Raw genomic sequence first — 72,089 nt, forward strand, 5'->3', positions numbered from 1 at the left:
CACCCCGTACCCTCCCCAATACACGTACCCCCCTCCAGTGCCCCCTGTACTTCGCCCACTGCACTCACCCCGTACCCTCCCCAATACACGTACCCCCCTCCAGTGCCCCCTATACCCCGCCCACTGCACTCACCCCGTACCCTCCCCAATACACGTACCCCCCTCCAGTACCCCCTGTACCCCGCCCACTGCACTCACCCCGTACCCTCCCCAATACACGTACCCCTCTCCAGTGCCCCCTGTACCCGCCCACTGCACTCACCCCGTACCCTCCCCAATACACGTACCCCCCTCCGGTACCCCCTGTACCCCGCCCACTGCACTCACCCCGTACCCTCCCCAGTAGACGTACCCCCCTCCGGTACCCCCAGTACCCCGCCCACTGCACTCATCCAGTACCCTCCCCAATACACGTACCCCCCTCCAATACCCCCTGTACCCCACCCACTGCACTCACCCCGTACTCCTCCCCAATACACGTACCCCCCTCCGGTACCCCCTGTACCCCGCCCACTGCACTCACTCGTACCCTCCCTAATACACGTACCCCCCTCCGGTACCCCCCTGTACTCCGCCCACTGCACTCATCCAGTACCCTCCCCAATACACGTACCCCCCTCCGGTACCCCCTGTACCCCTCCCACTGCACTCACCCCGTACCCTCCCCAGTACACGTACCCCCCTCCGGTACCCCCTGTAACCCCGCCCACTGCACTCACTCGTACCCTCCCTAATACACGTACCCCCCTCCGGTACCCCCTGTACTCCGCCCACTGCACTCATCCAGTACCCTCCCCAATACACGTACCCCCCTCCGGTACCCCCTGTACCCCTCCCACTGCACTCACCCCGTACCCTCCCCAGTACACGTACCCCCCTCCGGTACCCCCTGCACTCCGCCCACTGCACTCATCCAGTACCCTCCCCAGTACACGTACCCCCCTCCGGTACCCCCTGCACTCCGCCCACTGCACTCATCCAGTACCCTCCCCAATACGCGTACCCCCCTCCAGTACCCCCCTGTACCCCCTCCCACTGCACTCATCCAGTACCCTCCCCAATACACGTACCCCCCTCCGGTACCCCCTGTACCCCGCCCACTGCACTCACCCCGTACCCTCCCCAATACACGTACCCCCCTCCAGTACCCCCTCTACCCCGCCCACTGCACTCACCCCGTACCCTCCCCAGTACACGAACCCCCCTCCAGTACCCCCTGTACCCCGCCCACTGCACTCACCCGTACCCTCCCCAATACACGTACCCCCTCCAGTACCCCCTCTACCCCGCCCACTGCACTCACCCCGTACCCTCCCCAGTACACGAACCCCCCTCCAGTACCCCCTGTACCCCGCCGACTGCACTCACCCGTACCCTCCCCAATACACGTACCCCCTTCCAGTACCCCCTGTACCCCGCCCACTGCACTCACCCGTACCCTCCCCAATACACGTACCCCCCTCCAGTACCCCCTGTACCCCGCCCACTGCACTCACCCCGTACCCTCCCCAGTACACGAACCCCCCTCCAGTGCCCCCTGTACCCCGCCCACTGCACTCACCCCGTACCCTCCCCAATACACGTACCCCCTCCAGTACCCCCTGTTCCCCGCCCACTGCACTCACCCCGTACCCTCCCCAGTACACGTACCCCCCTCCGGTACCCCCTGTACGCCGCCCACTGCACTCACCCCGTACCCTCCTCAATACACGTACCCCCCTCCGGTACCCACTGTACCCCACCCACTGCACTCACCCCGTACCCTCCCCAATACACGTACCCTCCGTCCGGTACCCCCTGTACCACGCCCACTGCACTCACCCCGTACCCTCCTCAATACACGTACCCCCCTCCGGTACCCACTGTACCCCGCCCACTGCACTCACTCGTACCCTCCCTAATACACGTACCCCCCTCCGGTACCCCCTGTACTCCGCCCACTGCACTCATCCAGTACCCTCCCCAATACACGTACCCCCTCCGGTACCCCCTGTACCCCTCCCACTGCACTCACCCCGTACCCTCCCCAGTACACGTACCCCCCTCCGGTACCCCCTGCACTCCGCCCACTGCACTCATCCAGTACCCTCCCCAGTACACGTACCCCCCTCCGGTACCCCCTGCACTCCGCCCACTGCACTCATCCAGTACCCTCCCCAATACGCGTACCCCCCTCCAGTACCCCCTGTACCCCTCCCACTGCACTCATCCAGTACCCTCCCCAATACACGTACCCCTCTCCGGTACCCCCTGTACCCCGCCCACTGCACTCACCCCGTACCCTCCCCAATACACGTACCCCCCTCCAGTACCCCCTCTACCCCGCCCACTGCACTCACCCCGTACCCTCCCCAGTACACGAACCCCCCTCCAGTACCCCTTGTACCCCGCCCACTGCACTCACCCGTACCCTCCCCAATACACGTACCCCCTCCAGTACCCCCTGTACCCCCCCCACAGCACTCACCCCGTACCCTCCCCAGTACACGAACCCCCCTCCAGTACCCCCTGTACCCCGCCGACTGCACTCACCCGTACCCTCCCCAATACACGTACCCCCTCCAGTACCCCCTGTACCCCGCCCACTGCACTCACCCCGTACCCTCCCCAATACACGTACCCCCCTCCAGTACCCCCTGTACCCCGCCCACTGCACTCACCCCGTACCCTCCCCAGTACACGAACCCCCCTCCAGTGCCCCCTGTACCCCGCCCCACTGCACTCACCCCGTACCCTCCCCAATACACGTACCCCCTCCAGTACCCCCTGTTCCCCGCCCACTGCACTCACCCCGTACCCTCCCCAGTACACGTACCCCCCCTCCGGTACCCCCTGTACGCCGCCCACTGCACTCACCCCGTACCCTCCTCAATACACGTACCCCCCTCCGGTACCCACTGTACCCCACCCACTGCACTCACCCCGTACCCTCCCCAATACACGTACCCTCCGTCCGGTACCCCCTGTACCACGCCCACTGCACTCACCCCGTACCCTCCCCAATACACGTACCCCCCTCTGGTACCCCCTGTACCCCGCCCACTGCACTCACCCCGTACCCTCCCAGTACACGTACCCCCCTCCGGTACCCCCTGTACCCCACCCACTGCACTCACTCCGTACCCTCCCCAGTACACGTACCCCCCTCCGGTACCCCCTGTACCCCGCCCACTGCACTCACCCCGTACCCTCCCCAGTACACGTACCCCCCTCCGGTACCCCCTGTACCCCGCCCACAGCACTCACACCGTACCCTCCCCAATTCACGAACCCCCCTCCGGTACCCCCTGTACCCCGCCCACTGCACTCACCCCGTGCCCTCCCCAGTACACGTACCCCCCTCCCGTACCCCCTGTACCCCGCCCACTGCACTCACCCCGTACCCTCCCCAGTACACGTACCCCCCTCCAGTACAATCTGTACCCCGCCCACTGCACTCACCCCGTACCCTCCCCAGTACACGTACCCCCCTCCAGTAACCCCCTTTACCCCGCCCACTGCAGTCACCCCGTACCCTCCCCAGTACACGTACCCCCCTCCAGTACCCCCTGTACCCCGCCCACTGCAGTCACCCCGTACCCTCCCCAGTACACGTACTCCCTTCCAGTACCCCCTGTACCCCGCCCACTGCAGTCACCCCGTACCCTCCCCAGTACACGTACCCCCCTCCAGTACAACCTGTACCCCGCCCACTGCACTCACCCCGTACCCTCCCCAGTACACGTACCCCCCTCCGGTACCCCCTGTACCCCGCCCACTGCACTCACCCCGTACCCTCCCCAATACACGTACCCCCTCCGGTACCCCCTGTACCCCGCCCACTGCACTCACCCCGTACCCTCCCCAGTACACGTACCCCCCTCCGGTAACCCCTGTACCCCGCCCACTGCACTCACCCCGTACCCTCCCGAATACACGTATCCCCCTCCGGTACCCCCTGTACCCAGCCCACTGCACTCACCCGTACCCTCCCCAATACACGTACCCCCCTCCAGTACCCCCTGTACCCCGCCCACTGCACTCACCCCGTACCCTCCCCAATACACGTACCCCCCTCCAGTACCCCCTGTACCCCGCCCACTGCAGTCACCCCGTACCCTCCCCAATACACGTACCCCCCTCCAGTACCCCCCTGTACCCCGCCCACTGCAGTCACCCCGTACCCTCCCCAGTACACGTACCCCCCTCCAGTACCCCCTGTACCCCGCCCACTGCACTCACACTGTACCCCTTCCAGTACCCCCTGTACCCCGCCCACTGCACTCACCCCGTACCCTCCCCAATACACGTACCCCCCTCCAGTACCCCCTGTACCCCGTCCACTGCACTCACCTCGTACCCTCCCCAATACATGTGCCCCCTGTACCCCGCCCACTGCACTCACCCCGTACCTTCCCCAGTACACGTACCCCCCTCCGGTACCCCCTATACCCCGCCCACTGTACTCACCCCGTACCCTCCCCAATACACGTACCCCCCTCCAGTACCCCCTGTACCCCGTCCACTGCACTCACCCCGTACCCTCCCCAGTACATGTACCCCCCTCCAGTACCCCCTGTACCCCGCCCACTGCACTCACCCGTACCCTCCCCAATACACGAACCCCCCTCCAGTACCCCCTGTGCCCTGCCCACTGCACTCACCCCATACCGTCACCAATACACGCATCCCCCTCCAGTACCCCCTGTACCCCGCCCACTGCACTCATCCAGTACCCTCCTCAGTACACGTACCCCCCTCCAGTACTCCCTGTACCCCGCCCACTGCACTCATCCAGTACCCTCCCGAGTACATGTACCTCCCTCCGGTAGCCCGTATACCCCGCCCTCTGCACTCACCCCGTACCCTCCCCAGTACACGTACCCCCTTCCAATACCCTCCCATACCCCGCTCACTGTACTCATCCAGTACCCTTCTCAGTACACGTAGCCCCCTCCAGTATCCCCCATGCCCTCCCACTGCACTCACCCCGTACCCTCCCCAGTACACGTACCCCCCTCCAGTACCCCCCATACCCCGCCCTCTGCACTCACCCCGTACTCTCCCCAATACACATACCCTCTTCCATTACCCCCCTATACTCCACCCACTGTACTCATCGAGTACCCTTCTCAGTACACGTACTCCCCTCCAGTATCCCCCTTGCTCCTCCCACTGCACTAACCTCGTACCCTCCCCAGTACACGTACCCTCCTCCAGTACCCCCTATACCCCGCCCACTGCACCCATCCAGTACCCTTCTCTTTACACGTGCTCCCCTCCAGTATCCCCCATGCCCCTCCCAGTGCATTCACCGGTACCCTTCCCAGTACATGTACCCCCCATCCCCCTCCCACTGCACTCACTGATACTCTCCCCAGTACACGTACCCCCCTCCAGTATCCCCCATGTCCCTCCCAGTGTACTCACCCCGTAACCTTCCCAGTACCCCCCAATACCCCTCCCTGTACACACACTCCTCCAGCACGCCTCAGGTATCCCTTCCCAGTACATTCACCTGGTACCCCTCCTAGTACTCATACACCCCCAAATACCCCTCCCAGTACACACACTCCTCCTGGACCCCACAGGTACCCCTTCCCAGTACCCCCCAAATAGCCCCTCCAGTACCCTCAAATATTCCTCCCAGTACACACACTCCTCCAGCACACCCATGTACCGCCTCCAGCACCTCCAAATATCCCCTCCCGGTGTACACCCCCAGCACCTCCCGAAAATACCCCCTCCCAGCGCACACACCTATCTCAACACCCCCAAATACCTCTTCCCGGTAAACACATCCCTTCCAGCACCATGCCCCATACCACCAAGATACCCCCTACCACACCCCCAAAATACCCCTTCGAAGTACTCACACCCTTCCCAGCACCCTTCCTAAATACCCAGCAAACGCTCCCAAAATACCCTCTCTTGGGTGGATAGAAATGGATTAAAAATATCAGATTTTTTATTTAAACTGGAATTGTTTATTTCGCTTTTTAAATTATAATAAGATTTTCTTTAAAATATTAAACTGTTAAAAATATCTGAATTTAATACAAAATATGCTAAAGCCTAAACTTATTATAATCTCTTAAAACATGTAAATACTGTATGCTGAACCCATGAGCCTTGATCAGAACTTTGAGTTAAAGGCTGCTTTTCTTGATAAAGAAATAATTGGAGAAAACATCTAACTTTTGAGATCAAGTTTTATAAATATGGCAAAATAGTTCAAGTACTATGTTAAAGGCTTGTTTTGTTTAATACAAATAAATGTTGTGTGCTGTTTCCTCTGTTTAATTAAATTCGTTACCATCCTAATGCAGCTTGACAAGTCTGAGCAAGGGGGTTGGACTAGATGACCTCCTGAGGTCCCTCCCAACCCTGAGATTCTATGAAGTCATGAGCAAAAAGTTAATTATCTAGTAAATAAGCAATATATCATTCACTATTCTCTAACATACTAAAACTGTACAATCAATAAGAATCTGAAAACATTAAATGAAATAATTGCTTACGTACATGTATATAGTTATAGTGTACTCTACTAGATAGCAAAAAAAAGTACCAAATCTAGAATAAAGGCTCTAATTAGTTGTAAATCAGTATGTTTTAATGATTATATCAACTGATGAGTCTGCACTTTTCTTTAGAAAAGAACTGAAGTACAAATAGAAAAGTTGATTAAAATCAGTGATTTAAATCATTATAATTTAAATCACCCCACATTCCCCAAATGCCCCTCAAAATACCCTCTCCCACCACCGGCCTGCAAGTACATCCCAAATACTCCCTCCCACCCCATCTCTAAAGTATTCCTTCCCAGCACACACGCACCCAGAATATCTCCTCCAAGTGCCCTTGTGCACAGAAAAAAATATCTCCCTTCTAATGTGCATGCACACTCCCACGCAGCAAAATACCTCATCCCAGCACTCAGCAAAACACCTCCCTCTCAGCATGCACATGTGTCCTGTCAGCATACACACACAGCAAAATACCCTCCTCTCTGGACACACATACCCTCCCCAGACACTGTAAAACTCATAGTAAAATACCCTCTCCCAGTTGTGCATGATCCTTCCCAGAGAGTGTAACACACACAGAGCAAAACATGCACCCCTGTCAGAAATACAAGCATCAAAATCCATTGATGTAAAAAGATACTTTTCTCTCCCGCAGCAAATGAGCGTGGGTTTCTGGGGGGGGCAGATATGGCATTTGAAATGTTAGTTCATGGCACTAAATAAGGAAGACATGGAGAACAAAGTTTGAAATGATGTGTATGTTTGGGGTAACAGGAGTTTCATTTTTCTGGTCAGTAATTAGTGAAATAATACCAGGTTCTTTGGGATGGAGGATACATTTTGGTATTGAGCATGTGACATTCTTTATGATCAGGTACACTAGAGGAAAGGCAATGTGGTGCAGTGCTTAGGGTACAGGACTGGGGATTCAGATGACCTAGGTTCTAATCCTGGTTCTGCCACTGTTCTGTGACCTTGGGCACGTCACTGAATCTCTGTTTCCCCTTTGACCCTTCTCTGTTGTCTATTTAGACCGAAAGCTCTTGAGCATAAGGACTGCCTCTTACTAAGTGGTTGGTCAGCACCTAACACAATAGGCCCCCAATCATAGAAAGAAAGACAGTCATCTCAAAACTTGTGCCAGCCATAGGCCCTGCTTCTGCAGTCCCCATCAGTATGTCTACACTGCAGTGTAAGCCCAGGGTTCAAACTCAGGCTCAAACTTAACCCCCTTCCATCTACACACCATCACAGGGGCTGCCAACTCCAGCTGGCTCATGGGGCTTGGGCTGTTGCACTGCTGTGTAGACTTACTTCTAGACACACCTTGCAGGGTCCTAGAGCCCGACTCCAGCACATACTTGGAAGTCTGTACTGCAATGAAACAGCCCTGCAGCCTAACTCAGCTGGCACAAGCCAGATGTGGGTTTTTCTTTGCTGTACAGACATACCCTGAGCCTGAGTCAAGCCAGGACCCAGGGTTCAACTTTATTGCTTTACCGTGTAGATGCAGTCCACCAAAAGTATCCCGAGTTGATTTGTCATGTCCTCTTTCCAGTCAAGTTTTCCCACACTAGACCATGCACAAAAGGCTAGAGGGGCCACCTTTTGGGAGGGTGCTATGGGATATGGGTGGTTGGACTCAGGGCCACATGGTGCACTGTAGATGCTGGAGCCCCAGATTGGCATCCAGGCTACAACTCCTCCTAACCTGGGGCTTCACATGCCTTGGCTCCTTATACAATGTATGTGGAGAGAAAGGGTCCTAAGAGTGGGATCCACAAAAGCTAGTATGCTAGGCAGGGAGCAGCGTAAACTAAGCAATAGGAGACATCAAGGAGAAGAGTGTGTTGTAAGCCCTGCCCTCTTGCAGACTTAAGCACCTATCTCTGCTTGCTGTCCACAGCCAGGAACCTCTGTCATGGAGTTATGTAGGTGTTAGGATGTTTACACTACAATGTAAGCCCAGGATTAGTAGAACTTGAGTTAGCAGCCCTGGAGATTGTTAACCTAGGGCTTGCGCCTCTACATTCATTCGTGACTCCCAGTTAGGAATTGTTAAGCCCTGGGTCCCAACCTGAGGTTTCCAGCATCTACACTGTGGGCCCAAGTCCAACCAACCATATCTCAGACTTCCTAGCGCCCTCCCAAAATGTAGCCACTGTAGCCCCTTTGTTCATGGTGCAGTGTGGGAAAACTTTACTGGCCACCAAGCTTGACTGTCCAGAGGACAAACAAAGTTGGCCCATGGGATACTTCTGGAGCATGGATCTACTAGGGCTGTGTCTATGCTGCAAAGCAAGAGCGTTTGAATCCAGAGCCCCGGCTTGGCTCGGGCTCAGACCCCCAACCCTGGTGGGGTCCTAGGAGCTTGGATCTGAGTCCTCTGTTAGTGTGATTTGTGTATAGACAGAAGGGAGGTTAGGCTTGAGCCTGGGCTTACACTGCAGTGTGGACATACTCTATGAAATACTGCTCCATTCCATATGCCTGTAGCAAACTCTTACCTTACCTTCCTCTCCCCAGTCTGCCTGCTTCACAAACATCACCTTGGACAGAAAAAGCATTTTAACAGCTAGGTTGGGATAGCCATAGTAAAATGCACTCTCCCCACACGCCTTGGTTTCTTTGTTGAGTGCATTCTTTGTGTAAGCTCTTTAAATGCCTTTGGAGTAGGGAGAAACATCAGGATATTGTCCTAACTCACTATATACAGTAACAAGATTGTGCACACCCTTAAACACTGTCAACAGCAAATCTTTATTTTCAACTTTTGACAAAACAATATAGCTTGACAAGTTAAACCACTAATATAGATGCAGCTGTGCTCTATTACTGTATATATGTGTGAACTTAGAGATGACAGAGCTTTCTAGTTTAGTTACTGAAATGACAATAGGACTTAACACATATAACAGCAAAACTGTCAAGTATCCTCCTTTGATTGCTTATATGGGACTAAGTTTGGGTAGCTCATGTTTTGCGGAAAATAAACTATTACTGTTGTTTTGAGTCAGTGATGTAAGAAATAGGTTGTATACTAAAGGACAATTGCAACCCTGGGCTAAATGTGTGCTCCTCTCTATGGGCTTCCTATAGATACGTTAATGGTCAGGTTTAAACCGCACATGCAAAGATTATGCATGGAAGTCTCATTCTTTTAAGTTCCAAGCCTCCTATAAACCTCAGGGACATGAACTTCTAAGGACTTTGCAGAGATAAAATAAGATAAAATAAAAAAAGAGCAAGTTAAAAATCACTTAGAAAAGTTAGATGCCTGCAAGTCATCAGGGCCTGATGAAATGCATCCTAGAATACAAGGAGTTAACAGAAGAGGTATCTGAGCCTCTAGCTATTATCTTTGGAAAGTCATGGGAGACGGGAGAGATTCCAGAAGACTGGAAAAGGGCAAATATAGTGCCCATCTATAAAAAGGGAAATAAAAACAACCGAGGAAACGACAGACCAGTTAGTTTAACTTCTGTGCCAGGGAAGATAATGGAGCAAGTAATTAAAGAAATCATCTGCAAACACTTGGAAGGTGGTAAGGTGATAGGGAATAGCCAGCATGGATTTGTAAAGAACAAATCGTGTCAAACCAATCTGATAGCTTTCTTTGATAGGATAACGAGTCTTGTGGATAAGGGAGAAGCGGTGGATGTGGTATACCTAGACTTTGGTAAGGCATTTGATACGGTCTCGCATGATATCCTTATCGATAAACTAGGCAAATACAATTTAGATGGGGCTACTATAAGGTGGGTGCCTAACTGGCTGGATAACCGTACTCAGAGAGTAGTTATTAATGGCTCCCAATCCTGCTGGAAAGGTATAACAAGTGGGGTTCCGCAGGGGTCTGTTTTGGGACCGGCTCTGTTCAATATCTTCATCAATGACTTAGATGTTGGCATAGAAAGTATGCTTATTAAGTTTGCAGACGATACCAAACTGGGAGGGATTGCAACTGCTTTGGAGGACAGGGTCAAAATTCAAAATGATCTGGACAAATTGGAGAAATGGTCTCAGGTAAACCGGATGAAGTTCAATAAAGACAATGCAAAGTGCTCCACTTAGGAAGGAACAATCAGTTTCACACATACAGAATGGGAAGAGACTGTCTAGGAAGGAGTATGGCAGAAAGAGATCTAGGGGTCATAGTGGACCACAAGCTAAATATGAGTCAACACTGTGATACTGTTGCAAAAAAAGCAAACGTGATTCTGGGATGCATTAACAGGTGTGTTGTAAACAAGACACGAGAAGTCATTCTTCCGCTCTACTTTGCGCTGGTTAGGCCTCAACTGGAGTATTGTGTCCAGTTCTGGGCACCGCATTTCAAGAAAGATGTGGAGAAATTGGAGAGGGTCCAGAGAAGAGCAACAAGAATGATTAAAGGTCTTGAGAACATGACCTATGAAGGAAGGCTGAAAGAATTGGGTTTATTTAGTTTGGAAAAGAGAAGACTGAGAGGGGACATGATAGCAATTTTCAGGTATCTAAAAGGGTGTCATCAGGAGGAGGGAGAAAACTTGTTCACCTTGGCCTCTAATGATAGAACAAGAAGCAATGGGCTTAAACTGCAGCTAGGGAGATCCAAGTTGGACATTAGGAAAAAGTTCCTAACTGTCAGGGTAGTTAAACACTGGAATAAATTGCCTAGGGAGGTTGTGGAATCTCCATCTCTGGAGATATTTAAGAGTAGGTTAGATAAATGTCTATCAGAGATGGTCTAGACAGTATTTGGTCCTGCCATGAGGGCAGAGGACTGGACTCGATGACCTCTCAAGGTCCCTTCCAGTCCTAGAGTCTATGAATCTATGATGCACAGACCTCAACTACTCTTGAGTGTCTTGGTGGACCTGAGTCAGTGTAGTATAAGTGAAAGAAAATATTCTAATCGAGGGTGCCAGCAGCACCAGGAGAGAGGGTCCACTGTCAGATTTTCCATCCAATTTTCTTCATTTGTGCATGTAACTTCAAATGCTGAGACTTTATCTAAAAGCAAAACCCACCCCTCCAGACTATGACAAACTATCTGTTGTTACAGTAGTAAATGAGCTAGCTCACATAACTCTTTGGGGTTCTTTAAAATAAGTGTAGACCCTACATTTTAAAATATTGGAAAAAAACTCCATTTATAATGACCCTTCAGAAACTTGAAATGGTTTCCCTGCCAAACCTTCTTTCTCTGTTGTATGAACACTTTATTATTGTAAGATCGCTGATGACTGTGCACCTTGAGTCTTATTAAATCAAAAAATGCATGACTTTGCAAACAAATGAAAGGATAGTTTAAAAATTAGGGCTGCCAACCTTGACTTAGGTCTTTTAACTAATGACTAGAGGTTTGTTTGTTTGTTTTTCCCCATTTTCTCAGAATGGCTGCCCTTTGCCTAAGGAAATTAATACATCAAGCCACAAGGAATGAAACTAGTTGCATAAGTAAATACTTGGACATTCTTTTGGTGCAAACCATGCAAAAGACAACATTCTCTCAAGCACTGATGGTGATGGCTGGTGCTAAAAGGAGACTTATGTTTGTACCTACAAAATCATTTTGTACAACTGAAGAAGCTGAAAAGAAACCAGAAGAAAAGAAAAAAAAAACAAATGCCCAAAAAACATTTGGAAGCATTGGGAGGAAAATTCCTCAACGGATCCTTCATGTAATTAGCGAAAATGGGGACAGCTTAGGAAATATGCACAGGGGAGATGTGATTCGACTCATGAATGAGCGTGATCTGAAGCTTGTTCCACTGCGTGAAAATGAAGAGCCTCCAGTGTACAGACTAATGACTGGGAAGCAGATTCATGAAGAGCAGCTCAAACGTAGAGAGAAGCAAAAAGCAAGTTCAAAAGCTGGTAGGTGCCTTGCTAATATAATATTAAACACTTTGAAAATTGCTGTATTAGAAGTAGTGGCAGTAGATCAAATCCTGTTTGTTACATCAATGAAATCCAGAATACTGTCATCACAGTCAATGTTATTTTGGATTTGCATGCTGAAAAAGGAAAAATCAGTTTAGTCGAGTTAATGTAGAAAACCATTCTGTTATGCTCTCATAATTAATATTTTGGCTTGTTTAAGTACTTATATAAATGAATGACCTAGATTCTGGTACCATGGCATTCATATTGAATTTCTGTTCTTTTAAATGATCATTAATTTTTATGAATGCAAACTTCTTTATAAATGACACACAGTTTTCACAACTGAATATACCATATCTATAAGAAGCATACTTTTGTCACCGATAGTCACAAAACATTGCTCAACATGAGAGAGAAAATCTGGAAGCCTTGATAGCAGTGTATTTACAGTGTTCCAAATGGACCCTTCCACTTTTTAATGTAAAATAACCAAAATTACTCACTTTTTCCTCATAAATCATTCTGTACCCATAGTTTAAATTATTGGGTTGATAACTTGGCAAGATGGAGCACTTAGAGGATATGTTTGTATATAGCGATGTCTGACTATCTTGGCTTATCCTCATGCAAACTAAGAAATTGTTCACACTTTTTGATGTTTTCTGCTATTTACTACTGATTTGAGACAGGTGAGCTACCGCAGTAGCACCACTGTAACAGTTTTGGTTAGCTCTTGTTAAAACACCTACAAAAAGAAGTTTGTACTAATGGATATTTAAGAGCATATGCAGAGGTGGGAGGAGAGTGAGTTGTATTTATGCTATTACAGGGACTTATTTCTAACAGAATTCAAGGCTGTTTGATCTTTTGAAACAGAATGGAGGGGAGAGGGATGACTAATTTTTAAAAGTTTTTCCACTGAACTATACAGTGGGAAAACACTTAGCCTTCTTATATTTAAAAAAGCATAATTAGGAATTCATACATTTCATGGCCAGGTACACCTTGGACCAGCCTTATTTGTTAAGTACCTGAGTGATACTCAGCCTCATCTGAGACAGACCTTGACCAAACCTGGTTAGTCTAAAGAACAGGGATTGAGTGATTAGAAATGGTAATGGTAAGATGGTGGAAAGGCTAACAACCACCCCACATCTCTAGTTTAATATTGGTTAATGGTTATGAGCCTTATGGAAGAGAGAGCTCTTTAAGAGGGATGTTGAAGGAGGAAAGGCCTGTCATAATGGTAGAGGGAACATGTTCCAAGCATAAGGAACAGCATAGGAGGCGGCGGCCTGGTAATGAGCAAGATATGAGGACATAAGGTATTGTGAGTGGGCAAAAAGAATGATAAACAGGTAAGACAGGGAACTCTTAATGGAGTAGACAAGATGGGTTCTTTAGAGTGAAGACACTTGTCTGACTTGTACTCCCCCCCCCCCAACCCTCCCAGTAGCCTCAGTGCATTAGAACACAGAATAGGGGTGTACACAACACTACTAAACTTAGTTTGAAGCCTATATATTATTGGTTATATTTTAACAGGGCCTGTTCAGCTGAAGGAGTTAACTTTTTCTGCAACTATTGCAAAACATGACTTAGAGACCAAAATTAGACACATTCAGCAGTGGATTGATAAGAAGCATCATGTCCGAATTTCTGTACAGCAAAGAAATGTTGAAGATGGACCAGAAAAGATGGTAAGCTATATTAAGGTTTTTTAAAGTGTTGATCAGCCAACTGTATTCAATAAGGCTACCAGTCTCAAGTGTTTCCAGGTATAATACTGCTTTCTTCCTTTGACAGTATACTCTTACCAGTATGTGATGGTGGTGACATTAGTACAGAGGGCAAAAACCTGCTGCTTCCTTTTAAGTGAAGTTATTTCCATTTATCAGACACCACCCTTCAGGACTAATTGTCTCTTCACCGAGATAATCTGAACAATGCATTTACACAAGTAAATCTCACACATTGCCTAGAAATTTTTTAACACTGCATTATTCTACTGCATGTGCTGAAGGCTGCACACGAACTGATTTTCAGTGGCACTTACACCGCCCGGGTCCTGGCCACTGGTCTGGGGGACTCTGCATTTTAATTTAATTTTAAATGAAGCTTCTTAAACGTTTTTAAAACCTTATTTACTTTACATACAATAATAGTTTAGTTATATATTATAGACTTATAGAAAGAGACCTTCTAAAAACTGTTAAATGTATTACTGGCACGCAAAACCTTAAATTAGAGTGAATAAATGAAGACTGGGCACAGCATTTCTGAAAGGTTGCCGACCCCTCGTCTAGATTAAGGCCATGTCTACATCTAAAGTTTTGCAGCGCTGGTTGTTACAGCTGTATTAGTACAGCTGTATAGGGCCAGCGCTGCAGAGTGGCCACACTTACAGCAACCAGCGCTGCAAGTGGTGTTAGATGTGGCCACACTGCAGCGCTGTTGGGCGGCTTCAAGGGGGGTTCCGGGAACGCGAGAGCAAACCGGGAAAGGAGACCCGCTTCGCCGCGGTTTGCTCTCTCGTTCCCGGAGCCACCCAGCAAACCGCAGGGAAGGAGACCTGCTTGCTCTGGGCTCCGGGAACGAGAGAGCAAACCGGGAAAGGAGACCCGCTTCGCCGCGGTTTGCTCTCTCGTTCCCGGAGCCACCCAGCAAACCGCAGGGAAGGAGACCTGCTTGCTCTGGGCTCCGGGAACGAGAGAGCAAACCGGGAAAGGAGACCCGCTTCGCCGCGGTTTGCTCTCTCGTTCCCGGAGCCACCCAGCAAACCGCAGGGAAGGAGATCTGCTTGCTCTGGGCTCCGGGAACGAGAGAGCAAACCGGGAAAGGAGACCCGCTTCGCCGCGGTTTGCTCTCTCGTTCCCGGAGCCACCCAGCAAACCGCAGGGAAGGAGATCTGCTTGCTCTGGGCTCCGGGAACGAGAGAGCAAACCGGGAAAGGAGACCCGCTTCGCCGCGGTTTGCTCTCTCGTTCCCGGAGCCACCCAGCAAACCGCAGGGAAGGAGATCTGCTTGCTCTGGGCTCCGGGAACGAGAGAGCAAACCGGGAAAGGAGACCCGCTTCGCCGCGGTTTGCTCTCTCGTTCCCGGAGCCACCCAGCAAACCGCAGGGAAGGAGACCTGCTTGCTCGGGGCTCCGGGAACGAGAGAGCAAACCGGGAAAGGAGACCAGCTTGATTACCAGAGGCTTCCTCCTTCCACGGAGGTCAAGAAAAGCGCTGGTAAGTGTCTACATTGGATTACCAGCGCTGGATCACCAGCGCTGGATCCTCTACACCCGAGACAAAACGGGAGTACGGCCAGCGCTGCAAACAGGGAGTTGCAGCGCTGGTGGTGCCCTGCAGATGTGTACACCTTCAAAGTTGCAGCGCTGTAACTCCCTCACCAGCGCTGCAACTTTCTGATGTAGACAAGCCCTAAGACAATATGGAAGTTGAAGCTAAACAAATTCAGACTGGAAATTAGGTTTAGCTGTTTAACAGTGAGAGTAGTTAACCATTGGAATAATTTAGCAAGGATTATGGTGGATTCTTCCTCACTGGCATTTTGTTCATGTAAGAGGATTTTTTTTAAAAGAGATGGTATAGTTCAAAAGGAATTACTCTGTGGAAGTTTTACGTCCTTTGTTCTACAGAAGGTGAGACTAGATGATCACAATGATCCCTTCTGGCCTTGGAATCTATGACTCTCTTCCACAAATATGCATGAAATCTAGCTTATTGTACTTGGCCACCTTGCTGACAAATGCAAAACATCCAGCTTCTGCCTCCCCACTCCTACTGGAGTACCTTCTTTAGCAATTCCATTTACTGGAGGGTCAATGGGTGGCTTCTGGGGCATGCTTCCTTGTTTCAGTACACATTACTTTGCAGTGACTTACATCTGTTCATGGTGGGGTCTATTTGTTAATTTAGGAGAACAGGATTTAGTGTCTCACTGTGATGCAATTCTGTGTGTGTAAATGTTAATGATTTACTTTAAAAGCGGAACAAAATTTTATTGATACAGATTTAATGAAATGCTTTTTTCAAGAACGATTGAGAATGGGGCTCCGCCTACTTGTGCAGGTACAAAACAGAATCTTCTATGACACCATTCAGTCATTATGAATTAGTTTAAGGCGGACTTTGAGTAGAGAAATTTACTGACCCCAACTGGCAGGTTCTCTACTTCTGACATTTTGTAACATATTTTAGAAGTGTTTCCTTCACTCAGTCACTAGTTGAGCCTACCACTGCAACTACTTTGCTAAACTTAGGCTAACTTTTTCTATTAAAAGATTTCCTGGTTACATTATGCTTATAATTTCACTTTAAAATCAAGTGGAAAGAATATAGCTGTAAAGGAGAATGTGCTTACTGAAACTTCACTGAAACAGCCTTCTAAAATGGAGGGATTCGGTAGTAGCTGTAGCACTTTAAAAGCCTCATGTACTGTGGTGATGAATAGAGTAAGAACTAGGACAAGACATAAATTATTAGCTCTGATTTGGACTATGAGTGCAGCACAGAGATAATGGTATATCAGATTAACTGTAAAACTGCCACAGATGTAGACCAGACTTAACATTTTAATCGCTCTTCACTTACTCTGATGAATTACTAGGAGTGAGTGACCTGCTTAAGTCTCATTGTTAATATAACCAAATTTTTATTTTTCTTATTTTCAGCTTGCGCTCTTTGATCAGATTGTTGAGACTATGCCTGAGAAAGCTACTTACTTATCCCAGCCAAGAGTCATTAAAGAAGGAAAGAGCACATGTGTTTTGAGACACATGTCAGACAAAGAAATAAGTGACTACAGGAAAAGGGAAAAAGAAAAACAGACAGACATTCTGAAAAAGGAGAGTGGAAATGAAACTACTGAACCAAGTGAACTGCAATGATTTTAATCAAATACTTGAAGTGACTATAAAACAAAATACTCAGTTTTCTATATAAGCCATTATAAACTGACCCATGTGATAATAAAGCAATTGTAAATTCTGGCTGAAGTTGTCTCCAGAAGTCTCTAGTGCAGAGTCAGTGTTTCAACAGTTGGTAACTCATTTTCTGCAGGTTTATTCAGAGCCTTATTTTCTGTTGCCACTTCAACCTTTCGTCGCTGTGCTTTAGGAGGAATATATCCACTCAGACGAGAGGCCAGACTTCGTTTAGGACGAGTTTGTTTTGCCTTATAAAAGATTCACAGTACAGTATTAGCAGCCTTTATAGATTAAAAAAATCCTGATCTGAACACTCAGTTTTTCTTTGCCCTCCTTTACAGTATTTAAATTCAGAAGTCTGCAGCATGCCTACATAAAATAAAGTAGTAGGTAGACTAGCTTCCAATTTTAATACTAGTTTTAAAGACATTTTACATAATTGTATGTGTTAAATTAATTTACTCTTTGTTCCTGGAAGAGAGAGGAAATGGCTCAGAGGTGTTTGTAGAAGTACTTGACTTACTTTTAAGTTCAGCTTTCCCTTGTCAGGATCATGTACAACAGCATGCCTTGCAAGACTTTGCTGCAATTGAGAAGAAAGTTATGTTGACATGACCCAAGAGAAGATACTCTGCATTTTAAGGCAGTCTACAATACCTACTTTCATTGCAAACACTTTTCCACAGCCAGCATAATCACAAAAAAATGGTTTTTTCTCCTCATGAAATGAAAGAATATGACTCTGAAGATTGAACACAGTTGTGTAAGTTCTCCCACAGCCTTCTCTTGGGCATCGACATACTTCTCTTTCTTCAGCATGTGTTTTCTGATGTTGTCTAAGGTAATCTTTGCGTTTGAATGTTTTGGAACATACACCACAGATTACTGGCTCTAGGTGAAAAACAAGAAGAGAGCAACTTACTAAAAAAAATCCAAATGAAGGTTCTGACTTAAATAACTCAAGTCAGTCCTTTAGAATGAGAGTCTGCAATTCATATTCACTAATTGAAGGAAATTCAGGGGCTGTTTCATGTTGTTCCCATCCTAGACTATTCATGTTTTGTACTAAGGAACTATATCCTGTTACACACGATCAGATCAGTGGGCAAATGGGACAGACTTGAGTACTATTTTTCAATTACAGATTAGCCAGAATGGTATAGAACAGGGGTAGGCAACCTATGGCATGCGTGCCGAAGGCAGCACACAAGCTGATTTTCAGGGGCGCTCACACTACCCGGGTCCTGGCCACCGGTCTGGGGGGGCTCTGCATTTTAATTTAATTTTAAATGAAGCTTCCTTAAAAATAAACCTTATTTATTTTGCATACAACAAAAGCTTAGTTATATATTATAGACTTATAGAAAGAGACCTTCTAAAAACGTTAAAATGTATTACTGGCACCCGAAACCTTAAATTAGAGTGAATAAATGAAGATTCGGGACATCACTTCTGAAACCCTGCCAACCCTTGTTATAGAAGTATCTCATATTAAGCTGTATTAATTTGTAATAAATTATATAGAGAGAATCATTAAAGAAGGAATTTATAAAAATAATAAAGAACAGGTTGGCAAAACCTTTAAGTTAGTATTTGGGTTCTTATCCAATACACTATGGCACTGAACTTAAGCCACTGTATAGAACTGTAAAAGCAAGTTTTACTGAACGTACCTGCATGACAGTCCTTCATATGTTTTAGATGTTCCGTCCATGTTTTCCCAACAAATGAACAGTTGTCTTTTTTGCATGCATATCCTATTAAAACACATTGCTTAGGTTTAGAAAATACACCAAAATGTGTGAATTTGCCAGAGATCAGTCAACTAAATGTTAGATACGCAGATACACCTGCTCAATAGAGGTCCAAGATAAGTGAAACTAAGTCATTCTTAACTTCCAGTGCTTGAATGGTTAAGGAAACTCTTGAGTGTGAGGGGTTTTTGAGCACTCCCATCTTCCTCCTGACCTCCTCTTACCTCTTCCTCCCACAAAAAGGAAAAAAGGTTTCCACTTAACTGACTCTTTCAGAAAGGAAGAATTTTGAAACTTGGCATAGTGATATTTCTGAGTCTTGAACAATTTGATTAAGTTTTATGATTGAGAAGTGTCACTCTAAGTGGATGAAATGTTTTTTAGCTAAGGATAATGAATCCCTTTCCCATTTGGACATCACTATGCACTCAAACAGCCTAACAGGCAAAGGCGGCTGCTGAGATAATCTCCTGGTACATTAACATCTCCCCGCCCCCCCCTTCAAAATAAAAAAAAAAAAGCTATCATCTGAGAGAGCAGGAAGAGAGCTGGACACAATGCAAGTCTCATGATTTTGGAGATTTTCCCCTAACTTGCTAAAGTCTGCAAATTCTTTCATTTAGAAAAATGAAATTTGCTACCAATATACAGTTAGCAGCAAGACTCTGAAGTTGCCCCTCCTTTGCTCAATTCAGTTTTCAAGGCAGGAAAATTGAGTGCAACACAGGAGTTGTACATTTACCAGAAGATGTAAAATTAAAGTTTCTATAACAATGCTAATACAGCCACACTGTTTTCATGCTAAGTGCACAACTATATAAAGAGATCTGTTTTGTTAATGTATACATAAAATCCACAGCACGTGCAGCATGCCTCAGCGTGTAAGGCTGCTAGAACATGTTCGTTTTAATTTGAGGATTGCAAGGGTTCAGAAAATTAGCTAGGATACACAGATATGGCATCAATTACCTATACAGCATACTTCAAGTTCATAGCCAAAAGCCACTGGCTATTTGTCCTATGTGAAATGAGTAGTTCAGTCCAATTCTGAATTAAGATACCTCATTATGAAGTGGCATTGCAATTAGCTCCTTTGTTGGCACTCAGCAGGGAGCGCAAGGCTCACAGATTGTCATCAGTTCTTAGATGGCTTCCCACTAAGAACTGAGATGGGGCAAAACAGCATACCTAAGCACACTGTAAAGCTGACTGGAACAAAATATTGGACCTACAATACTTAAGCTATTGGAATTGTACCTAGATTTTGTGATGATAATTGTCCTCTTACATTTTACTAGTGTAAGCCACATACCAATCTTTGATTTGCCAAGATGCAAGTTTGCATTAGGTATGATTAAATTAGGCTTAAGTCACTTGACTTGGAGTTAAAACTGAGCACAATCTATCTTATAATAGGTACTTATATGGCCCTCATTAATATCTGAGTGCCTCAGGAGCTAGTAATGTATTCATTCTCAGCCCCTCTGTGAGGTAAGCAGGTACTACTATCACCATATTACAGATGAGGAATGGAGTCAGAGGCTAGGCCCAGATTTTTAAAGATATTTAGGCACTTCTCTGCTCAGCATTGCAAGGTACAAATGACGGCCAACTAAGTCTCATTTTCAAAAGAGAGAAGGCATATCTGCACTGCCCACCAATTTGGGCTAAGGTGGTGTGAATAGCTGTGTGCATCAATGTGCTGTAACTCCCCTGTATGGATGATTTGGGCATGAATTTAAAGTTCCTAAATTTGCACGAGATTAAATCTTACTGAAAATTTATGGAACTCAGAGTATGCACCTAAATCACTTTTGAAAATGAGGCAAACTGCTGTGTCACTTATGCCTTGCAATGCTAAGCAGAGCAGAATTCTAGAGGTATTCAGGTGCCCAGTGCAATTTTCAGAAGTTGGGAGTTAGCACCTGGACACTTTTCAAAAATCCCACATCTCCATTTTTAGGCCCCTCGGTAACTTTAAAAATTGAGACCTATGTGACTTGCCCAGGGTTACACATGAAGCATGTGGCAGAACAGGGAACAGTATCCAGGTCTTCCAAGTCCCAGGCTAGTGCCTTAACCACTAGACCATATCAAAATAATCTCAGAGGGAAGGAAAGTGTGATCTGGGAAGGACCTACCTGAACAGTATGACTAAAAACACTTGGAGCTATTCTGCCAAGCCCGTGAATGTTCTCACTTACATTAAAAGTGAGGTACACACTGAATGCTGCAACACCCTATAATTACACCTCAGCCAGCTATCCAATTAGTCTGTGCTGTTTTGTGTCAATTTAGACTGTTTGGTTCGTGAAGTGAGGGCCATGTCTCAATCTGGTTGTAGATCTCCAAGCCTCCAGGCTACACTGAAAAACAAGCTAGTTTTGTGGTTACTTCAGGGTGACTGAAGCAAGAGGGAGAACTAGATTACCTTCATGTATCTTCTCATGCCGTTTTAGTCTACTTGGAGTCAGAAAATGTTTTCCACATGCTTCATGACTACATCTAGGTGTTAAATACATTAAAAACAATCAAACAAGGCAAGGCAAAGCAAAGACACGAATGAGCCAAAAGCAATCAAAGGTGCAATCAAATGTATTTTTTCAGAAAGGATTCTCCATATTTTTATAATAAAATAGAACACTACACAGTGCAGCTCTGATAATCCTGATCCATTAAACAGCTACAACTTTATGTTGTAATTATGAAAGATTTTCTATGTATATAGCAAGTATCATCCACGACTTTAAAAGCTTAGTTAAACCTCATGTCATCCCTGTGAGGTAGTTTCTCCTTCTGTAAAATGGGGCAAGGTCAAATGATACATCCAAGGCAATGCAACAAGTCAATACCAGAGCTGGGGGGGTGGTGGGGACTCCTGTTCTTGTAATCTAGCCAGTGGACTGTGCTGCCTCCTTCAGTTATGCTACATATAGTTAGAAGTAACAATGAAACTCATAAGAAAATTCCACCTATAAGAAATAAAAGACCTAATTTTGCTTCCATCAATTAATACGGGTTTGCTTTGCTAATGGAGATGTACAACTCCACAAAGGTAGTACTTTTCAGTCAAGTCAATTGTGTCCTTACACCTAACTCACACTTGCTCACCACTCACCTGTGTTAATTAAGCAGCTACTCCCTGATGGGGAAGCAGGCAGGGGAGCCAACCTGGTAAAGGAAAATGCTATTCTACCTATGGATTACACTTTATATGTAAAATGTAAACTATACAATTGGATGATGCTGTAACAAATCCAAAGCACTGAATGTACAAAATATTTCCAGTTATAGAGCACAGGACTGCTACTCAGAATAGATTGGCAAAGTGAAGGGATAGTTCAACACATGCATTTGTATGTATGTCTGTAGAGCAGAAGTAAGCTGTTAAGCCTGAAGTTAACCTAGCAGCATCCCTTAAAAATAATTATTTGTATCCTGTATCATCCACCTACATTGAAGATCTTGCATCTTATTTCACTTAAATATTGTATATGGGAACATTTACAGTTTATTAAAATTATTCACTTACTTGAAAAAAGGTTCACTGGTGTGTTGACAATGATGAACTTTTAGCTGTTGATGTTTTCTAAAAGACTTGCTACAACCTTCAAAGTCACACTGTTTGGAAAATTAAGTTGGTTATGGTTAGAGAGGCCAATATGATCCACAGGTTTTTGCTATTATTACAAATTCAGTACCAAATACACAACTGTTTTATAACAACATTTGAACATGCACTCACGTTTCCAGGGTCTGAAATATTTGGTTAACTAAATTAAGTGGAGGCTGTTTAATGCTAAGCATGTATTAGCAAAGAGTTACTTACTACATACTGCTTTTGCTGATTTTCATGCTTGCGTTCAACATGCTTCTTCAAATTTGATTTTGTTGTAAATTTTTGATTACAACCATCAGCTGTGCACCTGCAAATAAATTATACTTTCTTAATACTGTATTCAGATAATCGGGAGAGTGAAGGGAAAGAGCTAGAGCAACAAGTTTAATTCTTTATATACATTCATTAAAAAACACTGACTTATGTGTATCAGTGTCTGCAAAATATTGCACAAACATTAATCAAACCTCACAACCCTCCTACAGAGTATTATCAATATTTTAAAGATAAAATGGCAGGATAAGTGACTCATTTAAAGCTACAGTGGAAATCCCTGTCAGCACAGAAATTAAAATTTAGGGGTTCCTGGCTCCCAGACCACCACATACCCACACCAATTCTTGGAAGTTTGTACTTAGCATTAGAAAAGTTGGAGTACTTTATAGTATTATGGTATTAAAAATTCCTGAAATCTTTTAACAAACAGTCTTGTATAGTTTATTTCATCCTGAAGGCTCCAGGAGAGTTCAACCCACATAGAAGTCACTTCACCCACTGAAATGGGGCAATATGTGATAGTTTAAACACCCAAGAGTAACACTACAAATTTACACAATCACCAGTGTTCTCTGTTTTATGTCTCATTTGAAAGAGGGGCCCTTCAGCAGCAGTGCTCCCTAGCTATGTTGAGACATTCAAGTAAGAAGTGAGCCAAAGACAAAATACTCGTGGCTGAATCACCAATATCCTACAAAACCTGTTTCTCTTAGTATTCCAAGTTCTGTCCATGCCCAATCCTGTTTAGCACAAAAGACTTGGCTGACCAAGTTAATATGGTTTTGCATTTTCAATTTGGTTCATTTGCAAAAAATGTAAGAGAATTACTTGGTAAGTTTATTTACGCAGTTGCTTCAGTGACCTCATTAAGAGTAAGAAATACATAGCTACATCCTCCCATTTCTATTAGTAATAGAACTAGTTGGGAATTTTTTGACAAAATGATTTTGTTGTCAGAAAATGTCATTTTCTCTAAACCAAAACCTTCATGTGAATTTACCAGATTTGATTAAAAAATTTCCTTGGAAAGTGGGAGACCAAGGGTCAAGTCCCTGCTCTGAATCAGGCAAAGGTGTCTCATTTGGGGGTGGGGGGGAACAACAAAAAAGAAAACACCTGTAAAACATCTTTGTTTCATCTGCTTACGCAACAGGAAAAATTTATGAAATCTCAAAAATTCTCCTGGGACGGGAAAACAATTTCCCACCCATCTCTAGTTAGTCAGGCATGTAAAATGTTGTACATAGCAATATGCATTTTTAATATATTACAAACATAAAGGAGCGATTGCTGAAGATTTTAGTAGTACAGGAAAGTTTAAATGACAGCAAGGAGAGGTCAAGAGCTTAGCAGAATTCCAGTAAAGGATTTGGTATTTGTACTGAGAACATGCAAAGTTACCTTAGATTAGATAAACTAGAACCCTCAGGCATCATTGCACAAGCCAACTACTAACTGCTTGGTGCTAGAAGGACAGGGTATTCCATAAACATCTACTATGGATTCCTCCCACCCCACCATCCTCTGAAGCATTTGGTATGGGCCATTGCCAGAGACAGGATACCAGGCTAGATGGCTCACTAGTCTGAAGCAGCATGCCGACTCATGTTGGTTTCTGTGACACTGAAATCATACTAGTGTTATACTTTGTTTGGCTTTCCTGAAAGTAAGTTTTCTTTTTCAGTTTGTTTCTATAGGACAGCAGTTGATCATCTTTTCAGTGCCTGAAGGAAACAAGTACAATACTTACTCAAATGGTTTTTCTCCACTGTGCGTAAGAAAATGGCGAGTAAGATGGAAGTCTCTGGTGAAACCTTTACCACAACCATTATATTTGCAAATAAATGGTCTCTGACAGAAAGAAAGAGAGAGAGACTAATTAAAAATCATAAAAGTAAGTTGTTTTAGGAGACTGATTTTCAGGAGACGCTGCCCTTATATGAATGAAATCAAGTGATTTTTTTTTCCCATATAAACCGTGCATTTAAGAACCATGAAGAAAAAAAATCAAAGCATACAGGGCACAGCTTTAGTCAGTGTTAAACCATTAACAGTTACAGAAAATGTTTAAAATATTCATTAGTGTGCGTAAATTTTCTCTTTATAAAATTAAAGCACTTTTATATCCTCAGGTTGCACACACTGACTGTTATGGGAACCCATTTAAAATATTTTCCTAGATAAAAAGAAGAGTCTCAAACTTTAATCTGGATTATTTTTTTTAAATTTAAGAAAATGCCAAAAATCTGTACCCATAAGCCTTTGGGTTTATTTCTAGAGTTCAGACAAGTTTCTTTCAAGATGATTAATGTTTCAGAATTAGCACAGGGTGATCCTACAATAGTTTAACTGAAAGAGAGAAAAATACTAATGCAGTTTTTGTTTACATTGTGTATTTGACAGCATTTTGAGTATAGTCAATTTTACTAAAGTTAGTTTCCTCTTTGTTTGTGGTTTTTCCATACAGCCACAAGGGGAAGTGCACAAACTTTAAAAATAAATTAAATAGGGAAGTTTGATGGTTAAGCCACAAAATTTGGTAGGAGGGCAGACACCTGAAGGACCTGGATCTACTTTTAATTAACTAGATTTCAAATAGTTAGTTAAAAGTAGATCCATCTGATGAAGTGGGTATTCACCCACAAAAGCTCATGCTCCAAAACGTCTGTTAATCTCTAAGATGCCACAGGATTCTTTGCTGCTTTTATAGATTTCAAATAGATAGCGTCCTTTTAAATTGCTGGAGGCTATTAACATGGTACAATGCTTTCTATTTCTATAGATCCTTTCACCCAAGGAGCTTGAGGAATTATCAGAGGTTTGTAAAGTGCTGTGGCGATATGTTGCCGATCCTGCAATTGACTATGCAATCCCAGGGAGCCCCAAATGATTTCACTAGGGAAAAAGGACAAGGGAGGGAATCTGTTCAAAGTCAATTGAAGGATCAGGGTCCAAGTGAATCGTACCACCACCTCACAGATAAGAAGACTAAAGCACAGAGAGGTTAAAGTGTAATGTGAGTGGGGGCTTTTTTTAAGTGACAATTTTTTAAAATCAATTTTCTGAGAGAACATCCTTTCTTATACCAGGATTTTTTAAAAATCCTTTTAATTTAAAGGGCAATTTAGTGTTTGCATTTTTCTGTTACGTTTAGAAAGGGCTTCTAAACCAATCTGAGCAGACCATCACCAAACATGCTCAGTCACCCCTTCCCCTCCCCAATTCACACTCTTGTCTGTGACTTGGTTACTTCCAGTTTAAGTTCTACTGTTACCATGAATGGTAAACATCCTCTTGCAGAACTTAGGGAAGGGTGTGCACCCTCAATAAAAGTGAAACCACCAAGACAGTGTTGCCAAACCTTCAAAATAAAATGATGAGAAAAACAAGGAGTTTTTTATTCTCTCTCACTCACTCACAGCGGTTGCTTGCGACAGCAGCAGACACCAGATTTTTCTGGTGAAAACTGTGATTTCCAACTTGATACTGCCCAGCAAAGTTATAAATGGTACCCAGGAGTCCCAATGCCCATTTACACAGCTGTGCTCAGTAGAGTGCTGCATGTCTAGTGCATCACTTCCTCTGAACTGTTTCCTGTTGAAATAAGTCACCGCCTTGAAGAGAAGGCTCTGCTCCTTGCCCTGAAGTTTCTTGATCTCCCTCAACTCCTGCCTTATGCCATTGCAAAATGCCCAGTTAGTCACTGCTGCCCCTCCCAAGGGTTATGTTACAGTGGGGGCGAGAAGGGTCCCATAAAGCACACAATAGGGCAGCTTGCACATCTGAGGCACAGGCCCCTGGCACACACTAGTCCTGGGGGCTCTATGGGACTATGTGAGCAGTGCTGGCAACTTGTCTTCAAAGCACTTCAGGCAGCTTGCGACAGTTCCTCAGGAGGACAGAGGCATGAGGCACAGAGCACATGTTTGCTAGCCCCATGCCAGCTGCACCATGCGGCCTGCCAGCTTCCTTGCCCACAGGCAGCCCCCAGGGCCTCATGTGCATGGCCCCAGGTGGCAGCAAACCAGGCCTGGTTCATCTGGCAGGTCGGCCCAGAGCCTCACCCTGCCAGGGCAGCCCAGCAGGCAGAGGCTCCCACAGCCCTGGGATCTTGGGGTGAGAGACACTGAGCAGAGCCCAGCCCAGGAGAGCAGGGCTCCATAGGTGGGCAGCCCGCCCCGCCCCCTCCAGCCCCAGCCCGGCCCCGCCCTCTCACCTCCCCGGTGTGCCGGCAGAGGTGCGCGTTCAGCCTCCAGGCCTTGCTGAACGTGGCCTCGCAGTCGGGGAAGGAGCAGATGAAGCGCTTGGCGCAGTCCGCGGGGGGTCTCGACTCCCCCATGAGGCCCCGCACCGGCAAGCGCCGGCTCTGCACACACTCGGCCGCCGCTCCCGCCGCAGCCTCCTCCTCGTCCCCGGCCATGCTGACACCACGTGATGCGTTGTTGTTCTTGGCGCCACCCGGCGTCTCCTTTCTGTCCCCTCTCGGCTCCTATCTTCTGGCACGCGCCCGCTTGATCTCTATGCGCTGCTATTGCACTAGCCCCTGCTGTGCTGTGTGCGCGTACCAAAGAGACGCGTCGGCCCGCGGGCGTCACGTGTTCCCGGGCGAGCGTCAGGACGCAGCCTGGAGGCGGTGCTCCCTGGGATAAAAGAGTGTGCGCATGCGCTATAGCCCGCTCTGCTTCTCTCCTTTGTGAGTGGGAGGGGCAGGTGGGGGTTAAAGAAGGGCGGGGGAGACCTGCCTTAGGAGAGAGGGTTGGGCGCTTGCAGGTGCGGGTTCGAATCCAGTCTCCGCCGCTCTGTGCACGGACTGGCTATAGCAGTCGGAGGAGGCAGGAAGCGGCCATGGGCAGCCTGTGTAGAGAATTAGCTGTGGCTCCCTCTGTCAGCACGCCTTGTAACAGTTTGTGGGTGAAGGTATGTTAACAGCAGTTGGATCAACGGTTCATGAAGGTGTGCCTGATGTGTCTAGTTCAAGAAGGGGCCTGATTGCCTGCTATCTAATCCTTGGGCAAACTCCCTGCCTGGGGTGCAAAATACAGTACCTGAGGGGTGTGTATGTATTGATTTATACAAACAGCCTCAAACACTAGTTACCACCACAAGTTAGGATAGCTGTGTGGGGTAAGCAATGCCATAGGGCACAAAGGTCTTTCACATACGATTTGAGGTACCATAGCTGAATGTTTAAGATTATTCTTACACACTTTAGCTTCTCCATTGTTAGCATGTACTCAATCTTAGATGCTATAAAACAGAAACAAGTGTTGCAATTAAAATGTTTTATATTCTGAGCTGTAGTTAGTGAAAATCCACCAGCAGAGATTTCTTTCTTGGCTGGATGTTATGCAGCCCTAGAAGAACTCATGCTGTATTGAATAACCCTGGTTGTCACCTTAGTTTCCTACTGATGCCTATAAACAAATTCTGTTTGTCTTCCTATGCCTTGCTCAGTCTACTCATGTATTAGCCATCTTGGATTCTAATCTGATTTTGCAGTTAGCATTGTTTAATCTATTGACAAAGTCATTCAGTTCATTGTCAAACTTTTTAAATTTTAAGGCCATCCTACTCATATACTTAAAGTTATATCTTTATATAGAGACTTCTAAAAAATCAGCAGGAGTAAACTTTTTTTTGTTGGTGAATAGATGTATAACTCATCTTCAAAAGAGGACACAGATTCTGAGTGTTTAAACTCATCCCCTTCTGGTAGCTTGGTTTTATTGGTAACTCAAAAATAATAGCACAGCATAAACCTCAGCCTCAACTTCCTTGTATAGCTTGGCTGTTTCTCCAATTGATTTTCTCCAGTATTTGCGTTGTCCCAGTTCCCACAGTCCGTCTCACATCCCTTATATGCAGGGCAAGCTGCACCTGCCACAGTATCTCAATAGCAATGAGTCAACATATGCATGTATCATTCTAACTTCTACTAATAAGGTGAGGCAAAAGAAAACCCTGCTAGAGGAGGGATGATGGGAAATCATTAGTATAAATGTTCCTTTCTTGTCCTATCCCAATAATGCTGACTAGTGCAATATTTCTAGAAGTGGTGTCTCACAAAGCTTAGGGGGAATTACTGAACTGGTCTCTGAGAGGGTCTTTCTATTAGCCAGTAGTCCACAGAGCGAAAACATTGGAAAAATCTGTGGAGTAATTTTTTCTCATCTGAAAAATGTGTTCTAAATCAAAAGACTTCCAATAAGTCTGCCCCTGTCTATGGAGGACCAGGGTTTGGTTTCTACCCAGTCCCTCTCACTGGCGTTTTGAAGCACTTAGCCCCCAAGGGAAGGGCATTCCTCTTGTCATACCACAGTGATTGGTTTAGTTGATTAGGCATCACTGTTCACAGACTCCAAAGTGCATCCCATTCTGTTGTCTCTGGACTGAAGATTTGTGGCTGCCACATAGGGCCTCAAAGTGTGAAGGAAATGACAAAACTCAGCATTCCCTCAGCTCAGGCTTAGGTTCTTTGACTGGGACTTGGGAGACCTGAATTCAGTTCCTAGCTCTGCCACTGATTTCCTGCATGACTTTGGGTGAGTCATTAACCTCTCTATGCCTCTGTTCAGGGATGATAATACTTCCTCGTTTTCTCACCCATCATCTGCCTTGTCTGTTTAAATTATAAACTTTTGGGGTTATGATTTGTCTCCTTGCGTGTACAGTGACTAGCACCACATGGGGCCTGGATCTTGGTTGGGACTTCAAGGTGTACAAATAAATTATTATTATTTATTATAGAAGTTCCCAGAAGATAGCAAAGAAACTTACTTTTTCTTTTTACTTGCCAAGAATAATATTTGTTTTATTAAAACTTTCTTTTTGTTCTGCACACCACCACTTTCCAGTGTATTTGAAGCAACATCTCTGAATAGTTAACAGGAGATTTAAAGAATACTGTAGGTACTGAAACAATAGGGTAAATATAAAAGAGGAGAGAGTAACAGAGTTAGGACAGACCTGGAGAAGATGAGACTAATTATGTCTGTATTTGCTTACATGAGATTAGATTATATAACGGTATGCCGTTGATGAAGGGACAGAGTTTTACATTAGAAAGCTTCATACTGCCAAGTGAGTACAAGCTCTGGCGGGACCTTCCTCTGTATGAAATATTAAAAGGGGAAAATATTTTTCTGACAGATGGCAGCAAGAGAAATTGTCCCTCTCCCAGTGCCTAAGGTATTTTCGTGGCATTTCAATGAACTGATCCAGCACAACTCAGCACAGAAATTTCCCCTTTCTGATTGTTAAAGGGGAATTGTTTCCCTTCAGCCTGATAAAGAGAGCTTGACAACTATTTAAGGCCTGATTCCCCAACCCTTATGTTGAGTAGCACTTGAGGGTGCCATTGAACTCAGTGGAACCACTTGTGTGATTAAGAATTGTAACAGACTGACAATATCCTAAAGAAACCTGATGGAATTAACATTAATTGAATTAAGCTAAACTTTACTGAATTAGAGTTAATACCTTTGGGTACATTGTATTAAAAATGCAGTTGTGTATGTGGTGCACTATGTGTATCTTCTCTAGTTGGGAGGTGATGAACTTCCTTCCTTATCAGCCTTTGAAGCATCCCCCTGGGGAGATATGCATATACTAGCTCAAACTGGATTCTCCAGAGACCAACAAAGAAAAGATTTTTGGATAAAGTCTCGGTTTAAGATGACTCAGGGCCTTTTTCCTGATCCAGCAAACAAATGGGACCCCTGATCCACAGAAGGCCAGGCCCCAATCCTTAGGAGAGGATTGAGCCTACTGAGGCCTCATAAGATTATGTGGTTATTCTCAGCTGACGCTGTGATGAACTTGTAACTGCAAAGAAACCCCTAGGATGGGATGATAATTAGCAAGCTTATTAGCAGGCATGTAGGTTTTTATTCTTAAAGTAAAAAGCATTACAGAGGAAACATTAAAGTAGGCTTGTTTAGAAAGATTTGTATTGTAACTTATATTTCAGTTATCAGTCTCTGCAGAGAAAGCAAGCAGGTGTCCTTGGGCAATCTGCCTGGGCTGGAAAATACACAGTGAAGGCAGGGAACTGTGCAGCCTGGGAATGGCCTGTAGAGAGATGTGGGTGTCCACCCAAAAGTGGTAACAGTGGGGACCCGGAAGCCTGAGATTGGGTGCCCTTGCTGAACCACAAAGGGGACATACAGGTGCAGTTGCCCTGACCTGTCCAGAACTACTAAGCGTAAATGAGAATTTCAGAATTGGGTCTTCAGTAAATTTCCAAAGAAAAACCAAGATGAAGGTTGAGAGTAAATGTCAGTAACTTGCAGAATACATTATAGGAATATTTCCAAAACCAGGTATTAGAAACCAAGAACTTCAGAGTTAAAGCTAAATTGAAAATAAATCAAATCATTTTGAGGAGTAGAAATGCACCATTAGGCCACCAAGATAACCTTTAACTTTGCTCTTCAGTGACGCTATGCAGTAACCATCTGTTTGATTAAGATATTTTAGGGTTTGTGGTTCCAGATTAGATTGACCTGCTTTGTAAAGATGCATTCATCCCCTCCCCTAATACAATGTGCCGCCTTTGAAACTGGCCACCACCTCTCATTGTTTCCAATGAACATGAAACCAGTGGCTATTTTTTAAGAGCAGCCTGTGGCCTGCATCCCCTTGAGAACAATGGAAGATATACACCACTCTCTCAAAATGGCCACTTAACAGTGGGTAAATTGTGACCCCCAATTAACTGAGAATGATGGATAGTATCAGCCATTTTGAAAGCCTGCAATTTTACAGGGTATTCTCTGTTGTAGATATATTATTCATCAGATCCCACTGATGGAGAAACTTTCCGTTATGAAGAGTAACTTGGAAAAATTATCTGTAATCCTATTAGGGAAAAAAAAAACAACAAAGCCCCCTGCGCTTCAATGTAGCCTATGCACAAGATTACATTATAGGGGAATTCTGAAGCATCTGTGGTGTTCTGTTACAAAGTTTAATTCAGAATTCCAGACAAGGGAACAAAGGGTTTGACACTGGGTACTAAATTTCATAATGGGCCAATTTTAAAATTAATTTTAACTAATAAATTAGCAGATTTACTTGTAAATTCTCAGAAAATCTGTTTGGCTCACAGATTAAATGTTGTAATTTTAGGGATGATACTCTTTAGTTTTCATGCATAATCAAGTGATAAAATCCCTGCTTTCAGTGTAAACCTCAACTCACCCTTAACTATGGAACCATGAACATGTCAATAATAATTACTTTTAAAGTGCTGTGGAATGAGAGCCCAAAATTTGACCCATTACTTTTTTGTAAAGACCATATAATTCTTCACATACATTTTCCCCTCAGATTCTTCAGCATAATTTTTTATTTTTAAAAGATCAATGGCATTAGCCTGGCACTGCAGTCCTGCTCTAAGAAATCACTGCCTTCTGTGTGTGTGCAGTAGAAATGCTGGACTGGTGGATATCAATATATTGACTGGCATAGATCAGTGTAATTTCATTGCTTTCAGTGAAGACGTGTCAGTTTGCACCTGCTGAGACATTGACCCCTCATGTTCATGCCTTGGGGGGGTTGTTATAAATGTATGTGAGAAAAAGAACACTCTGAAAAAGCTAAGAAAAAAACCAACAGCATCCTTTTAAGAAAATACATATAGAAGAAAGAAGGGGGAAGAGATGTGATTATTTACTTTGAGAGGGATCAACTTGGCTCTGATGTGAAGTGCCTCCTATATTTATTATATTGCCTTAATCCACTGCATTGTTTTCTACAGCTTAGATCTGGTTGTGAGGTTGGAGGGCTCCCCACCACCCTCCTCCCCCACCCAGTACTATCATTTTTATCCTTCCCTTCATCAATGCATTGATTCTCCCCCTCTTTCTATATTAGAATACAGGTTGCTTGTCTCACGGGGAGGTGATGGCAGATGAAATATATTTGAATTGTGTAAACTAGATACCGTTGGTAACTAGTAAATAAGGTGATATTTCCTGGATCTCTCTGTTTACAGAATTATGGCGGGCTGGTAATGATGTCAGTATCCTTAAAAGACCTTTATATGGATTTCTGTTAACTACAAAAACACATTAGGAAGAGGACAGAGTTAATCAGTTGGGCTTTCCTGCTGCTATATTCAGCCAAGCAAGCTGACTTGAACAGATGTTTCTGTTTTTAGGCCACCAGGAACTTTATAGACTGGCTTTCTCCTGTGCTCAAGAGGCACATAAATGGAGTGAAAGTGTATTGAAGTCACATTTTCACAATAAAATTTTTCTGGCAGGTTTTTCTACTGGCTCCTGCCCAGTAGGTAGGTCTATTTTAAGTATTTCTAGATGTACTGCTCCCACTTAGAAGAAATCAAGAGTCAGAAATCACAGTACTTTGTGTGACTGAAGATACGTATTTTTCTTACTATCTTGTCCCTTTTAAAGAGATTTTCTCCTAATTTCAACCTAGTACGTGGGTCCATAATCTCCACTGCTGCTTACAGGGCTGATGAGAAGGCAGATAAAGGGGGGCAATTATGTCAGGGTCCCAAGTTTGGGTGTAGGAGGGTCAAAATGTCTGTAACATCTGTGTAAATAAAGTGAAATGAGGGAGGAGCAGTGAACGTGATGTACTGCCCGCAGTCCCAAATTTCACTCGATTTCCCTAGCTGCTTTGTCTTGAGGACAGCTCTGTTTGAGGAGAAGAAATTGATGCTTTCTCCACTGTCCTGTCTGCAAAATGTTTTCCCACTTATATGAGAACAAGTCACATAAACAGTAGCTTCTAGCCACTGTATTCTAAAACATATAATATATCATGCAAAGTCTTAATAAAGAACTTTGGAGGGATGTAAAAGTACCAACAATGGGGAGAATTGCATCTGCTTTTGAGTTTGAAATCGAAATTTGAATACCACTCACATGTCTGAGGTCAGAAATATTATTTGCCTATATTACAATAACACCTATTGGCTCTAACGGAAATCAGGAAACCCTTGTGCTAAACACTGAACAACCTGTGCTGTACAACCATATACTAAGAGGCCTCTCCCACCATAGGTGCTGGAACTAGGGTGCTGGGGGTGCTTCCTCACCTGCTGGCTTGAAGTGGTTTCCATTCTATATATTCTTTACAGTTTAGCTCAATGGCTCTCAGCACCTCCACTATACAAATTGTTCCAGCACCCCAGCTCCTGCCCCAAAGAGCTTACAGTCTAGACAAAACAGAAGGAAGGGGAACTGGCACAAAGAGATTAAATGTCTTGCCCAAGTTCACGCAGCAGGCAGTGGCTGAGCTGAGAATACAGTTCAGGTCTCTCATACCAGTGCCCCATCTCCTAGACCAGGCTGCCTCCTTTGTTTGATGTTCATGCCTCAGTGCTTGAAACCAGAGATTTGTGTTGTATCTTGAATGCAAATTAATCCCTGTGCCCAAACGATACTACAGCTTGTCTGAAAAGAATGTATCTAGCTCATCCAGCACAGGGGTGTTGTGGCCTAGAATAATGGGCACCCGACTGGGTATCACAAACTCCTACATTTTAACCTTGGATCCTCCACTAACAACTTCTGCAGCTTTGGGCAAGTCACTCAATTTCACTGTAAGCTTCTTGAGCTACAATAGTTTTGGGTTTTGATGCTGTGTTCCTTGCACACACTGGACTCCTGTGGATTTCAGAAGGCATTTTAAATGCAGGATTGAGAGCCCCTAGATTCAAATGTGAACAAAGGGCTAACTCGGCCACGTTTTGGGAGGGTGCTTGGTCAGGAAGATATGGATGGTTGGACTCAGGCCCGCAGGATAAAGTGTAGATGCTGGATCCCTGGGTTCCATAGGGAACAACAATTCCTAACCGGGGTTACAAATGAGTAGATGCTCAAGCCCTAGGTTAACAAACTATGGTCTGCTAACTTGAGTTCTACTAACTAGGCTTACATTGCACTGTAGACATGCCCACACCCAGACCCCCCACTGAGCTGCCTACACACAGATTGCCCCACACTGAACCCTCTCACCCCACATCAAGATCCCCCTACCAAGCCCCTCCACACTTGGATCCTGCTGGGCTGAGCCTGCCTGCCTTACACCTGGATCAGGGGCCCGGGCTGGGCATGTGTGTGAGACTCTGTCCCTCTCGCTCTCAATCTTGGTACAATTGGCACAAAAAGGCAGCACCCCGTGGTGTTTCTGGGGCAGGCTCAGCCCTTGCGCTGTCAGGGTCAGGTACAGCCTCATTGCTGAGGATGGGGGCGCTGCCAGTGGCCTGTGCTCCCCACTCCTATGCTGGAGCCTCCACATTTATTTATTAGCAAATAACATTTGCAGAATTTTAAACTGTGTGCAGAATTTTAAAAAAAATTGTGCAGAATTCCCTCAGGAGTAACCCTGGTACACAGTCTGTTTACTGGGAGAAAGGAGAAGCATTACAATTTCACACATCCTTTCATGGCAGTACTGGCTTCCCATGATGATTATTCTGTTGGATCATAACATTATTATTATAACTGCTCCTTCATCAATTGGAATTATGTCAATAATGTGCTGTAGAAGCAGATATCAGATGCTTGTTAATTATCTAAATAAGCAAAGTTGCTTCCCTTCCCACCACAATTAAGAGGCACTTGTGTTATTCAATTAACTGAGGGTATGACCCTACAGATACCTACTCCTGCAAGTAGTTGTTGTTTATGTGAGTTGCCTACTTAATAAGGCCTACTCATGTGAGAAAGAGGTGTGGGATTGGACCATTGGAACTGATCCAAAGCCCTTTGAGATCAATGACTCCTGTTTTTACTAGGCTTAACTTGCAGCCTTTTCAAGGCAGGAACCTGACGTCTTACATCTCTCTACAGCACCATGAAGATCTATGGGCCAATAAAATATTCATCCTCACAGGAAACTAATACAGCCACAAGAGTATGTGAATTTATATTGTTTCTTTTTAATGTGCAGACTCTCTCTTTGGAAAGACAACCTTTCTTGACAGATTTGATCAGCTGTACTCTGTGAGTCATACATGCAGAAAGTTTGGCGTTACATAAATAACCTCCCCCAGTAATAAAGATAAGAGCTCAGTCCAAAACTGAATGGGGCTTTAATTTCAAATGTTTGTAACAATAAGCATCAAAATGACAAGAAAAGAACCCAAATGAAAATATGGGAGAGGGATTTGAACAAAGAAATTGGTCTGGATCAGTGGGTCTCTATATGTGAAAGGGGATATCCATCTTCAATTTGTGTAGCTCATAAAGAAGTTCTTTTATAAATTGCCACATAGGTGGCATTTGATTCCAGATAAGTTTCATCATATTTTTGCTACTAGGGGGGTGCTATGTAGAAGGGATTGCAAGAAGAGGGAAACATACTTGCATTTGTGGTAGTTGTTTCCAGGAATTGGTTTTGGGAGGAAATTATTAATGAGATTAATGTTTAATGAGAAAGTTACAGGTTCCTAGAGATCTCCTGACCTGCTTACTTGGTGCTTTAGTAAAAGAGCTACATTTTTTAAACAGAGCAACAAATTACTTTTTTTAATTTTTAGCAGCAAGACTTTGACTTGCACGTGACTGGAAAAATGTGACTCCTCTTCCTCCTATGGAATTGTGATATAGTAAAATATGGACTATTTTGTCCTTGTGCACATACTTGGTGTGACATCTTTTCTGTTACAAGAGAAGCTCCACAAAGCGCAAGTGTTTAGAAGTGTAGTCACCGTTTTTACCAACTCAGAGGAGAAGGGCTCCCCAGCCAGCAAAACAGAATCTTTAGCCAGATTCTTTGAACATTAACCTGATCCTGAATAAGTAATGTGTGATGTAGTATATTAATGTTTTATTGTAACTTTGCCTTAATAAAAAGTTTCAAGATGATCTCAATATATTGTGATAGCATTCAATTTGTATTTTTTCCTTAAAGTCAAACATACATAAGAGCTGTAAGCTTATTGAGCTACAACAGATTTGGGTTTTGATGCTGTGTTCCTTGCACACGCAGTACTCCTGCAGATTTCACTAGGACTTATAAGTACACTCTAAATGCAGGATTGAGCCCTAGTCTTTTAAAGATGTTGCCTAAGGTTTTTGTTAGGTATAAGAATTGGATTCATCGTGGACTGGGGTGCTGGAACAATTTTTATAGTGGGGGTGCTGAGAGCCATTTAACCAAACTGTAAACCCTGTATATGATGGAAACTACTTCAACCCAGAAGTTCTGGTTATTCTTCAAATGGTAGTGTCTCATACCAACTTTCCCAAAATAACCAGGATGATATTTGTCAAAGTTAATTCTGTGGTGGTGCATACCCCTGGCATCCCTAGTTCCAGCACCTAAGTCTTGGACCCAGTCCTGCTTCCATTGAACACAATAGTAAAACTCTATCTGGCTTCACGAATAAGGTGGTAACATTTGTACCCTCGTGTGCCCAAAACCTGAGTAATTAGGCTTTGGGCAGGGAATTAAGCAGGGACGAGGCAATGGATGCAGACCATGGGACACTCACCTTCCCAGACAAGGTATTTTTAAGGTGTCTATCACATTTGTATCAAAGCACCAATACCACGCAGCATTGAAACCATGGGCCAGCTGATTGGAAGGCTGTCTCCCACTCATGAATGATAGCAGAGGGTTCCAACGATCTTGAAGAACACTGCTATTATGGAAGGTCCTGAGGCAAGAGAGGCAAAGTCTGAGCTAGCTGTGGCACAGTGTATTGAGGGCTTTGAAGGCTAGGGCCAGAACTGGAATTCAATCTGGCTTTCAATGGGGAGTGTAGAGTAGTGTTTGGAGCTCTGGGCTTATGACTCTGTGGGCAAGCTGCTGCATGTAGAAGCAGCTGGAAATTTTCCAAGGCTGTCATTGTCATTCCCCAGTACAGTGTTCTGTAGTTAAGCCTTGAAGGGGGTGGGTCACAAATTAGTTGATAATTGAGCCCGGTCAGCACCTGGCAGGATGAGGCATAGCTTCCAGGCCAGTTGTAGATGGAAGAAGGCATTTCTGGCAGCTGCTGCTGTTTACAAAGCCAGGAGCAGCAAAGAGTCCTGGAGAACCCTGAGGCTGCAAACTGTTCTGATATGGCTGCGGATTCTAGTTTGTGGGCTGGAAAAACAGCTTCTGCCCTTCTGTTCCCCCTCCATGTGGCTTTCAGGCCATTGGAGCTGCACAAGCCTACATCTTGGGGGCATTCCCCTTTGTGCCAGTATAGTCAGAGCTGGTGCAGAGACCCCTCTGCACGGCTAATTTACCTGTTGCACCCACCCCAGCACAGCCTCTGGCTTAACTGGTGCAATGAGTATTGTACAGGACCCATGCGTCTGCATGAATTTCACCCCTTATGAATAAAAAGATTTTCTCTTCACTGAAACTCAAAAGCAGTTGGTTGAACAACACATCACTTTAGCAGTGACCAAACGCCTGTCTTTCTACATCTAGGCCACGTCCAGACTACCCGCCGTATCGGCGGGTTAAAATCGATTGCTCGGGGATCGATATATCGCATCTAATCTAGACGCGATATATCGATCCCCGAGCGCGCTTATATCGATTCCGGAACTCCATCAACCCCAACGGAGTTCCGGAATCGACAGGGAGAGCCGCGAACATCGATCCCGCGCGGTGTGGACGGGTAAGTAATCCGATCTTAGATATTCGACTTCAGCTACGTTATTCACGTAGCTGAAGTTGCGTATCTGAGATCGATTTCCCCCCCGTAGTGTGGACCAGCCCCTAGTTTGGGCCTTAGAGGCACAGCCTTGAATAAGCAGCAGCTCAGAGCTGCTGCCACCTCACAGACAGCTCAGGGAGGGATTGTGCCTGCTGTGATGGGCGTGTGCTATTTGAATGGTGCTGGCTGTTCCCTCTGGGCATTTGGCTGATTCTGCGTCTTTGCCCACTATTGGATGAGGTGTGCCAGTATATGCACACGCAGGGAGCAATTCTTGTGTCGGACATGTAAGAAGAGGAAATTTCTTAGGTCACCATCCAATGCAACTGAGCAAGGGTCTGCAACAGTTTAGCTTACTGTTTCTCAACCCATTTACTATTGTGGACCATATATGCAGCTCTCCATCTGTTATGTGGGCCGCATCCACAAAATATATATACTGCTTGTACGGCCCTGAGGATGTCACATGGGCTGCAGCTATATGCTGATTGGGCCACACACGGCCTGCGGGATGCAAGTTGATAACCACTGATTTCTAGCCCATAGAAGATTGGCACCTAGTGTCTGTATTTCCAGGACAAAGGCACCTCTGTTGGTGATAACTTTGGGTTCAGTTATGGACTCCTCAAAGATGCCAAACTCCCTTTGGCTTCACTGAGAGTTTGGCCTGAGTGAAGCCTGCAGGATTAGGCCCATAACTCTGTATTCATGAAGGGCCAGTTTTCTACAAAGACAGAAATGTGGTGCCATCACAACGAACAACTGGAATTTATTTTTGAAATTTAAGAACAATATCATTTATTCAGTAAAATTTAGGTAAAGGTTTCCCAGCTGTTCCTTCAACGGATTCACCTGTGTGGTTTCATTGAGGGCCCTGACGCATGGCAGGCCACTCCCATTAGGGGTGAATGGCATGAGCTCCTCCTCTGCGTAGTTGTGTTTGTGTTTGACCCAAATCCTGCAACTGGCTGAGCACATAAGCGGCAGCGTGCACATGTGCAGCCAGCTGCTGTATTGGGGCCGTACATGTTGGCCCCAGTGAGAGCAGAGTTAGGCCAGTGCTGAGTGCTTTTGAAAACCCTATCTTGTAATCTTAACCCTACTGTAAATCTTACTTTTATTTGTAGTTATAAAGGGTAAAGAACATAGTTTCTTATCAAGATCAAACAGAGGCACCTAGTGGCAAGAAAATGAAACTCCACTTCTAACTTGGGGTTGAGTGATTTACTGCACTTAACAGCAGCTGGTATCTGAAAAAAGAAAGGCCTTTATCCTAGTTTTCCCTTTGAACTGGTTTAACTCAAATGGCAAAGGAACATTTATTACCAGCTATCAAGATTTTATAATTCTCTAACTTGTTCTACCAACTCACATACTGAAAGTAATTTACTTGTATGCCTGGTTTGGTTCAGTTTTTTAAAAAAATCACTATTGTCTGGACTGCCAAAATTGATCTATATTGACATGGTTCCACTTTTGGTCCTAGTTTTATTCTAGCAAGACTTGGTTTTAGAAATATAGAAGCAGGACTTCCGTGACATTGCAATGTCAATCAACTGCATTCGCTAAGTAACTTTATTCCATGGAGGTGAACTGTGACCATGGAGGTTTGGAGAGCCTTTGGAGAACTTTATTCCATGGAGGTGAACTGTGACCATGGAGGTTTGGAGAGCCTTTGGAGAACTTTATTCCATGGAGGTTTGGAGAGCCCAGACTGCGGTGGAGCTGTTAGATGCTCAGCCGCTTGAGGGTGGAGCAGGACCTTGCGCAGTGGGTTCCCTGCACCCAGTGCATAAGGAAGGTTTATGGGGGGCGGGCGGAAGCAGCCAAGTGCATGGATAATTGATCTGCAACTGTCAGTAAAAATTGATGCTTTGCCCTTATGTAAGACATCAGTGTGTGGCTCAGTGAGAGTTGAGCGCGTTCACCATCTCACAGGTAGTGCTTAGCACTTTGCTGTATCAGTCCCTTTCTGCACATAAGCATCATGTGGTCCCATTCTCTCCTCATTTGATTGCATGTGCTATTTTCCTGGCTAATTACATAACTGTAACTTGGTTACACTCATAGCAAATTAAGGTCCAAATACTGCTGTTCAGTACACTTTCTCTGTACAGTGGATAAGCAGAGTACTCAGAAGAGTTTGTCTTTCAGTTTGTCTTCAAACTTCTGTTAGAATAGTTAGTAAAAGATAAAGGGGAAAGTGTTATAATTAGTACTTCTATAACCCTTTACAGACATTTAAGGAATCCTCAAACAGCCTTGGGAGGGAGGCAATTATTATCCCCATACTGGAGATGGGCAAACTGAGGCACAGAGGTTAGGCAATTTGCCTAAGGTTACTGAGGAAGTCCATTGTCAGAGCCAGGATTTCCTCAGGGCTACCTCTCTTTGACTGGAATACAAAGTAACTCTGAGTTTCATAAGATATGACTGAGATGAAAACGGTCATGGAACAGTCTTATGAAATATAACAGAAAACTAATTTGTCTATGCTATTGAACCATTGTACAATATTTAATTTATGTCCCTTCTATATGATTGTTCAAAAACTATTGAAACTATAGCACTGCTTTTAAAATTCTATAGGTGCTCAGAGGGATCTCTATAGAGCACTTAACTTTCTGTACACCCACTTACTTGAATCCCTGTTACATTCAATAAGACTTTTTGTCCATAATGGAATACTCACTGTAATGGCAAGAAGAATAGTTAGTGGAGGGAGAATGATTGTTCCGTCCTCTAAATGCATAACTTAGAGTAACAGCATGTGTGTTCAGGGAGTGTTCTCATGGCCATGCCCGGTAGCAGAAACATGCACACAAATATAATTGCGAGTAAATATACAGCACTTCCCTTTTGTATGGAGCTCTCTAGTGGCAGGTGGAAAGGGGAAAGCTAGAAATCCTGCTGGCCATTTGAAATGCTAATTTGAACTTTGTAGCAAACATGGAGCCAGATCCTGCAGTAGTTATTACTGCTCTAAAACTGAACCGGAGTTTTACTGCATTTCCTGAGTGCTAGAGTGTGTCTGATTGTGACAGCCCAGAGTAGGGGGAGGTACAAAGCCACCCTGCCCAAGGGGAATGTCTCTAGGTGCACCCATCTCAGAGAGGCAATGTCAGTGCACCCCCACTGCACACTCAGTTTGCATCAGTGCAGTGGGAGAGGTGTGACAATGGCCCTGTCTCTTGTCCAATGCCTTGGAAATATTGCGCACCCTAAGGAAACACAGACTGAACGTTCCCTATGCACCCTTAAGAGAGTCAGGTGCAAGCTGGCTCTGAGCAGAGACTGCAGGGTCAGGCCCATAGTGAATGAGAGGAAGCAAATGGGATAGTCATACCAAGATGTGACCTTGTTGGGAGAGAAGGAGAATGAAAAGATTTTAACAATATTGACTTAACAATAGAGTGTGCAGGACTCAGAATTTTTGTTTGTGGGAAATCCTGTGACTATGATACTTGGTTTTGTTCTGAATTAGAAGGAACATAAACATTTCAAAACTTCCTGAAGAATGAAATGTTTGATGAAGAAAAATCATTTCAGGTCACAGTTTTGTTTCAATCCTGACTTTTTACAAAAAATGTAAATCTTTTTTGATAAGATCAAATTTTGAAAAAAAAAGAGTAAACTTTCTGTTCAAAAAATGTCGATGAAATATTTTGAGTCACCTTATCAAAGTGCTTTTCCACATTTTTTTCTAAACAAAATTTCATCCCTGTTGATACATTCCTGTGGAAAAATTTTGATTTTGACCAAAAGGCATTTCCTGGTGGAAAAATGTTGTGTCAGAAAACCACTGATCTGCTCTACTTAACAGTTTATTAATCTAAAGCTTTGTCTACACTAGCACTTTTGTCTGTCGGGGGTGTGAAAAAACTACCCCCCTGACCTACATAAGCATCAGTGTGGACAGCGCTATGTTGGCGGCCCAGCGGGAGCCCTAATAATAGGGCAGCTGCATTGGTACAGCTGTGTCACTGTAAGGTCTCTAGTGTAGACATACCCTCTATTGAAATGCAGTCAGCATACAGGCTCGACAAACCCCTGCCCCAAAGACCTCATCACCTAATTAAGGCAAGATAAGGAGTGTGGGTGGAACAAGGAATCAGAGGAAAGGGTGGGGGGAAGAAGGAATGAAACAGTAATAAAAACATGCATTTATATAGGCTAGACATCTTCAGATAACAAAGATGTACCTCTGCTATGATGCCTGCAGAACACAACCACCTGACAATGCCTAGGCAAGTGGTGAATTGAGACTTCGGCTGTCACACAGACATTGCCGCTTTTATTGTTAGCTCATCCTCCCAAGTCCCCTCAACCCATTTGTCTGTTTCAGCCAGCCGTTTTTGTCTGCTGCTCATCAACCTACATTCCAAGGTGGCTGAGGGCAGAGGCTGTCTTTTTTATTAGTGTTTGCACAGCACCCAGCACAATGGGGCCCTGATCCTTTATTGGGGTTCCTGGTTTCACGTGTGGCTATAAATAAATAATAATGGATGAGTATCTATAATAGCAGGGCCTGAGTCTGATCTTGCTTACAAAGATGTAAACCTGGAGTAACTGCACTGAAGTTAACTGCACCCAAAAACTAGACCTTGTGCACGTGCTGGTTTATTTTTAGACCAAAGGTTTCCTTCACTTTCTTCATAATGTGCCTTATTTCTAGAATGTGTGTGATCCAAAAAGGAAGAGGAATGCTGTTTTCTGAAGTTCCCTCTCCTGCTGTAATGGCTCTGTCTGCCAACCAACCAACTTAGACATAATCAAGATCTTTTTTTTAAAAAAGTCCCCAAAGAGGACTCTTAATTCCTTAGTGCCTCAAGTTACTCCTCTAGAAAACTGGTGAAATAGTCTGTTTTCTGCAAATAGGTTCAAACCAACAACTTTCCACTTCGTATGACGTTTTAGTTTTTAACAAAAGAAAAAAAAATCAGTTTTAACCCTTTCTTAGTGTTGCAACAAAAAAAACCAAATTGACCAAAACAATTTGTTATTATATTAAGTTATTTTTCGTACAAAAATGTCTTGATGAAATAATTTCCTCTTGTTCTAGTCCCCAGCTGTTACGGGGGTAATCAGTTCCCTGATCTCTCAGAGAAGTCCAGCTCACACTTGGGAATTAGCTTGCTTCAGCAGTCCCTTAAAACGTACAATCCGCTCTCAGCAGGAGACTCCTCTCTCTAGGGTCTAATACAGCCTTTTCTGGCTAGGTACTTCAGGTTGTGCAGAACTGAGCCCTGCTGCTCAATAAAAACATCCTTTCCCTGACCAGAATCATTTCCTTTGGAGAGCAAAGTATTTTTATATACCTTCAGTTATAACTAGCTCCAGCTGGAGCATTTCCTGTTTCCCTCAGGCTCTCCTAACACCTCCCCGGCCATGCCACCTGCTATGCCATTCCCTCAGACCTGTTTATCTGCTGCTTTTCTCTAAGAGATTCACTTCAGCCCTAATACCATATTCAATCCCTCTCCTGTTCATAGGTGTTACTTGTCCAGTCAAGCAACACAAACATTATTCTGTGATCTGTGTATCATCATTACTAACCAACACAGTTTATATTTTGAATATAGAATATTGAATTCTTGTAGCAAACTACTTGAAGTTGGGCTATAGAATAAAAAATGTTGCATTGAGTAACGTCAAACAACGAGTCAGTGCAAGGGAATTACAATTAATTTAGGTTTCAGAGTAGTAGCCTTGTTAGTCTGTATCCACAAAAAGAACAGGAGTACTTGTGACACCTTAGAGACTAACAAATTTACTGAAGAAAGCTTATGCTACAATAAATTTGTTACTCTCTAAGATGCCACAAGTACTCCAATTAATTTAGGGACAGTTTGCAAGCAGAAAAAGAGGTTAAATTTATCTAGCGAGCTTTGTGCTGTGAATGACACATTCAGCTCTGTTTGTGTATGTTTAATCAACAGTACAGAGAATATTCCATAGTTCTTTATGAACTGATGGATTACGAATGGATTTAGCCATGCACTTACACTTATCTCTGCTATACTCTCAGAGATTTCACCCTAATTCTCACACTTTTATGCAGTGATGTATTATGACTTCTTAAAACTCAATGCATAATAGCTGTTCTCGGGGCATGTAGTTAACTCAATCAGTCAGTCAGCCAGTTTTCCATTGAAGAAGAAAAGGTATTTTACACTTTCGTTCAGAGAGAATTGAACTATGAGGCTGCGTGGTGCCCCTGTCTGACTCCTACCTGTTCCGTCATGGTTGAGGCAGTTGGGCATTAGAAGTGGCTGCCATAGGCCTGGTCCACACTACACAGTTAAATCGATTTAAACAGCGTTAAATCGATTTAACGCTGTACCCGTCCACACTACAAGGCACTTTAAATCGATTTTAAGGTCTCTTAAAATCGATTTCTGTACTCCTTCCCAACGAGAGGAGTAACCCTAAAATCGATATTACTATATCGATTTAGGGTTAGTGTGGACGGAAATCGAAGTTAGTGGTCTCATTGTTTTACTGTAGCTACCCAGAGTGCACTGCTCCGGAAATCGATGGTAGCCTAGGACCATGGACGCACACCACCGAATTAATGTGCCGTAGTGTGGACGCATAAAATCGGTTTTATAAAACCGGTTTTAGTAATTTCGATTTTATGCTGTAGTGTAGACGTAGCCATAGAATATGTATTTGTTTTTCTCCATGACCCATAAAAGGGTATTAGTAGCAGTAACTGGGGCCGACTGGAAAGTAATAATTCTGTTTTGCAAAAATTTGCAGGGTTTTGAAGTTCATTTTCATTCCTGTGCAGAAGGAAAATGAGGCCTTTTGAAATTTGTTGTGATAAAACATGAGACAGAGACCCCAGAATAACCAGTAGTTGGGACAGTCTTCGTGGATGTGGAAGACCCCAGCTCAGGTCCCTGAACTGAATCAGCCAGCACTGGAACTTGGTCCTTAGGATTCTACCCACCGGGTTATAGAGTCAATCTTTGTTTCTGGCTCAATGAATATTTATACAGAGTGGAACAGCTCCAACAGGATACTGGCCGTGTCTGAATCCAGCATTCTAGCCTTTTCTTTGGATTGTATTAAGCAAGTGGCCAGAGGTCACCTTGGAGCTCATAGTTGAGCTTACGGTTTTCACAGCCTCACAGCAGCAGTGGTGCTAACTCTCAGATCTAGAGCATGGTGGGAATTTCTTGATGAGAGGCTTTTTCATTAGGAAAATGCTGATTTGTTGAAACGGAAACTGTTCATGGGAAAAGAATGGTTGTGACAAATTTCCTGCTTAAACAAAAAATTGAAAAAATGTTAAAAAATTATTGAAACATTCAACATTTTTCTAAACAAAGAAGTTCTAATTGTTTGGAGTTGGTACAACTTCATTTTGAAATTTAAATTAATATATTGTAAAAAAATAAATCTTTACTTTCGCTTTTCTGATTTACAATGAAGCTCATCATAGAGATGTCTAAACTCCGGAATCCTTCACTTCTCTGGCTGGCCTGAAATCCATTCCAGACATAATCAAAAGGGTGATATATGCCTTACCATAGAATTAGCCTTTATAGTAGACTCTTCCTATACAAAGTACCTCTTGGAAAGGTCTGATCAGGTTGTGATCTAATAAGGCTATCCTTAATACTTATAGGACCAATGCCAACACTCATTGGGAGTCTTTCTGTCAACTTCATTGACTTCACTGGATTTTGAATCAGATCCATGAAAGAGGAATTATTTTGTCTTCTTTTGAAATGCAGCTACCTCTGGGGTGGAAGGTGATAGTTGTACAGCATTACTATGAGCTGCTGGAAAAACTATTGAGGACAGGTATTTAAGAAAGCATCCTATATTCAAAGGAGGTTTGGGTATGCAGATTATAGTTTTTACATTGGCATCTGGCCAGGAGACTGAGACTAGGATTTTCAAGCACCAGAGTGCTCAATAGCATCGTTTTCTGTCTCTTCCAAAATGCTGCATGTCCAGCAGCACCCTGATTCCAAACTGACTCAAACAGAAGTGTTTCCTACTAAACCATCCACAGCACATTGTTTTCGTTAGAGGTCACTTATCCAAGCACCAACCATCCCTGATGCTGCTTATCTTGTGAAATATTACAACAGCGCACCACTCTATGGATGCAGACAACATGTAATTGCTTTTCCAGTGCTAAATATATGCACCTCTTTCTGAGGTTGTTCCTTAATAAAGATAAACAGATGACTGTGTATCTGCTGCTAACTCACCCTGTCTCTCCCGTGCTCTCTTTATATAATTCTGCCTGCTTCTACCCTGTGTTACTGCAAATTGCTGTAGTTTGTTAGAAGAGAGAGTGGGGAAGAAGGTGGGAAAGGAGGCAAGATAAAGCATGTGCTCAGAGGAAGAAGAAGAAGAAGAATTTGGTGCTATGGATTAGGAGCCAATACTGGATAAATAAACTTCCCGGAGTAGAGTGTGGTTGTAAGTATTGCTTTATTATTCCAACTGAAAATGAATAATCGAAAATATGACCAAAGTTACCTTACTCACAGCAGAAAAATGTGCAGATTCATAAATTTTAAGGCCAGAAAGGACCATTATGTCCATCTAGTCTGACCTCTTGTATAACACAGGCCTAAAATGTCACCAAGTGATTCCTCCATCAAACCCATAGCATGTTACTGGGCCAGAGCACATATTTTGGAAAGGCATCCACATGCATTAAAGCCAGATGGCTAACAGAAAATCATGTTTCCTATAGTGATGTGGAGTTAAGGGACATGGAGAAGAAGAAAACTTCTAGTTGGACTGGGACTAAAGTTAGAGCAGAGAGGCCAGGATAATCTGAGCTAGGGCCCAGGACTGGCAATCAGAAGACCTGCCATTTTCTATTCCTGACTTTGTGACCATGAGCAAGTTTCTTCTCCTCTGTGTGCCTCTGTTTCCCCAACTATAAAATAGAGATAATCAAGGATTCATTTATTATCCCCATTTTATGGGGTGGGAGACTGAGACACAGTTGGGGCTTGTCTACACTACAAGGACTGTAGTGCATTTTCATGCTGCTGACTCCCACATGTTGTTCAAAGCCTATGGATAACACAGCTCCTAAGCATATGTTTGCTCTGTGCTTAGCCCCTATGTAACACCGGGACAGGATGGTCTTTTCTTGCTGTGCTGCAGGGAGCAAGTACTTGATCCTAGGGGTCTGAAGAGGCTCTCGGGAACTAACTTTTTAAAATAATTGTTATCAATGAACTGGAAGAAAATATAAAAACACCGCTGATAAAATGTATGGGTGATGAAATACTGGCAGAGTGGTAAATAAGGACATGGACAGGGCAGTCATACAGAGCAATCTGGATCACTTGGTAAGTTTCTTTTTCTTCTTCAACACTCAGCCAGACAGTCGGCTGTAGCAATCGTTTGCCATTTGGTCCATTCCTGTACAACTGCAAGGGCTTGACAGTCTGAGAGTCCAACATCGGAACAGACTTGATGAACCCATGTAATAGGGGGTCTGCCTTTGGTGGAATTTTATCCTAGATGTTACAGGACACCTGGAGAACGGTGTTTGCTGGAATGTCTTTTGGCATCCTTGTGACATATCTGAAAAGCATAAGGCACGGCCTGTGGACAATGGCCCCAGTAGTCTGTAGACCTGAATTACCATAAACATCTGCATTACAGAGGAAGTCATTCCACTTTATGCCCAATATACAACGTTGACATTTTGTGTGGAAAGCCTCCAGCTTTGCCCAGTCTGAGCTGCATAGTGGGAGGCTGGACCCGTTGGACTTGGTAAGCTGGACCCATTCAAGCAAAACAAATGTTAACAGAGCCAAATGCAAGGTCATATACCTATCACCACACCTACGGAATGGGGAACTGTATCCAGGAAAGCAGTGACTTTAGCAAGGATGTAGGGGACATACTAGAACATGAGCTCCAAGCATAATGCTGTGATGACCATGCTAAAGCCATGGGTGGCAGGTAGAGCCCCTCTCTGGGGAGGTTAGCCCTTGGCTCTGACCCTTCTGCCCATGCCCTTCCCACGGCCAGAGCCCTGAGGCCCTCTGCCCCCTCCCCCCCATGGCAGGAGCCACAAGCCCCCCTAGCCCAGAGAGCTCCCACCCCTGCAGCCATAGGAGCCCCGGGCTGGCCAAAGCCCTGAACCTCCCCCCAACCCCTGCTTGGAGGAGCCCCAGGCTGGCCAAAGCCCAGAACCCCCACCTTCTACCTACCTAGAGGAGCCCTGGGCCAACTGCAGCCTGGAGCACCCCCCCCCTGGAGGAGCCCCGGCCAGGCTATCTAAAACCCCAAGCCGAGCCTCCCCCGACTCAGAAGAGCGCAGAGTGGGCTGCAGCTGTGCCGTGCCTGCCCCCAGACCCAACCTGCCCACCGCCCAGGGGAAAAGCAGCCATTAGAAGATGCTTTTGATATGCCCCATGCAGGTTTCAGGGTGGCTGAGGAGGTACATACCGCCTCCTCAGCTTCCCTGGAACCTGCATGGGGCATAATAAAGCAAAAACTTTGCCAAAAACTTGAAAGAGAGAGCGTAGCTGGATTGGAAGGAAGTTGATGGTAGGACTCTTACAAAGCTGACCAGAAAACAGATTGTAATTGTGTGATCTTTGTCCTCAGCTGCTTGGTAGAGCCATTGAACCAATGTGGGGAGATGAATAATATAAGAGACAGCATTTTTATATAGGCCAAAATTTTCAAACTGTGGGTGGCCTAGAATTAGGCCTCTAAATTCATGTTTGGTTACTTAATTAAGTGGCCTGATTTTCAGTGGTGCTGAGCTTTAGCAGGAGATTCCACCTCTGAAATTGAGGCTCAGGATGCCTAAAGTCTTGACATCCAAATCCCCATGTAGGTAATGTGACCCGTCAGGCTGACCGCTGTAAGAGAGTGGCAGAAGATAGGCCTGCTAGCCTAGAATTGGGTGGCTGGAGGAGCTGCTTCTTCCCCTCCCATACCTTGGCTGGAGGAGCTGCCTCTCCTTGCCGCAGCACTGGTGAAGCTGGCTCCCTCTGCAGCCAGTGGAGCTTGCTCTCCCCCAGCAGCCAGAGGAGCTGGATCTCCCCCCGTGGCCCCAGGGCTGGAGGAGCTGTCATCTCCCACCTTCGGCCACCTTCTCTCCCTGCTATGGCCAGTGGAGCTGGCTCTGTCCCTGCATGGCCCCAGGGCCAGTTGAGCTCACTTCCTCAGTGGTCAGAGGAGATAGCTCTTCCTTCGTGGCCCCAGGGCTGGAGGAACTTGCTCTCCCCACCCTAGACCCAGAGGAGTTCTGTGCCCTTGCTGATTGAGGGGGGCCCATGCCCCTGCTTTCCCCTCCCCCTTGCACATGCCCCTGCCTAGAATGATAAAGGCCTTTTTTCCTATAAGCTGAGAAGGAGTTACTTCAGGTCAGTTAAGGACACCTGAGTCCAATTAAGGGCTGCCTGAGACCTCTCTCTCTCACCAGAAGAGGGGTTTAAAAGGAGAGACAAGTGCTGCAAGGACAGTGACAGCAGGGAGATAGGGGAAACAACTAAAACTGAGTGCTGGTTTTGTAGGGGAAGGACTGACACGCCAGGGCCAACAACAGGACAATGCTCCCACAGTGAGGAGGCATGGAAAAGAAGGCCACTTTGGGTTTGAGTTTGTAGATTTGTTTGGCGGAGGCGCACTCCTGGGCTCTGCCCTGTGGCTTCCCTCAAAAATACTGACAAGTAAACCCAGAGGAGGAAGACAAACACTGTCCAGGGTGGGGCTGATTTACCTCTGGCCCCGCCACCACCAGAGAGGGGAGTGCTAAGTCTGGCCAGACAGCAGTGATGCCTTGATACAGTAGCTAACCGCGCAGCCTGACTTTTAAAACTTCTAAGCATGGGCAGCTTCTACTGAGGCCTTGTACTCCTAGTACTTACTTCAGTATAACTTTAGTTGCTCAGGGGTGTGGAAAAGCCTGAGGTAATCTACACCAACCTAAGAGCCAGCATGGCCAGTGCCATGTCAGTGGGAGAAGCTCTAGGGGAGATGGAGTAATTATGTCGATGGGAGAGCTCTCTCATAGAATCACAGAAGAATCAGAGAAGATTAGGGTTGGAAGAGACCTCAGAAGTCATCTAGTTCAACCCCATGCTCAAAGCAGGACCAACCCCAGCTAAATCATCCCAGCCAGGGCTTTGTCAAGCTGAGCCTTAAAAACCTCTATGGAGGGAGATTCCACTACCTCCCTAGGTAACCCATTCCAGTGCTTCACCACCCTCCTAGTGAAACAGTTTTTCCTAATATCCAACCTAGATCTCCCGCACTGCAACTTGAGAACATTGTTCCTTGTTCTGTCATCTGCCACCACTGAGAACAGCTGAGCTCCATCCTCTTTGGAACCCTCCTTCAGGTAGTAGAAGGCTGCTATCAAATCCCTCCTCACTCTTCTCTTCTTCAGACTAAATAAGCCCAGTTCCTTCAGCCTCTCCTCATAAGTCATGTGCCCCAACCCCCTAATAATTTTCATTGCCCTCCGCTGGACTGTCTCCAATTTGTCCATATCCTTTCTGTCGGGAAGGGGGGGCCCAAAACTGGATGCAATACTCCAGAGGTGGTCTCCCCAGCACCAAATAGAGGGGAATAATCATTTCCCTCAATCTGCTGGCAAGGCTCCTACTAATGCAGCCCCATATGCCGTTAACCTTCTTGGCAACAAAGGCACACTGCTGACTCATATCCAACTTCTCATCCACTGTAATCCCCAGGTCCTTTTTTGCAGAACTGCTGCTTAGCCAGTCAGTCCCCAGCCTGTAGCGGTGCATGGAATTCTTCTGTCCTAAGTGCAGGTGCAGATAGGAAGTGTGAAAAATCGAGGCACTTTTTTTAGAGGGGAGAGGATAGTTGCCTATATAAGACAAAGCCCCTAATAGCGGGATATCTCATCATGCTAGGACAGTAGGGTTTTGTACATTCCCCCTATTTTATGAATCTTCCATTTCACAACAACTTTGGTTCTCCATTCCTGTATATTTTCCCAGCACTGATGCAGCCTTCTGTTTCCGTAGCTGGTGGGGCTTGGGGCCAGCAATCTACATAACATAGGGGTTACCATAGCGGGTCAGACCTCAGATTCATTTAGTCCGGTGTGTTGTAGTGGCTTGTACCAGATGTTTCAGAGGAAGGTGTCAGACCTCATGGTAGGCCGAGATAGGATAATCAGTAAAGTCTCATCCCAGTCTCTAATCGCTAGAGATTTAATAGCCCTTCCACAAAATATTATCATTGTAATAACTCTGGGTATTCTTGACATCCACATAAACAGCCAAACTCTTTTCTGAATCTTAGCCATCTGCCAATCTTGTTGCCTGGTGAAGTCATCAGTGGAGGAAGTTGCCTGCAAACTTTAGATCAGAGACTTCTCTCTGATTTCTAACTTGGGTTAGATCCAACATTTCAGGGAGTGGGCCCACTTTTGGTGCCCTAAATCAGAACACCCATGAGAGAGACCAGTTTGGGTCCATCTCTAAATCTGTCTCCAATATGTACATCGTACACACATGCATATAGTATATAAAGTCTATATGTAACACCGACAGACCTTGGTTATTGGGATCAAACCTGGGCCTCTGGAGCTTAGTGCATGAACCAAAAGTCAGCTGGCTACTAGCAGACTCATCTGATCTCTTTTAGTGGTCTCAGTGCCACTAGATGGGACTGAACACCACACCCAGAAGGTGTGTGAGTTACATACTTCCCCTAGCTGAGGAAGCGGATCCTGAGCTTCAGAGACTTGCCAGTTGAAATCCTGGATGAGCCCCCACTTGTAACACTGACAGACCCCAGTCGGTGGGTGGGATCGAACCAGGGACCTCTGGAGCTCTGTGCATGAGTCTCTACCACATGAGCTAAAAGCCAACCGCATGTTAGCTAAAGATGTAGCACAAACTCATTAATCACTCTCTCTACACAGTCTAGGTGCCACTAGAGGGGACAGAGCACCACATCCAGGAGGTGTGTGGGTTACATATATACGTAATTGGTTTCATCCTCATTTACACTAAGGCCTCTTTATAGCACTTTGGCAGTGTAAAGAGGCTATAAAGCAGGCAGAAATGTAATTTACACCCACTTTGAGGCCAGAATGGTGTAATGTGGCTTGACTGTGAAGGAGAATTTAGGCCAATGTGTATATGTGCTAATGTTAGCATACATCCTAACTCAGGATAGCTACTGATCAGCAGCATAACCGAAGTGCACAGGAACCCCTGGTATTCGACAGCATGTTAAAGAAAACCCAGGAGCAACAATACACAGTGAAAGAAAAGTGCTGTACTGCAGAAGTTGAGTACAGTAATGTACTTCCATACTGGGAAGAAATCTAAAAACAGAGAATGTGGGGAAAGAATGTGGGAAAAGGTATCAGTGCAGCCACCAGAGCTATCAAGATCAGTGTAAATGGGCTGCATTTGATAAGGGGATGCCGGCAGACTCCTTTCCAGAAGGTCTGTTCAGTGTGTGAATGCTTTGCTGGTCATTCTCTTTGAGCCTGAATGAAGGCAACATTTCTATTAATTAATGCTTTACACAGCAGTTTAAATCAGCCTTTGCCATGGCAAATAGAGATATGCAAGCAGCCAATTATCTGTGAGAGTAAACTGTGAATAATTGTAAATGCCCCCTTAACTTGGGATTGAGGATCTGTCTTCTGAGCATGCACTGGGGCCTGGTCCACACTATGCTGTTAAACCGATTTTAACAGTATTAAATTGATTTAACGCTGTACCCGTCCACACTACAATGCACTTTAAATCGATTTAAAGGGCTCTTTAAATCGATTTCTGAACTCCTCCCCAACGAGAGGAGTAATGCTAAAATCAATATTAACATATCGATTTAGGGTTAGTGTGGCCGCAAATCGAAGTTATTGGCCTCCGGGCGGTATCCCACAGTGCACCACTGGCCGCTCTGGACAGGTAACTGAACTCTAATGCACTGGCCAGGTGTACAGGAAAAGCCCCGCGAACTTTTGAATTGCATTTCCTGTTTGGCCAGTGTGGAGCTCTCATCAGCACAGGTGACCACGCAGAGCTCATCAGCACAGGTAACAATGCAGTCTCCTGAGAATAGAAAAAGAGCTCCAGCATGGACCGCACGAGAGGTACTGGATCTGATCGCTATATGGGGAGAGGATTCAGTGCTAATAGAACTCTGTTCCAAAAGACGAAATGAAAAAACTTTTGAAAAAATTTCCAATACCATGAGGGAGAGAGGCCATACCAGGGACTCAGTGCAGTGCAGAATGAAAGTGAAGGAGCTCAGACAAGCCTACCAGAAAACCAAAGCAGCAAAGGGAAGATCAGGGTCAGGGCCAAAAACATGCCGCTTCTACGCTGAGCTGCATACAATTTTAGGGGGCTGCGCCACCACTACCCCCCCTTGTCCGTGGATTCCAAGGTGGGGGTTATAATCTCAACCATGGATGAGGATTCAGTGGAGGGGGAAGAGGAGGAGGAGGAAAAGGAGGATGAGCTTGCAGAGAGCACACAGCACTCCATTCTCCCCAGCAGCCAGGAGCTTTTTGTGACCCAGATGGAATTACCGTCCCTGCCCTCCCAAGCCACTAGCCCAGACAGTGAAGCCATGGAAGCGACCTCTGGTGAGTGTACCTTTGTAAATATAAAACACAGTTTAAAAGCAAGCGTTTTTTAATGATTGATTTGCCATGAGGGCTTGGCATGCATTAGCAAGCATTAAAGTTACTGAAACAGTTTGTTAACATGTCCGGGGATGGAGCGGAAATCCTCCAGGGACATCTCCATGAAGCGCTCCTGGAGGTACTCCAAAAGCCTTTGCAGAAGGTTTCTGGGCAAGGCAGCCTTGTTCCGTCGACCATGGTAGGACACTTTACCACACCATGCATGTAGCAAGTAATCGGGTATCATTGCATGACAAAGCCTAGCTGCGTATGGTCCCGGTGATTGCAGGCATTCAAGAAACATCCGTTCTTTATCTCACTCTGTTATCCTCAGCAGAGTGATATCATTCATGGCAAGCTGGTTGAAATTAAGGAATTTTATTAAGGGGACAGAGATGGCCATTCCTACTGAGCTGCTTGCCTGTTGCTTAAAAGAAATCCTTCCTTGCAGGTAGCCAAGCGGGGGAAGGGGAGAGGGGTTAATGGCGCTGAGCTTTTTAGCATTTGGCCAGCAGGAATCTTCCCAGCTACCAGCCACGCTTTGGGGGTGGGGGGAGGATAAAGGGGGGTGATTAGCAGTGATCTTCCATTATACCAGCCATGCGGTGGGGGAAGGGGTAGAGCAATTCTAGAGAATTGGATTGGGTTAGGGTTAGGGTTTGGCGTCTGCTGCTCCTTGTTAAGAGCAAAGAAGAAGCACAGGGAGAAGCTATGCATCTGTGTTGATCTGTTACACCACAACCACAGGCACTCAATACTAAAAGAATCCAAATGCGACCTTGTAGTGAAATCACATGTGCTATGTAAGGTGAATAGTGTTGTTCACTGTGAAAGAGTATAACCATTGTTCTGTGAAATGTATCTTTTATAATCCTTCTATCACTATTTTCCCCCACTCATGCAGCTGCACATTTTTCAAGCCTCCCTACTCCATCCCGAAGGCTAGCTCAGATAAGGCGGAGGAAGAAGAGGACACGAGATGAAATGTTCACAGAAATCATGGAAGTAACCCGCAATGAAAGAGCTCATCTGGGGGAGTGGAAGGATGTGGTAGCAAAGTACAGGAAAGATGCCAGTGAACGTGAGGATAGGAGAGACGCTTGAGATGAGAGGTGTAGGCAGGAAGATCAGAGGTGTAGGCAGGAAGATCAGCGGTGGCGGGATGCAACGCTGGAGCTGCTGCGTGATGAAACTGATATCCTCTGACGTCTGGTGGATCTTCAGGAGGAGCAGCGGGGTCACAGAGTGCCGCTGCAGCCCATGTTTAACCACCCTCAGTACTCACTATGTTCCATATTTTCCACACTCAGACGTGTAAGAACGCGTGGGGGAAGGCTTTGTGCACCAGCCCACTCCACCCCCGTGGACAGTCCAACCAAAAGGCTGTCATTGCATTGAAATGTGCTTAATGGCCTTTTCCTTCCCTCCTATCCTCCTCCCAAACCACTCCCAGGATACCTTGTTATTGCTCTTACTGTTTTTATAATTACATGCTTTTTAAACGAAGGGGGAGGGTGGGTTGCTTACAGGGAATGACTTTTTATAAAGAATACATGCTTTTTAAACGATAGTGACTTTACTTCCATAAGCGAGCTGTAATCGAAGGGGGAGGGTGGGTTGCTTACAGGAGGAGTCAATAAAAGGGGGGAGGTTCATGAAGGGGAAACAAACACAGCAGTCACACCGTACCCTGGCCCATGATGAAACTCGTTTTCAAGGCTTCTCTGATGCGCACCGCTTCCTGGTGTGCTCTTCTAATCACCCTGGTGTCTGGCTGCGCGTAATCAGCGGCCAGGTGATTTGCCTCAGCCTCCCACCCCGCCGTAAAGGTCTCCCCCTTACTTTCACAGAGACTGTGGAGCACACAGCAAGCAGCAATAACAAAGGGGACATTGGTTTGGCTGAGGTCTGAGCGAGTGAGTAACGTTCTCCAGCGGGCTTTTAAACGGCCAAATGCACATTCTACCACCATCCTGCACTTGCTCAGCCTGTAGTTGAACAGCTCCTGACCACTGTCCAGGCTGCCTGTGTATGGCTTCATGAGCCATGGCATCAAGGGGTAGGCTGGGTCACCCAGGGTAACTACAGGCATTTCAACATCCCCAACTGTTATTTTCTGGTCCGGGAAGTAAGTCCCTTGCTGCAGCCGTTTAAACAGAACAGTGCTTCTGAAGATGCGAGCGTTATGTACCCTTCCTGGCCATCCCACGTGGATGTTGGTGAAATGTCCCTTGTGATCCACCAGTGCTTGCAGCACCATTGAAAAGTACCCCTTGTGGTTTATGTACTGGGTGCCCTGGTGCTCCGGTGCCAAGATAGGGATATGGGTTCCATCTATCGCCCCCCCTCCCTGCAGTTAGGGAATCCCATTGCAGCAAAGCCATCCACTATGACCTGCACGTTTCCTAGAGTCACAACCTTTTGTAGCAGCAGCTTAATGATTGCTTTGGCTACTTGCAACACAGCAGCCCCCACAGTAGATTTTCCCACTCCAAATTGATTCCCGACTGACCGGTAGCTGTCTGGCATTGCAAGCTTCCAGAGGGCTATTGCCACTCGCTTCTCCACTGTGAGGGCTGCTCTCATCTTGGTATTATGGCTTTTCAGGACAGGGGAAAGCAAGTCACAAAGTTTAAAGAAAGTGCTCTTACGCATGCGAAAGTTTCGCAGCCACTGTGAATCGTCCCACACCTGCAAAACTATGCGGTCCCACCAGTCTGTGCTTGTTTCCCGGGCCCAAAATCGGCGTTCAATGGGTAGAACCTCCCCCATTACCAGCAGGAGTTCCAAAGCGCAGGGGCCCGCGGTTAGGGAGAATTCAGTGTCCATGTCCTCCTCACTCTTGTTGCCGCGCTGCCGTAGCTGCCTCCTCCTCTCCTGCATTTGCAGTTCATGGTTCACCATAGACAGCACGAGAATGCGCAAGGTGTTTACAACGTCCACGATTGCACTATTGAGCTGAGCAGGGTCCATGCTTGCTGTGCTATGGCGTTTGCTCAGTTCACCCAGGAAAAAAGGCGCGAAATGGCTTTCTGCTGCTTTCAGGAAGGGAGGGGTGAGGCTGTACCCGGAACCACCCGCGACAATGATTTTTGCCCCATCAGGCACTGGGGTCTCAACCCAGAATTCCAAGGGTCAGGGAAGACTGCGGGAACTATGGGATAGCTACAGGATAGCTACCCACAGTGCAACACTCCGGAAATCGATACTAGCCTCAGACCGTGGACGCACACCGCCGAATTAATGTGCCTAGTGTGGACGCACACAATCAACTTTATAATATCTGTTTTATAAAATTGGTTTAAGCTAATTTGAATTTATCCTGTAATGTAGACGTAGCCTGAGTGTGTGCCTTGTTAATGTATTTGTAATCTACCCCAGGGATCAAGTTCAGTGACTGCAGTAGGGTTACACCAGGGATGAATATGGCCCAATGTGCCAGGGGGGTTCTGCTGTTACCCAGCATAAACCCCCCAACATCAGCAACTCTGGTCATTGTGAATGTTTACATACATGGGATCAGACGAAAGGGTTTTGCGTGTGGGCTACATCTACACTGCACACCACTGTCAGCGGCATGTCATGTACGTGTAGCTACATGCTGCGGGGAAAAGCAGGCTGCATCTACACTGTAGTGTGTGGCTACATACATCAGTGAAAGGCTTGGGACGAGGGGAGGCAGCAGGGAGGCGGTGGGACACAACACTACTCAAACTAGCAATGTCAGCAGGGAGACACAGCTTGGATGAGTAGAGAGCCGTGTAGGGTGTGTACTCGGGTTTATACACAGGCCCTTGAGATGTGTCTTTACTGTAAACCCTGCCTCATGGTCTCCGCTGCTCTTTATACCTGTGCTGGAGGGGTTATGCATGTAATAGAGGCATGCAGTGTAGATGTACTCTTAACCAAGCAAATCTACATTCAGATCCTCATTAGTCTTCTAAAGTCGGGTGATATTTTTCAGCCAAAACTGTTTTTCAGTGAAAAACCCAGATTCTGCAATTCTGGAATGTTTTGTGAATTTGTTCATTTTGCTGAATTGTTTTAAGTGAAAAGAAAATCTGAATTTAAATGTTTTGGTGAGCATTTACTCTTTTGTTTCAAAATGTCCTTACTTTATTTTTTTAAATCAAAAATATGTAAAAATGGTCAAAATTGAAATGAAACGTTTTGATTTTGTTGTAAGAAGACTTTTCATTCAACCAGCAGTGACATTTTTTTCAACTTTTCCATATGCTGGAAATTTTGAAAAAAATTGAGTTTGGTTCCAAAACAAGTTATTTATTTATTTATTTATTTATTTAGGAATTGCTGCTGCCCCCCAAAAAATCTATTAGTCAGACAGCTCCATTCCGGACTCCTGACTCTGTTAGCGGAAAGCTGAAGTGGGGCTGAAAAATGGCTTCACTATATGGCTGTGTACTGTGGTGAATTTGGCCCAGATTCAATGACAATGACACAATGAACTAATGACATCAGAAACTTCTCTCTATGACTCAGCTCCATTTACATTAGATGCCCAATCTACTTAAGTGCAATATGATATCACATGATAGAGCCCAGCAGATGCTAGAATGGAAAGCTGACTGATCCTCATGAGGAGAATCAGAGATGTTAGAGCCCTTTAGGGAATTGTGTATATTACTGTAGTGCTGGTCTTCCAACCAGTTACTGACCATGCCATTTAACACAGAGACCATTTTTCAGCTGGGTTTTGTTGACCCAGGCACGTCTTGCTAAAGCGAAAAGTTTTTACATTATATTCCTTGAATTCTGCCTGTTATGTATTTAATCCCACTGAGACAAGAATAAAACATGTAACTGCCTACAGAGAAATCCGGTGAAGCTGCTGCCTAGGGAATCCTACAAGTACCAAACTCTCCTTTTCCTACTCTTCCTTTTTCCTATTCTTTTCCCCTCTCACTCTTTGATTTGGGTCTCTCTCTTACTTTTGCCCCTCATTCTGTTTAAATCTACGTAACATTTTCCTTGGGAAAAGAACAAAGAAAGCCATTACATGTGATCAAAGCAATGGATCATCATCTCTATTGTACTATCTCTCTAATGTTCCATCCTACTCAAAGACCTGGCCATCCAAAAGGTGGGAGGACATTAACAGGACTCAAAAGTAGCTGAAGACTAAGAAGAACCCTGTAAAAATAACTATTGAGAAAGAGCAGAGGAGAGAATGCTTGCAAAACGTGAACATGCACAAATAGGCCAGCAGGTGTGATATGCATCCTAGAGTATTAATTTAATTAGCTCAAAAACGTGCTCTGTGCCATTGGTATAATTATTTATGAAACATCATGGACACCTAGCGCAGTACCAGGTGACAGGAGAAAAGCAAATGGGGTACTGATCTTCACAAAAGGAAAGACGGGCTCTCTAGCTAGCCCAATTCCCCCGTCTCCCCTGTTGCATGGGGCTGGCCTGAGCCACTCACCCAAGGGGCGTTCACCCCACCCCCATGGGGTTGGGGCTGGCATTGCTGCTTGCCTGAGCCCTGCCTTCCCCCCACTCAAGCCCTGCCTCTCCCCCTGCATGAGGCTGGCCTCGCCCCCCACTCTGCACATTCCTTCACACCCCAGTTTTTTGACAAAAGTGGGCATTTGATCAAGTTGGCAAGAACAAATGGAACAAATGCCCACTTTTGCCAAAAAAGTCAGGACGGCTGGGACAGGGCTTAAAAAAGGACTGTCCCAGCCAAAATGGGATGTATAGTCACCCTAAGCCAATATAATGAGTTTCAGAAAGTAACTTTGCTATCTTTGGGCAGAATTTTCAAGTCTGGTCCCTAAAGCTTCTCTCCCTAAACCATATCAAGGTACAATATCTAAATATCTTTAATCAGATGCTGAGTTGTGGCTTAAGAAGCCTAATTTAGATGGCTGTGTTTGAAAATTGTGGCCTTTATTTTACTTTTTTTTTTAATGAGAAATCAGTCCTCAGTCTAGTTTATTTGGACCTAATTCTCTGATCACTTGTACCATTGAGAACAATAGAGTTATGTCAGTATAAAACCAGTAAGTGAGAGGAGCATCTGCAAAAGTGAGCTCAAACGGTAGCACATTCCGAGATACTCTCTTTCCACGCACCCCTGAACACCCCCCACCTCCTGAAACTTAAAGGTGGTTAAACTACATTTTATGACGAATGGTGAAAAAACCTTTTGGTGCTGACACCTTGTTCAGTAAGAATCAGCCTGGAGCAAATTTTTTATGGCCAAGAACTGAGTCTTGTCTTAATTTCCAAACTGCTTCCAGCCGTTGGTCTTTTTGGCAGGGCTGTGCCTCCTGATGCATGTAGTGCTGCCATGAATACAGACCCTGTGCTGTCAGGAGCAACTGTTCGGCTGGGCCAATGGCAATTGTAGGCAATTGAGATAAGAGGGAAACAAATGATTACGGCAGTGGAGAGCTTGAATTTGGGAAAAGATTAAAGGAATTAAAATATGTATAATTTAGCTAGTTGGCAACTAAGGCCCTGATCCTGCAATGATCTCCACTTGGGCAGGCCCCTGTTCTGAGCCCTCTGATTTCAATGGGTCTGTGTGCAGAGGGAATCCATCAGTGCAGAGCTCTGGGTTGAGGCAACAGTGGTTGATTGTTCATATTTAACTATTTTTACTAATTCCTCCCAGTCCACAGTGATTTTTTGTTCCTCCTTTCAGAATTCCATCGAAACTATCCAAACCTTTCCAGTAACAAAGTATTCAGAACTCCACACAGCATTCCAGGGCCAGCTGTCTCAGAACCAGGTAGAGATGCAATCTGACTTCCCTGCTCTGACCCACGATGCCTTTGGGCCTGGTCCAGCTCCCACGGAAATCAATGGAAAAGTCTTCCTTTGACTTTGATGGCAGTTGGATTGGGCCCTCAGTGTCTGTGTGCAAAATGACTAGCAATTTGAACAGACAGGTGAAAAGCAGCAGTCTGTGACAGGGTTACCATCAGATTTCTAGGCCATTACTAAGGGAATTTTATGATCAACAGCCCCTTTAAAATGTAAATGTCCTTCTCACATCAAAAAGGAAAATATGAATATTTTCTCAAATGAAATGATTGGTCTCATTTCCCAAAATTAATGGGAGCTACACGTGGATCTAAAGGCAGAATTTCACCCAAAATGTGGGTATGTGATTTTAAAAATATACATTTGTGGGGCGTAAGATAAGATGCTATAATGATGGGCGTGGTATAAGAACCTAAATAAAATAGACATATGTCTCAGTTGCATGTATATTAGCATTTTCCCTTATGCCAATTTAACCTGTATTTATACATTAAATGTACACCACCCATTACTGACAGCTAGAAAAGCCTCCCAAACAGTGGATGCAAAGATCCCTCACGCTTCTCCAAAATACCTCAATTTTGCATCTTTGGCCCGTCTCTGATTTGGTGAATGGGTTGCAGGGTGTATCCTTGGTGCCATTTCTTCTCACTAACCAGGATCATCAGCTTAATTCTAGCATGTTGAACAAGTGACCAGGCCAAGATGAACATTAACCAAAGGTATTAGAAGAAAACTTGGTGGAAGTGGAACTGGAACTAAACTCTCCTATAATTAAAGAGAAAATGAGAGGACTGAGTCTGGCTTTTCACCAATGAATTACTGGAGCAAAGCACAAAAAAAATGACTGAACACTTTGTTAAACCTATCTATCCCAGCCATTTCAGTAAAGATTTTTCCAGCAGCTAAAGTTTGGCTTTTTAAAGACTTCTTTTGTTCCCATGAAATTTTGCCAGGCTCATTTCCAAGCAAAGAAAGTACCATTTGTTGTATGTGTGCATTAAACAAGCAGCAGTTTGTTATTTCATTTATTAATTATTTACCTGGGGAAAGAAAACATCCAGGTCTAAGAATGGTCTGTTTTCTTTCTAGACAGGAGGAGATATGGGTAATGAATGGTCAATGTCTTATGACATGGGAATGAAGCAATGACTGTTTCTGGTGTTACACAGACGTTTAGACAGGGGGAAAAAACGTGCACAGCTAGGACCTAATTCTGATGTTATTTATTCACTGAAATTAATGGGAGTTTTGGCTGAGTGGGGACTGCACAATTAGGCCCTCATACTGAATACATACTTTGAAATCAAGAACTTGTAAAGACAGCTGCCTAAAATCAAAGGCATTTCTCAGCCCTTCCTATAATGCACTTGTGCTCCGTTAGCATTACTGTCTATGAGTCTCACTGGTGCTATGGGACAGCATAGACAACATAGCTGGTAATCTTGGTGTTGAATTTTTTTCTAATTTAATTTCATCACACATGCTAACTGGCTGGGAAGACTGCAATGATGTATCAGATTATTTCTAATGTGTCCACCGCTACCATATTATCTAAGCATCAGGTACAAAGTTAAGATCTCTTTTTTCCCCCCACGGCCAACACCCAGTCTCAACCACTCCTTGTTTTATCCACTGTGACTGGGGTAGTCATTGGTACCATATATTTATTCAAGAGCACATACATGTATCGGGGAGGCAGCATGACAGGTATATCCCTATAGGAGTGTTGGAGTAGCAGCAGTTTATCTCTAAATTACTATGGAAGAAAAGTCTCAGCTAGGCAGCTCCAGCTCGTGCACCTGAAAATCATTTGTCTACTCATGATTTGTGTCTCTGTCTTTGAGGATAGGTTACACAGAAATTAGGGGACCTGGACATAAATGAGGATGGAGCTGGTTGGGTTTAAACTCCACCCAGAGCTCTGCAAAAGCCTCAGCTAGCCCTACTGAAACCCTTACTATTTCATTGTGCTTAAAAATCACCGTTCTCTTAAAATTGGAGGTGTTTAGCTATAGTCCACAAATTCAAGTGCAGAATATACCACATTGCCTGGTTTCTCCCTGTTCACCCTCTCCCAATAGGTTCATTGATACAATACAATATAACTTTAGCATGTTATTTATTACTTGTATTGCAGCAGGGGCTGGCATCATGGATCAGGGCCCCATTGTGCTAGGTGCTGTACAAACACATAATAAGGAATGGAATGGTGTTTGGACTGAATTAAAATGAAGTGAAACATACTGTACTCTACTTATGTCAAGAGAATTCTTAGACAATTCTAGGTGAAAGTTTATTTGTCAGTAACAAGCAGCCCAAGGTGATGAAAGAGGAGTCAGAGATAAAAACTGGGGTAGGAAGAAACTAACCCATTTGTTATAACTGTTCCATTATGTATTATATAAACTATATCTTTCATCTCTGACAATGCACAGCTAGCTATTCAGGAGATTACTGAGCCTTTTCTTGCCATGTTTAGAAATAAATATGGTCAGTCTGCTGTGTAAATATTCACAAAGGGCTCAGCACTGCAGCTCTTAGTCAAACCTCTCACTGAAATCCGTGGGTGTTTCTGGGCTCACTGGGTACAAGACTGAATACAAATACATGAAATTAGTAACTTGGGCCAGATTCTCAGCTGTTCTAAATAGCATATGCCAATTTGCCTTGTACTATGTATTTCCCACATATTCACTGAACCCAAACCTCTTGTCACAACTTGTCATCTTTCAACTCTCTTCCCCTGTCTGTATTCAGGTCTTTTTTATTGACTGATCACCTATTCTGTGTAGGCTCATAATTTGGCAACCTTTCCTACTCCAACTACACTTAAGACCAACACTGTGCACCTCTCTGAACAAATCCATGAAGTTCCTTAAACCTTAAGCCGAGAGATTTGATGGTAAACAAGCTGCAGAAGACTCAAGCTATGATCTAGGAAAAAAATGAGAACTACACAGCAGTGAAGACATTAGAAATCACGACAACATGGCAGTTCTTCGGTGCAGTAAGAAACTCTCCTTTATGATTACATATAGACAGTGAGAGGAGGAGGTCCAGCTCTAACATATTTAACAAGTTATAAAGCTGTAGTGTCCTGTAAGGTTTCTAAATTGTATGTGGTGACTGACTATACATATTTGACTTTGGCACCTTTTTAGCAGTGTAAAAGGGCCTTTGTAAGGAACCATAAAAAGTCATTACATATGCAGAACAATTGACCCTCCTCAGCATCTGTGGTAGGAAACACATCTGTCTTCTGTCTGTTTTTTTCCTAAATGTCGCCCTGAATCCACTTTTATGGGGAGATTGTAAATATCCCTTTCTATTAGAATCCAAGAGTTAACAATACCCCCTGTGACTATAAACACAAGATGTTTCATTCAGGAAAGAGGTGCACTCAAGTAAGCAGCGATCTTTGTGACAGTAGCTCCCAGTATGGTCCACATGCCCAGCTAATCACATTAGTGTGAGAGTGAGGAGGTGGCCAGTAGACAGCAAAATAAAGACGAGAGAAAAGCAAGACTAATCTTGTTAAAAGGGAAGCAAAGATAGACGCTATTTTTACACAGCAGCTTATAACGTCCCAATTTTCCCAGGATTGGAATCACCTGTATGTCTTCTGGGACTGTGGGCTGCTTGGGGAACACTCCCAGCCGCGGCTGAGGCAAACAAGCACAAAGCCATCTTGTATTTACAGAAGGTTATTTTTTCACGTTCTTTGCTCACTGCATTCTCTGTGGTTCTTGTGTCTTGGGCTGACTCGTGACGCTCTTTAAAAATGTAGGAATGTGTTTAACACGGAGAATGCTGGTGATTAACCCGGAGAATGCTGGCATTTTCCAGACTCTTCCAAGAGAGAAATAGACTCTCACAATTTGTACCCAGTATTAACACAAGAACAAAGGACACCCCTTGTGGAGAGTTCTTGTTTTTTCTGAACCTTTTTGGGGAACCAATCTGGGACATTTTTGATGGTCTTCTCCCAACATTATGAAGTAATTTGCACTCTGATTATGCAGTGATGGTATAAGTCATATACCAAATATCCTTGTGCAATAGAACTTAGTTTAACAGTATGGCTTTCCTATGCGAGTAATCTGAAAGCACCCTACCGAATAGTGAGTCAGTTGCTGGTAGAATGGTGAGTATGCAGGCAGTAATGATACCCATTATGTGGTTAAATAGGCCTTAATCCTACAAGTCCTTGAGAGGTTCACAACAGGGAGCACAAGCCTGTTGTGCTCCAACACAGGTGGGAGGGGAGGTTACTTGTGGGAGAAAATAAAGTTAAGCATGAGACATAACTCTCTGCACGAAGTATTAACAAGTTCTAGATCCCTTGTGTCCCTATTCTTTATTTACAAGAATACCAGGTAAAAAACAGTTGGGGAGTGAGGTGAGAGAGGAGTCTCTGAGCAGACATGGGTTTCGGTGTGATCCTCAGCAAGCACGTGAAGTGCTCCCTTCTTTGGTTGTGTTCTTGCTACTAGGCAGGAGTAACTGGATGGCCAAGAAGTAGCAGAATCAGGCTCCTCTGCACTGCTTATCCTGCTTGACACTTTTCACGTTGCGCTTCTGTGCCCCACGTTATGCATCTGTGTTGATGTGGGGTCAGGCCCCCTGTGCTGGATGTTAAAACCAGTTAAACTTAGAGTGGGGTCACCTTGGCTTGGATATTGATGGAAGATGGTCCAGTGGCTAGGCTCATAGGTGCCAACTCTGTGGGTGCTCTAGCCCTGGATCACCCATGGAAAAAAATAGTGGGTGCTCAGCACCCACCAGCCACTCACCGATAGCTGTTCCGTGGTGGGCGGGAGGTGCTGTGGAGTGGAAGCAGAGCAGGGGCAGGAAGAGGTGGGGTGAGAGTGGGGCACTGTGGGAGGGGGCAGAGCAGGAGCAGGAAGAGGTGGAATGAGGGTGTAGCCTTGGGGGAAGGGGTGAAGTGGGGTGGGGCCTGGGCAGAGTGGGGGTGGAGCAGCCACCCAGAAAAATGAAAGTCGGTGCCTGTGGCTAGGGTCCTAGACTGGGAGTTGGAAGACCCACATTCAGTGCCCAACTCTGCCACTTACTTCCTGTGTGACCTAGGGCAAGTCACGTAGTCTCTATGTGCCTCATTTTTCCACCTCACAGGGGTGTTGTGACGGTAAAAATACATTACAAGGTTAGTGAAGTGCTCAGATACTGCAGCATTAGGGACCATAAAGGTGCATTAGACAGATAACCTACTTTTGGTTTTTTTAGCTCTGAGATCTATAACTCCCATCTGGCCAGGTAGAGGTGGACTGAGGGGTTCTTGGCTGAACACCTTATCTGAAAGATGTTATGTCTAATTCAGCATAAGGTGATGCTGCTCTGTAATAGCACCAGCTCTAGACATCATTAACCTCAGCTGTCATCAAAATGCTTGACCTTTAAGGACAGTTCCACAGTAAGGGTGGCGTTCACATGCAGTTTAATGTGGCTTTATTGTAGCAAGAAAATGATTATCGACCTGTACACTGATCCCAGTTACAGCTTTCTAAATATAGCAAGTGTTTCCCTCCCTGTAAATTCTCCTGTTTCCCATCCGTGCTCCTTTATATGTTGGTTTATGAAAATCAGGTCTAAATAAACCAATTCTACTTCTGCCATGCTTGTTATAAACATACCTCAAAGTCGATAAGCTTCCCCACCCTGCGTCATACCTGAAAGATTGCAGAGCAGAGGTCAGCACCCAAATTTAAGGCTAGAAGCTTTTTCTCTTGTTTGGCTGGATAGAAGAAAACTGGGAATCTGGAGAAAAGGGTGCTAGAGAGAAAAGTAGTGAATTCATTGTCTGCTAAATCCTCTCTGTTAGATTGTGTGGGATTCTTAGGGTGAGTGCTGCATGCTCAGGACTCCAATTGTATGGTGTTCTGTCTGTCAAGATTCCTATTCCCTTCCTACCCATTGTTGAGGTATCCAAGGAGTATCTGAGCACTTCACTTCACCAGCTGGGGTGTTCCCAGTCCCACCCCCCAGCAGTGATTTACCTCTCCACTGGCTGTTCCAGGCACTCAAAACAACATGCCTATGCTGCTGGGGAGGGGTGCATGGTTGCTTTTGTGGCTTCCCTTTGCTTCCCTGGCAGAAAAGCATTTTTTTGTGGGAAAGCAAAGAAATCTGGGGGGGTCATGAATTCTGCATGTGTGCAGTGGCACAGAATTCCCCAGAAGTAAAGTGTGCTCTGCCTTTCCCATGAAGCTGCAGGATTTTCAGGCAATGTCCCCTTCACTCCATGGGGTCACCACTCTTTCCTCTTTGAAGCTTGCATCATTCTTATGATTATTCATAATACAGTAGCACTTAGAATTCTAGCCAAGGTGAGGACCCCGTTATGTTACACACAGCAAATACCCACAATGAGAGAGATTTCTCAGCAGAGAATGTGCAGTCTAAAGAGACAAGACATGAGGTTGGGGGGGACAGAAATATTCTCCCCATTTTTCAGCTGAGGAATGGAGACATGGACAAAGGGAGTTTCCCAATGTCATACAGAATGTCTGTAGCAGAGCTGTGAACTGAACACAGCTCTCCTGAGCACCAATCTAGTACCCTACACATAAGACAAGACCATCTTTCCTCCCATAATAAGTGTCTCTGTGAATCTCAGAATTTTTGTAGCAGATTTCCCCTCCCACAGATTTTCATGTAGGAAGGGAAAATGGGACCTTATTATCTGAAAAGGGCTTTATCCTACGTTTGTACCAAGTATTGTTTAATCAGTGCCAAAACCATAGCGACAAGGATGAAAAAATAAAGCATCTGTATCAGTGGATCAGGTGTATGTATCTGTATATGATCTTATTAATCAAGTAAAAACAGGAGCGAAAAAGGATGTAATAGGCTGGAGACATCCCTGATGGAAAATCCCATTGACCGTTGCATTATGCAGTGTGGTCAGGAGGAGAAAAGGAAGAAGCAGATGGAAGTCCAGCAATAGCACCAGATAAACAGTGGCAGCTTGCGTTTTAGGATGCATAGTGAAAACCAGGCATCCTGTCAATATTGGGCTCAGCTGGGACGAAAGCTTTTACACCGGTAAGCTCGTGAGCCCCAGCACTTGGTGAAGTGAATCAGAAGCTCATTACCTCTGGAGACCTTGATATTGCATTGCCTTCTAAAACAGAATGGAAAAATTAGACCTCCACCAGCACTGATGAGCTGATGACCTCAGCTGGCACTTGTGGTGGCTAAATCAGAGAGGAAGCTCAGCTAGAGACTGACCCTTGCTGGATAAAGGAACACTAATTATTAACTAGTGCCATGGAGCCAGCACTAGAATTTTGCCCTTCCTAGTACAGTGACAGGACCCTGGTAGTGGCATTTGGAATCAGCTGGGATTAGTTTTGCTAAGTGACCCTCAATTCATACCATCCCTGCTAACAGTTGCTATGGGACTTTCTTTGATTGCCTCCTGGCCTAAAATAATTGTCCCTAGAAATCTGTGAGTTCAGCTGGAAGAGAGCTGTGAAGTCATTTAGGAACAGTGCTCAAAATGGTCTGAAATAAAGTAGGAGGGTGTCTATCATAATCTGGGAGTAGCAATTTGGTATGACAGTGCTTAGTGTGCCCCTCTCTGACTCAACTCGATTTTAATCTTTTTGGGGGGACGAGGGGGGGGAGTTTGTAGGGTCTGTGATTTCTCGTGCCCCCTCCCCATACACACACACTCTTCAAGCACTGTTGAGGATTGCAGAGCCACTAGAAGCAGCGGGTGATGGCCATGGTAGCCTGCACATGCTTGGAAAGGAGGTTTTAGATGGGAGCACAGGAAAGGGAGTAGGGGAAATCTGAGGGGGAGCAAGGAGCGTGCGGGATTGTTGGGGAGTGTGAAGGCTGGTGTAGAAAGCAGAGATGAGATGTCAGGCAGAGACGTGCACAACAAAAAACAGCCTAGGTGGACCCTGACATTTCTAACCACAGGAGGAAAATGGAGCTGCCCTAAGACACGCTAAAAGAGGTGGAGAACTGAAGTTAATGTCTAGATCACCCAAGCAATAGCCTTGATTTGTTGTATTAACTTAAAACTCAACATTTTTTTATTCCCCCCTCTGTACTAATATAATTTGCACATTCAACAAAAAAACACAACAGAACAAAAACCAAACTGCTCTGTGCTTGCGTTGCCTAAGGATGTTTTAGACCAGGGGTGTGAAACATGCAGGCCAGATCCAGCCCATATAATGTATCAATGTAGCCCACGTAAGCTTTCATTTAAAAAAAAAAAGTTTCTAGCCCTTCTGGCTGCGTGGAGAACCTTCTAAACATGAACCAAGAGTAAGCCAAGCAGCGAGGCTTGCAGACAGCCTGAAAAATTGACTCATGGGTGAACTCCCATGTCCCCCATTAAATCTGATCAACTTTAAATGATATTTCAGTGTCAATATTAGCTATAATTGAATCACTGATTGTTTCGGGGATTGGAATAGGAAATAGGACGGGAGTGCAGCTCCCTCTGGGAATTGGGAGTTGCTGCAGCACAAGAACTGGCAGAGAAAAGAACACAGGGGAGTCACACTGACCAGGAAGAGGGAGAGAAGGATGACAAAGAGGATGGGGAAGGAAAAGAAGGAAAAGGCAAACACTGCAGTGAGTTTAAGGGATAGAATATTTTCTCATGGAGGATGTGTCGTGTGGGACAATAAGGCACTGAACAAATAAATAACTCAAAATTTAGGTACTGCACAACACCTGCGTTCCCCCCCGATCTCGGTGCAAACCCCTACTGACATCAGGGGCCATGCGCAGTGCACCACAGGGACTAGAGAGTTCTGAACTGATTCCCTGGCTACGCACCATTATTAAATACAGAACTTTCAGTGAGTTTGACATCACTTTTTTAGACACTTTGCTGGGCAGGGCAGTCCCACAATTCCCTTCCCCTGCTGTTACTGGAATTGACATTCATCGTCATTACTCACGCAGGTCTCTCTGCCCTATAGACTGTGAAACAACAGAAACTTTCCAAAAAGCCAGATGCAGAATGGGCTCTGGTTCCTTCTTTACCTTTTATTATGGATGTGCCACATGCTGACGGCCCAGCCAGAAGTCCCTCAGCGGCTCTGTACGAGTGCAGGCCAGAGTGGGAGCTGGGCACTCTTACAGTGTGTAGTGTGTGCACTCCCTCCATGCCAGCATGGCTCTGTTGGTCACTGTGGAAGGGAAGCAGAGCGATGGCCACACCCTTGGCCTATCCAGTCCCGACTTGCACAACCTTTGTGCTCTTTACTGGGATTCTGGCTAGCCACTGCACAAAGTCTGAATACTTTACCCTCTCATTGGTTTCACTGGTAACTGTGAGTGCAGAGGGAATGAAATGTTGGCCCTTGAGTTAAAGGTATTGTTAGATACAGGACGGACTTTATATGGGGTTCAGTCCTGCGTCCATAGCCATCGATAGTTAAACCCCAGTTGACTTCAATGATAATAGGAAACTTGAGCCTTCTCCACATTCTACATACCTCCCCTCAATCCTCCTCCCCCCACCAAAAAAAAAAACCCTTGTGCACATGGCACAACCAGCTACAACTTGGCTTTGACTTCAAAGATTGGTTGTAGCAAGCTGTGAATGTGTATTAAATAACTCTGTGTCCCCCAAAGGCACAGAGAGTACAGACACTGCTGTGCAATCAGTGCCATGCTATTCATTGTAGTATGTTGCTAAGTCACAAAAACATGGAAAGCTCGATGGCCCTGAAAAGATTAAATTAAGTATTTGGAATTTCCTCCTTTTTCTCAAAGGCATATCCCTGCAGGCGCTCACATACCCACACAAACACACTCCCCAGCATTTGTAATTCCTGCATGACTGTGTCAGTAGCACGCAGCCAAAGGTCATATGCAATTTTTCCTAAAGACAGAAAATAGAGCACCTCAGGTTTTTGTAACAATTGTCTACCAGGCTATTGGATGTGATTGGTTTGTCTCACTCAGAGTCTCCCGTGCTAATCCAGATTGTTGACCTATCTGTTGAGTCTTGGCCCCTCCGTAGATTGTCTGTTTACAGAGCTATCTCTAGCATTCCTGTCTTTTCACCCGTACACACAGGTGACAATAGGCCCAGATAAAAAATGATCCACTGGGTGTAAGAAAAGACACAATAGAGAAACTAGGTGTACAAGGCCACTCTAGATTTCTTTCTCATTACGTATTTGGTGTAGATTTGATTCTGCATTAACTCAGCATAGATTATGTGACTGGCGTTCTTGTTACATACACTAGGAGTTATGGAATAGCTCCATACAATTACTCACTAAATACAAATGAGGGCTCTTTATTATTCAGTGAATTTGAATTCACCTTAATTCCACCTTTTCATGCAGCCCAAGTACAGTAATAGATTTGAGGGCAGAGAGGAATGTTAAGATTATATAACACAGGCCATAGGATTTCAGCCACTAATTCCTGCCACAAGCCCGTAACTTCAGTTTGAACTAGAGCAGCCATCTCCATGGGAGAAAGCCAGTGGGACAATGTGGGGGAATTACTACCAGGGACTCCTCACTAAGATTTCCTCTCCCAGAAACCTCATGTAGGATTTTCTTCAGCAGGGAATACTCCAGGCCATCAATAAAATAATCTAACAACAACTGGGGTAAGTGCCCTTTGGGTAGCACAACACATGGAAAATTTTAGTCCAAAAGGCAAATGTTCCAAAAAGTTATGAGCATATGAAAACAGGAGTTTATAATGGAAACTGCTTTGCAGCCTTAATTTCAGCTGCAACTACCAACAACTGATATAATAAAACAGTGCAAGAAATACACTCTTGAAGTCATATTTCATGAGGAAAGGTAGTGGTTAAAGATAGCTATCCTGGGACTCAGAAGACCCACGTTCAAGTCACTGGTCTGCTATAGATTTCTTCTGTGACCTGGGGTAAGTCTTTTTTTTTTTCGCTCTACCGGCGGACCTCCCCCTCCCCATGTGTCCCGATATTTTCTTCATCTCATCTGGTCACCCTAACTTCAGTAGCTGGAGCCATCTTCAAAAAAGAAGAAGAAGAAAGATCCGAGGAATAACAGATTAGTC

At 44.8% G+C, this 72,089-nt stretch overlaps 2 protein-coding genes and 1 long non-coding RNA gene across 3 annotated transcripts; 2 read left to right on the top strand and 1 right to left on the bottom strand.

Moving 5' to 3' along the window:
* The first annotated feature begins 11,147 nt into the window (after nt 1-11,147).
* MTIF3 (mitochondrial translational initiation factor 3) lies at nt 11,148-17,379 on the top strand. The gene is made up of 3 exons (XM_050937316.1): nt 11,148-12,371; nt 13,926-14,080; nt 17,062-17,379. Exons 1-3 carry the CDS (start codon nt 11,888-11,890, stop codon nt 17,275-17,277), a joined length of 855 nt encoding a protein of 284 aa, XP_050793273.1. The 5' UTR covers nt 11,148-11,887; the 3' UTR covers nt 17,278-17,379.
* GTF3A (general transcription factor IIIA) lies at nt 17,265-27,538 on the bottom strand. Its single transcript, XM_050937297.1, has 9 exons — nt 27,182-27,538; nt 24,716-24,816; nt 22,900-22,996; nt 22,603-22,691; nt 21,502-21,575; nt 18,990-19,073; nt 17,978-18,207; nt 17,840-17,899; nt 17,265-17,564 (listed from the first exon to the last, which is right to left on the bottom strand). The coding sequence occupies exons 1-9, from the start codon at nt 27,383-27,385 to the stop codon at nt 17,403-17,405; spliced, it is 1,101 nt and encodes a 366-aa protein (XP_050793254.1). The 5' UTR covers nt 27,386-27,538; the 3' UTR covers nt 17,265-17,402.
* A 257-nt stretch (nt 27,539-27,795) lies between these two features.
* On the top strand, nt 27,796-36,768 carry LOC127043354 (uncharacterized). Its single transcript, XR_007772217.1, has 2 exons — nt 27,796-27,882; nt 36,482-36,768. It is a non-coding gene; the product is annotated as an uncharacterized LOC127043354 (long non-coding RNA).
* The last annotated feature ends 35,321 nt before the right edge of the window (nt 36,769-72,089 follow it).

The sequence above is a fragment of the Gopherus flavomarginatus genome, chromosome 1, assembly GCF_025201925.1.
Source record: "Gopherus flavomarginatus isolate rGopFla2 chromosome 1, rGopFla2.mat.asm, whole genome shotgun sequence".
In the NCBI taxonomy this organism is placed as follows: Eukaryota; Metazoa; Chordata; order Testudines; family Testudinidae; genus Gopherus; species Gopherus flavomarginatus.

Coding starts and splice junctions, on each gene's coding strand:
- MTIF3 (XM_050937316.1), top strand. CDS start 11,888: ATGGCTGCCCTTTGCCTAAGGAAATTAATACATCAAGCCACAAGGAAT. Junction 12,372..13,925: donor AAAAGCAAGTTCAAAAGCTG/GTAGGTGCCTTG, acceptor ATATTTTAACAG/GGCCTGTTCAGCTGAAGGAG. Junction 14,081..17,061: donor AAGATGGACCAGAAAAGATG/GTAAGCTATATT, acceptor TCTTATTTTCAG/CTTGCGCTCTTTGATCAGAT.
- GTF3A (XM_050937297.1), bottom strand. CDS start 27,385: ATGGCCGGGGACGAGGAGGAGGCTGCGGCGGGAGCGGCGGCCGAGTGT. Junction 22,997..24,715: donor AGTGGAGAAAAACCATTTGA/GTAAGTATTGTA, acceptor ATTTATTTGCAG/GTGCACAGCTGATGGTTGTA. Junction 19,074..21,501: donor GCATGAGAAGATACATGAAG/GTAATCTAGTTC, acceptor GTGTTTTAATAG/GATATGCATGCAAAAAAGAC.